Here is a 72,089-nt window from a genome sequence, read left to right as displayed (position 1 = left end):
AGTAAAAGTTCAAACACGCACAGAGTACATCCTCATGGTATTTGTTTTTAAATTACAACTATTTATTTCGAAGGCATTGACATTATTGATACTTGGGATAATTATATTGAACAAATGCGACCATTTCGAAGAACTGCGAAATGTCCTGCTATATTTCTTTTATTTGTGGGAGTTTTATGTCTCCATCTTTATTTTCACATACAATTAAACTTGTTTTTATTTCATCTGGCTTATTCACCCAAATGAACTTCAAGGATCATTTATGAAACTGATCTATAAAACAGTGATTGGGTTTGGGTAGAATCAAAGATTTTAATACTGTATTTCTTCCCAGGGGTGTTAGATTTCTGATTGACCATATTGTCATTAATCTTCCAGACTCTTTAAACTTAGTTTTTATAGTTGGTATCAATCACATCTTGAAGGTCTGTGTGGAATTGCACACCTAGCAGTTTAAATGGTTCTTGACTCCTATCTTTTGGTTTGGTTTTGTTTGTTGTTTAACGCCACACTCAGCAATATTCCAGCTATATGACGGCGGTCTGTAAATAATCGAGTCTGGACCAGACAATCCAGTGATTAATATCATGAGCATCGATCCACGCAATTGGGATCGATGACATGCATCAACCAAGTCAGCGAGCCTGACCACCCAATCCCGTTAGTCGCCTTTTACGACAAGCATAGTCGCCTTTTACGGCAAGCATGGGTTGCTGAAGTTCTATTCTTACCCGGAATGACTCCTATCTAGCTTCCATTGTTGACAGTTTAATTTTGTATCTTTTTTATCCTATCCTTATTATTATTCCAGAATGAAGTGTTGGAATGTATTCACCTAACAACATATCTAAGTTTATTGCACTAGTTTCGTGCTTAGTATACAGCATTTATAGTATCTTTCTTCTAGCAAGTCATCCTGTTTATCAATTACCCTTCCCCAAAAATCTTCTATACGGCTTATCGATTTGTTAAGGTATGTTCTGGACTCTAGTCCTAGAAAGTATTTCTCTCCCATTTAGTCCATCTGGCTTTGGAACGTACTAGTAAACTTTGAGCTTTTTTATAAACTTACTCCAGTTCTACATTTAAAATATCAATTTCCATTAAAATTTCTTTTTTTGTTTCTTCTCGGCCTGCTTCATCTAACTTGATGGTTAATTTATTGAGGGTATTTTGTATATCCTTGCCTTTGTTTCACGTTCTTTCTGTATGTGTGATAAGTATAGCACTTTTTAAGAGATTTACATATTCAAAATCTTTCAAAAGGCCACTGTTAAATTTCCAAAAGCCTTTACCACGCTGTAAGTCAGATAGGTTAAAAGTATTGATATTGGAGAATGATCCGATTTAATGCTGGATTCAGTTTCTGCTCTAACAATAGACGGGATCATGTGTGATACAAGGAAATAATCAAGACGTGTTTGTTTAAGAGTGTTTGGTTGTCGTCAAGTGTATCGTTTCTTTCTCGCCAAGGGTCAATGAGGTCAAGATTCTCTTTCATCTTTAGGATTCGTTCTCTTGATTTAGGATTGTTAACACTTTTTGTAATTATATGTATCAAAAGTATAGTTTGAATGAAAAGTTGATATAAAGATTTCAAATCCTTTTTTTCGTCCAGTGCGACGTTTCGGTACAAATGCGTATACCTTTATCAAGCAAGCCATAACCGCACATACACTTAGAATGTTATAACACGTACAAAACATGGTTAGAAATGTGTTTAAATCCTGAACTCATTTGGTGTGTGGAAACACATGAAAGTGGCTATCGTCTCACAGCCTTAACACCACAAAACACAACATGATAATAACTGATAATCTATATATGTTTGGAATTTATGTGGAGGACACGGTTCTTTCCCACGTTCAGCTGTTGAACATAATCCTAAACATGTTTAGACCCTTAACGCGTCAAAATTATGGAACAAGGAACCCTCCTAGGTTTGTGTTTAGGATATAAACACATTGTTTCAGTGTTCACAAGGCGAGTAGGCCAGAAATTTAAAAGCCTTTTCAATCATTCTACATGGACACTGTCTACACCAGCAAAAACACCTACAAGACAATCTTCCTGGTCGCACGACTGGTATCGCACCTTTCTGTTAACCCGCCAGCCTGCCATCAGCTTAATGCATGCAGTATACCACATAGGAACAAACTACGCAGCGCACACAATCAGCTTCACCACCCCGCCCCACCCCCTCCCAACCCCCAACCCCTCAGGTCGAGAATACCCCATGTGAAACTATCTGACAGATCAAACGACGTAAAGACACGCACTATGTGTACGTTATAAAGGGTTGCATTAAGCAGACTATAGTTCACAGTATTCCACTCCTGGCATGTTTGGCGTCACTGTTGGATTTTGCCATTTGACAGGTACAACGATTTCTCTTGACTTTTAAATGTTTGCATTATTAACATTTACTATCACTATTTGAACGAGCAGTCAAACAAAGGGCTTGGTACAGCTCGAACAAGGTCAGTCCACTGTTAAAGGACGAGTCTCTCGTGGCAGCTTAGTGAGTGAGTGAGTATGGTTTTACGCCGCTTTTAGCAATATTCCAGCAATATCACGGCGGGGGACACCAGAAATTGGCTTCACACATTGTACCCATGTCGGGAATCGAACCCGGGTCTTCGGCGTGATGAGCGAACGCTTTAACCACTAGGCTACCCGACGCCCCCGTGGCAGCTTAGGATAACAGACCTGAAGTAGTATAGGTAATGATGGTTCTGCCGCAACCCCACTGGAGCTGGATTTATATACCTATACCACCACTACAGGTGTCATTTTTTATGCCAAAATGATTATGCTATTCAACGATAGTCATGAGTCATATTAAAAGAAACATCAATATTAATTAATAATGAATAAAATTTACTATAGCCCACGAGGATATTGGAAAGGTATAGGAGCAATAAATAAATTAGCCACCGCGGCTAATGTATCTAAAGATGTGGCCAAGGATTGGTTAAAGAAACAAGCGATGTGGCAAATATATTTACCGGCACCGCGTTATATACCGAGGAAGAAGTTTGATATTTTTACAACGAATGAAGTTCATCAGGCTGACCTCTTGTTTCTTCCCCACGATAAGGTAAAACGCAAAATGTATAAATACGCTTTAACCGTAGTGGATGTGGCTAGTCGATACAAAGAGGCTGAGCCATTAACCTCGAAAGATTCAACAGAAGTAGCTAATGCACTGAGCGTCATATATAAACGGGGACCACTAAAATGGCCTTAGCTATTTCAAGTAGGTCCCGGTCGCGAGTTTATGGGATCAATAACTAAACTGTTAACAAAGCACGATGTAGAAATCAGGCGTGGTGAAAGAGAGGCCCACCGTAGTCAAGCTATTGTCGAAAGATTTAACCGGACATTAACAGAACGTTTGTATGGCTATCACTATGGGATCGAAATGAAATCCAAGCCATTGAGATCAACCGAATGGGTTACACGTTTATCAGCTGTTGTATCAGCGCTGAATAATGAAGTAACGAGATTAATAGGGAAGAAACCATCCGATGCGATTAAAATTAAATCCGTGACCGTGGCTGAATCTTCAGCACCGAGGAGAGGCAAAGAACAAAAACTTCCGGATAGAGTAAGGGTAAGATATTTATACCAGCCCTCGAAGGAGGCCTACGTCGCGCAACCGATCCGATTTGGTCTCTTAAGACATATAACATTAGTCGATTGGTTATGAAAGAAGGAGAGCCTATTCTTTATTATCTTAAAGATGGACCGGGCAGGGCATTTGTACGAGAAGAGTTGTTCATAGTTCCCAACGGTACGGTATTACTGCCCTAAGTAACCATAAGCATAGGTAGTTACACCATCATTATCAATCCATCTCTTTGTATCTAACGGGGATAATGATGTCTTGTTCATTCTTAATCCATATACCCTATGATTGTTACTTCTTAAAGAGTTCATTTCGTGTTTGAACGTTCTACCGTTGAATAATGATTCTTTATACTGTTCGTGTTTGATATGCTTTTTTACCACATACTTTTTAACACCCTTGGCTTTTCTTATCTCTCTATTATCGGACTTCCTTATAGAATACATCTTAGGTCTTAATCCGACATACTCCACTAAAGGGGTCCCAGCACATTCATCCTTCATCTTACCTAACACCTTTTTATTTACTGCGCTGTGCAGTGGATTATCTGTTGAGTAATCGGTCGTGTCGTACATATCTATTTTTTCTGCCATATCTTTATACACATCCTCGGTTTGTATTTCCATCAACAAAGAATCTGTGTCAGTATATAACACCTCGAATCTATCGCCGTATTGCTTCTTAAGTTCATTGTAATAAAAGTCATACATTAAGTGTTTTGACAAGTCAAGAATACTCATACCGACGTACACCGGTCTGTTGAATTTTATATTAGTTTTCTGCATATGCAACGTGGCTAAGTCGTTATCGAATATCTTGCTTCTGTTAAAAGCCGGACTGGCTAAAAGTTTCTTGAGTCTTTCTTCCTCAGGAAATCTGACTAATTTAACATCAACAGGCTTCCTTAGATTCTCCATAGTTTTACCAAATACTGAGTTATTCATGAGCTTATATAGGTTCTTTTCTAAATCGCTGGTAGCTATCTTTCTTAAATCTGTGTTCAACCTTATATAGTGCTCCATCCAAGGACTTTGATCAAACTTTAGAACTCTGTGTATTTTCTTAAGTTTCATACCGAACGATAGATATAACTGGATATTTCTGTAGTGAACTATATATTTTGTCTTATCCATCAAATTTGGTACGAGTTTTTCTACGTTAGCTAACCTAGTATTACCCATCAAGGAGTGTTGATATTCTGACATCCAATCTTTATTAACCATTAATCTTTCGGGAGCTAGTGGATAACTGTTATGGTCTTTATGTAAGGAATTTGGATATTCCAAGTCAACTTCTAGTATGTACCCTTTATTCACATTGATATCATTCAAAGGTTGACTCATAGCCCATCCGTACAAATTGTTAGCGTCGAGATATAATATGTGCGTGTCGGGTTTACTGGGATCATATCCTTCCACTAAATTATTATTAGCCTTAGAATACCTTTTCGCTACCATCGATATACCCCCTCTTAATCCTTTCTCAATAAACAAGTGCATATCGTAATCTGTGAGTAGTTTTAGTTCTACGCCGGTCTTCTTCAACAATGCATCCCACGATAGTCCGGGACTGGAATAGTACCATGCCGGGTCCAAGCCGTATTGTTTTAAACATGTCTTTCTAAATATCTCGAATATATCGGCGAGTAACAGTACATCGTTTTTTAAGTACAGATTGTGATAATCGCCTAAATTCTTACAACATAATTTGTCCCACACCGTCAGAGCGTGTTCATAATCGGCATCTGTTATTTTAGATTCTGTTAAGTTACTATAGAATGATTCAAGGGGTGGTAATTTAGTTTCATCGAATCTAGACCAATCATCCATATATTCGTAAGGATATACACCTTTATCAGCAACAAATGACAAGTTATCTTATCGGTATATTGATTTGTTATCGCAAAGTCATCGGGATTGTTCGCATTAGCTAAATTGTCCAGGGAAGATAACAGAAACTGTACGGAGTCTATGAATCTAAGCCCATTACTTTGCTTTATTCTAGCTTTCCCATCCTTGTCCCTATAATGTATAGTTTTAGTCAACGAGAACGATATGTACTTTTCCATGCACGTTAAACCGCCGTCGGTCTTTGAGATAGCTTGCATGATGAGATGTGAATCGTATCCCCTAAGGTTATGAAACACAACGGGGATGGGTATTGTTTGAGAATTCATTTTTAGTTTCAAGTTACACTCGTTATGCGTGGCCCCCCCGATAATTACCCGTGACGTGGCAATGATCTCTTACGGAATCCCGATTCAGGGGTTTATTACAAACATGACAACTCGTTGATTTCTTATGGGCCCTCCAATCATCCCTCGTCATACACATGGGTTTCTTACGCGATAAATTTTCCCTTATTATTCTCTCTTCGTTTTGTAGATATTCTAGCAACTTTCCCGCTGCATCGGGACCTCTGTAAATCATGGGCAGGTTTGTTTTCCCATCATACCTTACAACTATATATCCAAACCCACAAGGAAAATGTTCTTGAGTTTTGTACGTATTATTATCTTGATTATTTTCTATGGGTTTGATAAGCGCTTCGAAGTCGGCGTAAATTAAGTACGGTACTGGCATTTGATTACAATAATGTTCAAATTTTAATATATTTTTTCCCTCTTTAGGCATATCGATCCTGATAGCGGTCTGCCCAACACCTCTACAGTCTTCTTTATGCGCTTCTACCCATGTAGGCATCTTTCGCAGAAATATTTCTTTCTAGCATGTTTTGTTTGATTGTATAATAGCCTGTTTAAACTCTTTATCCATGTATAATGATATTTTCCATCTTTTTCGATCATGAATTGATTCTGGGAATATGTTCCGGAGTGGAGCTTATCCTGTGTACAACAATTCCTTTAGAATGTCCGAAAACATTTATAGCTAAATTATTTTGCTTTTTCCACCTTATCAATTTGTGATATTGGTGTAGGTTCGTCTATACCATTGAAGTTGAGTCCATCGTTTTGGGGATATCTAGAAGGTCTATTTGCAATTTTAGAATCTACAGGGAACAATGCAGATCTTATATTATCATCATTCTTAAACAGTCATCGGATTTATTTTTTACGTTAATTATGGCTTTTTTCTTCTTATAATATGGGGGTAAATCTATATAAGATCCACCTTTGAAGGGCATATAATTTGCTATATCTAAATATTAACTATCGATTTTATCCACACCCCAACTGGAACCTCTATTAGTCCAGCGTTCTAAAGTTTCCTGTATCCTCTGAATTGATGTATCTAATGATGCGTTTATAGTATTGGATTCGGTTATAACTTCTTGATTGCTTCGGAAATATGGTTCGGTATATTCGGTGCTATCGTCTGCGCTACTTTTACTCAATGACATTTTTATCGTCAGCTGGTATTTTATACTATGTCAATCATCTAACTCCTCGTTAATTTTACTCGATATGATGGGCTTAACATCATTAACATCCATGTTGGAATTAATATCAATCTTCCAACCTCTTAGATATTTACCAACGCCGGCGGATGTGGGTACAAATATTAATTCTTGTTGTTGTTGTTTATCATCAACATCATTATTATCTAGTAAAGCGATCAATTCAGCTCTTCTCATTCGAGAATAACCTCTAAGCCCACTGTTTTTTGCTTGAGCTTTGAGTTCTCTAACAGTCTGGGGTTTGTTGTATTCCAAACCGAGTAAATCGATCAATTCAGCTTTTCTCATTCGAGAATATCCACGTAGACCACGTTGTTTTGCTAAAGCCTTCAGCTCTCTCACAAAAACCATTGTGGTTTAATGGTATATGCAAAATTATTCATTTGTCTAATTGGTTATTTTTCATATATCTAAATACGTATTCTCCCCACCTCTCTCATTGATGTAATCTCTCTTCCTAGCGTAAATAATCTGGTTCCTATGAGCCCCGTGTTTCTTACATAAACAATAACAACCTTTGACCCCTATCCAACATACAGAACACGTATAGTTAATGTTTCCCCGCCTGATGTAATAAGAGTGTATACCACAGTAAATACCAACAGAGCGTCGGTTACATTGAATTTTTTTTCCCATGAGTGTAAATCTGCACAGATTCATGGTTATACATCTATCATATCATTTGTCTAAATGCAAAGCAAATCACATCTCCACTGGTGAGACATGGCTATTTATAGTTTAGCAGTCATGGTTATTTATTGATTAGCTGTCACTCTGACTAGGTCATGGTTTATGCGTAGTTATTGTATAGCTGAAAATTGCAACAACTGATAACCCGATTATCACAAATGCTACCTCGCGGTTCTTTTGTTCCTCTGACGGTGTATAAAACTGACTCATTATTGGTCTCAGTATTGGGTCAAGTTTTTTCCCATAAATGAGGAAGTATTCGTGCATGGCAGATTCGACATCCTTAAACGTTTGAATTGAATGTCCTTCCTTACGCAGTTCTTCATGAATAAAATCTAATCTCTCCATTCCCTGCCGCGCCCATTGTGACTGAGCTTTTTCGAGTTGTTCTAAAGCTTTATTATGTCTTTTACGCTCCTCTTCAACTTCTTTAGCGTTTGATTCCCTCATACTAGAAAATAAAAAATTACTCCCCGCTAGAGCATTACAAATAGCTCCACCGACCATCATCGCAATTGTTGCCATGTTCAAGAATATAAAATATTCAAATGTTTAATTACTTCATTATGTCTTCCGGGATAAGCCCTTGTTTGATGAGCATATCTTTCGTTGCCATTGCTAATCCAATATCCAGAATCATCATACCGATATCATAACCATTAAAATCTAGCTTGGGAGGTGTGACTTTAGTAATCATTTTAGCCATACGGGCATAGCCAATGGCCAAGCCGGTGACCACGGCTGAATGATACGTTGCGTTTACCAACATTTTACCGTCTGTAACTGGAGTAGCCATATGGGAGCTAACCTCTAATTGAACTTGTTGTGACATCGGGGTTGATGTTTTCTCTTCTCCGGTCTTAAAAAACAACCATACAGCCGCTATAGAAACAACTCCTACTAGTGCCCAAGTTTTAATCGGATCAATATTGGAATTATTCATTAGTTTCGCTTTGCGAGTGAGTCCTCCCATCCTGCCTGCAGAGATTTTTGGGGGGTTTTTCCTCGTAACTCTGGGTTTTAGTATTTTCTCATTCACAATCGCTGGTGGTGGTTCCTCTTTCACTCGTTGTGCAGTCGGGGTTATTATTTCCTCGTTCACAATCTGTGGTGTCTGTTGAGTCTCAATTATTATTAAGTGGGCACGTATGTTTAAATTGACAATACCTAGCCGTTATTAAAGCTGTGGTGAGTGGAGCTAAGAACATTCCGTATCTATGATAAAACTCACATCTTACTGAGCTTATAGCGTGTTCGATGAATGGGTCTTTCTCGAGAGATTCGCATAAATACATGCGACTTTCTGCTGGGATAGAGAGAAACGTACTAGCTACGCCTGTGTATAGTTGTTATATAGCCGAACCTATCGTTTTAGTCATGGTAGCTCCCAGTCTATTGTCATGGCGACTGATTTACGACACCCATTGTCTGAAGAACATTTAATTGCAAAGGCTCATTACCCTGGAGCCATGACATCTATATGCCTTGAAACATTTAATTGCTGTTATTTATAAGATGCTAATCCTATTTGTTAAACCCCATTTTTGTGTACATCGACCGTCTGCCACCCTGAACAGGATGTGCAAGTATGTCACTGATGATTTACTGTTTACATTTATATTTATTACTTACTGAATGTCAGGTGACCTTGACTATATTAGCCTTGGTCCAGAGAGATAGAGAAGGGGTTTGACTCTCTTACTAAGGAGACCTCTCTCCCACAGCCCAGAGTGTGTACGATTTCAAACCACATTATGTCATATTAACCGCTAATGTTCAATTTATCGTATTTTTGCTATAATTTTGTTTAGCAGTTGCTACATTTGCTATAATTTTGCTACATTTTGTTAAGCAATTGCGTAAGCAGCTGGTTGATCAGTTTTTAATACGAGTTTACAGTGCTTCAGTTTACCGCTAACAGTTTTCTGACTTTATCTCGTTCGAGCTTGGTATAAATAACATCATTTTCGCGTAAACATTCCTCAATGAATCTCGATCTTTGCAATGAAACAGTGCTACTCATTTGGTCTGCTCTCTGAGATCTTTCAGGACAGAGTTGTATTTTTGAGTAAGTACCCAAACGCTAGCTGAGCATGCCGACCGGAGAATGCTAAATACGAAAGCACATCTTTCTTTTTGGTTAGTTCTTTACTCACGCTGCAGTCGTCTATTACGAAAAGGGTTGATTCTCCTTTGTACTTTTCGTGACATACTCGTAAACAGTCTTGTAAACGATCGCCCGGATCGACTCTGTGTACCCCGTCGTCATTCATTACCCAATCTCTCGATAGGTCTGTTTTATTAACGCTTATAGTCGGGCACAGAATAATAATATGATCGAAAACGTCCAGATAATGACTTTGTAAAATATCTAGAATAAAAGCTGTTTTTCCACAACCCGTTTGCCTGCATATGATAGCGCAGTGTGGTTCTTTAGGTAATAGATTATTAATAGATTGCTTGCACGAATCGTCCATGGACGCATGTCGCATGTCGAGCCATAGCGCGTACTTCGTGGTGAGGTATTCACCCATTGATACACCCCCGAGAGACAGATCTTTCATGACCGCGTTAACTTCTGGGCTTCGTTTTATAGAAGGGAGTTTTTTAATCTGATCCCACTGGTGATCCGCTAGCATTCCTTGACTATATAGTTGATCAGGAACGCCCTCGATAGTCAATTCTACTTTTGTAATCTTGGGATTGTAGAAATTCTCGGTATTTCCTTTAAATGCATCGGAGGGGTCCTCGAACAACATTAAAATACCCTTCAACGACCTTGTGGGGACGTTTAGATTGATATTCCACATTTTATCTTTTTTGTCCCTCGTGATCTTTCGATGTCGCAGCAGCAATCGTACAAAATGGCTAAACTTCCGGTATACTGGTTACGAATTTGTCTGGCTAATTCGGGATCTGTTATCATATCGTTCTCCAGCGAGATATTGTCAATGGAATAGCTAGCATCCGGTTTTGATAACTCTGTCGTAGTCTTTAAAAGTGAGTTCGTATTCTAACCTATCGCCTAGGGATGCTTGATAAAAGGGCATGTGGGAATCTAGTAATTCAAAGTCTAGGGGAATATAGAATTGGTTACCTAATGCGTCGGCAACGGCCTGATCTTTTACGACGGTACCATCACCACTAGAAGCATCTACACGCAGTCTCAAAGTGTTCCGATTACAAATACCTTTTTTTTTACTAATTTTTCCCAATCTTTATCCGTTCTCCAGATATCCATGTAACAATTGTATATATTGCTATCGTCCATACTCAAAACCTCATTACCGCTTATTTTAATGACGATTTTCTTAACGATAGCACGACCTTTGTTCTGAACGGGCTCCCTGTTAACCGGCAGAAGTCAAAATAATCGTAAATGCTAGTCGGACAGTTCCCGGAACTAAACACATCGTGTGCGCCGAGATTAGGAAAGCGAACCAGAAGCGTTTGATTCTGATCGATGGTACTGGGGTTATTAGTTATAGTTACAGACTGGCGAATTGCTTTGACCCCTAGTGGATCTCGAAGTCTACGTTGTGGGTTTAACTTGCGTCCGTATTGCGAAGACATTGTTATATTGAAATTATATAACCATATGTTTAATATAAAAATGGATGATTTTAATCTAGATAACATAACTGATACTAGTACAATCGAAGAGGGTACTGATGAAACCAGCTTTGTTGGCATGTATCTTAACGATGAACTTTTAAAACTAACCGTCAATGATTAATACGATACCTTTAAAGATGATAGTCCTATTGTTCGTGACTATTCAAAGTTTACGATAGATGATAAAGGAGTATTGCGACTGCGTGGCGCTCCGGATATTGATCTTATGAATTGTCGTACTCGTAAGCCCCTAGCTTTGTCTACAATAGCTGGATGTCGTGGTGGTATCAGCACTGTTCGTGATGAATTAGGTTTTGTGGACTACTCACGAGGAGAAAAACTTTCCGCGAAGACTACTAAGGTTCTTCGTACTGTGCGTGATGAACTAGGTACCATAGATAATTTGGAAGCTTCCTCGAAGGTGGCCTCGGACGAACTCGGAGAAATCTTGGATACCTAACACGATAATTCCACGGTCAGTGTATCACCATATTCAGAGTTCAGTATTAGGGAATTACGAGGTCTTGACAAGGCAATGCAAACAATGCGGGGAGAACTCATCAATAATATAGCCAAGATATTAGAAATCGACAAGCATATAGCTTATGAGAAAACAAAACTTGAACAGGCGGGTGATGAATTCAGTAATCGCCGCGTTGCAGAAAGATTACCTAACTTAGAAGACGAAAGATCGGCCGCCTCAAAGCGGCTTCCAGTAATAGAAAAGCACTTCGTTCATAAATCAGTCGAATTCGAGAAACTATCGATCAAGTCCTCAACGATGACACTACACTAGCCGATAAAATTAAAACATTGTTCAGAGAACAGGGAATAACATTGCCAGTATTTTAACCGCGTTGGGATTTATTATATCGACTTTGACTCTCGCGTTAACCGGTGGCAGTACAGGTGGTAGTGGCGGATCACCCCCTACTGATAGGGATGGTATAAAAGAGTGGATAAAAAAGCATTTAAAAGCATTATGTTCAGCACTGGGAAAGCTCGCTGGGAAAGCCGCGGCTGCACTTCCCGGTATAATAGGGTGTATTGTTTCCTGGTTCTTGAATTTATTAGCAAAGACCACCACTTGGCTTAGTCAAAACTTGTGGGCACTGATCGTAGCAATTGCAGGGCTGTTGTACGTATCTGCTAAGAACTATTTATTCAAATCAGTTCGCTAACCAAATCATGAGTAAACCAGGCGCGACTCCACCTAATACAAGCGCTGTTTTTTCATCGATATGTTGTTGATTTTTAGCCGCAGTATGCGGTGGCACTTGTGGTTGTGCGTTAGTAGATAGTTGAGCAGATATCTGTGGCTTGACTATTCCCGTTTCGCCTGTGTTTGTTTGCGTTATTAAATCGACATTAATATCTGAATTTATACCTGGTTTCTGTTGATCGGTATCAATAACAATTTTATTATTATAACCTATCACTTGACCGATCTTAAGTTCCATATTACTCGGAGACATGTATAGTCCCGGTGCATAAACGTAGTCCACTTTGGATTGAGTGTACTGTAATACATCTTGATAACGTTTTATAGACGATGGTATGTCAACTGGTGAATTAATGGCGTTCTCCACGTTTGCGACAAACTGTTTTTGCACATCGAGCGCCGTCCAAGAACCGATAATGGACGTTCGTGTTTGCGATTGTGCACTGAGAATTGCCCATACATAAGTTCTTATTGATTCATTTACTCTTACAACTCCTGGGTTAGTAAAATTATTTTCCGTTTTATCATTAAGAAATTCATTCCAAGCGTTTCCAGGTGGTTGCTCAACCTTTTGGATGGTGAAAGCAACACCACCCTTAAAGTTCATACAATCGTCTCTCCACTCATTACTCGAGAGAGCAAAGCTCGGAAGAAGCCGACCTCTTTTCAGTAAATCATCGCCGACTTCTTTAACAGAGTGTGCACCAGCGTATGGAATACCTAGACCATGGTTAACTCCACTCAGACGCCAATCTTTACTGGTAGAAATATTAAATTCCTGACAAATACGTTCGAATGCCCACCTATTGTACGGATTATTTGATGCATTCCATGCTCGATCCTGCGGTAATGGAGCACTAATTTCTTTAAGTATATGTCTAATCTGATAGTACACGTGAAATGACAAAACAGACTTATTTAGTTCAAATCCTGGGGAATAAAGAGATACGCCACATCCCGTTGTGGCACACCATATGGCAAAGTTTAACTGATTCTGCCAAAATTGCATCGGATTGTGAAACCAATCGTGCACCATTTTATCGCTAGTTGCCGTGACCCTGTACTTTTCAAAGATATCAGGGAATTTAACGATAAAACCATAACCAGAGGCAGTTACTATAATCGATTGATTAGTAATGTATCTCGATTCCATATTTAAGTTATGATATAGTATCATTGTATATTTAATATGTATGTTACACTCCCGTGAATAACAAATGATCAGTCTATTCAACTGCTTCATACTATCGATAACTCGGATGGTCAACTCGAAGTCGCCATCTGTGACGTAACGTATTACCCGCGGTGGACCAATATAAGTGCTGCAAGATATAATAATGAGACAGTAATAAATAGTAAACAATATGCTCACTCAATGATGAATTTTTTAAGCCTAATGGATTTAGTCTCACACAAAATGAGTCGAATGGGATGCTGATTTTAAACGCTGGAGAAGAGGATGTAAAGCTTTACGAGACCTTAGCAATTACACTTGGATATGCAGATGGAGATATAACAGTACTCAAGACATCAGCACAGGGGGTTAAATTACCCGATTTAGTTCCCTATAAAGAGTTGTGCATCCATCAGATCAGTACGACGGATAATATTCAACTTGAAAGTCCTTCAACTCTACTCAGATCTATTACAGTCAAAGATGAAAAATATAATACCGGTAGAACGGAATCTTTCTCATCATTACAATATAAAAAATTAAAGCGTGGTTTTATTTCAGACCTCAAAATTTCTGTATTAGATGTAAAACACAAACCTGTACATATAGGATACTTAAGTGTAACACTCCATATTATAAATAATAATTGATTCCATATTTAAGTTATGATATAGTATCGTTGTATATTTAATATGTATGTTACACTCCCGGGAATAACAAATGGTCAGTCTATTCAACTGCTTCATACTATCGATAACTCGAAGTCGCTCTATGCGATGTAACGTATTACCCGCGGTGGACCAATGTAAATACTGTGAAAAGAAATAATGAGATGTATATATTAGGTGGAAAAAAACACATTATTATACCTGATGGGTATTACAGTATATGCTCACTCAATGATGAAATTTTTAAGTCTAATGGAATTAGTCTCACACAAAATGACATGCAAACACGAAAACGTCGTTTTTTTCCGTATATGGTCATTGGACGGAAAAACGACTAAAAATTCATTAAAATTGAATAATGGGTTGTGTTTCATTTGGTTATAATAATAACTTTTTTTTTAATGTGAAGTTTACAAGATATACGGCTAGGACGAGAGGTCGGTCACATGACGTTCTTCACGTGACTGTATTCTTGAAATGGCGTAAACACTGACTACTTCCACATTCCTGGGGAAACCCCTTGGAATTCCCTGGTACGAATTCATACAGAAGCGTGGTTGCATGCCCGATTAAGGATACCCTCGCTACAACCCATCCCAGAGAAAAAAACAAACGAAAAAAACATCCAAACTATTGTAGTGACAATCTACAGCAATCTATGAATTTACCTTAGTATCTATTTGACACATCTTTACAATCACCTTTCAACGATCCGCCAATTGATCAGTGATGACAAAGGCTTGAAATAGCCACAGGTTAATTAACAACTTCGGAAATATCTCCCGTCACGTTTATCGTGTCGGCCATTTGACGTATTGTACTTGATGTAAATGTATTACGACGCTCTGTCATTGTAATTGACTTACTGAGGTAATTCTCATCTAATGAGGATATTGTTTGGAATATATTTTTTGTAAACATACTAAAACATGGGGGGGACTATCTTATTCCGGGATGGCCTATTAAAGTTAGCAGTAAGTCAAGGCACCATGCGTGTATATGATCTGTTATTATATGTGTTTAAATTACGGTTTGGGGCGTTAATAAAATACACTGACGCACTATTCAAATCAATTGGATAATTGAATATGCTTTCTTTTACATATTACATAACAGCACTGCACGACATTTGAACAGTTGCAGTAACACACTATGGTAATCGCATTAAACACCATTTTCAACTGTACAGTATTTCAGTATTTCAGTTATATCACGGTGTACAGACTGATGTGGGATTAAAAATCCGAATTGGTTCAGGTCCTCACTTTTACCGAGCATGTAAATTATATTGTCCGTCAATAACATGGACGAGTATAAACAATATGTTCATTCACGTAATACATGTCATACATTTTGACAAAATGTATTGACTCGGAGCATTATTGTTAATCACAGCGTATAGACTCGGCATGCAGTTGAACTCATCACCCATCCCATTATTGATAATGCTTCTTGAAGATCTATGAAATCAGAAGCTGCAACACTTTATCTTTTAATTGGCATTTCAGACTTCTATTTCATAACTCAGTTTTTATTTGCACGGATCACGGAAGAGACATTGTCGCGTTGTCGCATTGTCGCATTGTCGCATTGACGCCCTTACAAAACAAGCAAAACGTGTCCAAATTAACAAAAGCGCGACAATTGGCCATTTGTCGCGTGTTTGCATTGTCGCTCTTTGAATAATCCTTTTCTATATTTTACAAAAGGGCGACGATGCCGTAACGCGACATTTTCAAGGTCAAAATATGTCTCGTTGTCGCAATGTCGCCCCATCACAAATGTGTATAAAAGGCGTAAAGTTTAGTTAATGTTACAGTTAGGAAGCGGTAACCAAGTTACATCTGTCGTAGAAGTTCAACCTGATACATGTAAGTCTTGAAATGAAAACACAAGTCCGTCCGCGAGTCCATAACGTTTTTTTGTGAGCTCTTCACTAAAAGTGCTTAGTGTTCGACTCCCAGTTCCAAACACGTAGTACCTCATCAACAATCCACATACCTCTAGTGCAGTGGTCTTCCGGAAGATCTTACTCTTGACCGCATTAGACAACTGACGAGTGCACGCCTGACCTGTGACCTCGTTGCAACCCTCATGAGGTGTTTGCCGAAGGGAGAGGGGTAGGAAATGTGTGCTCCAGCCCAGCGCAGAGCTCGCGACACACTGTATACTGAATGTTGTATACAGTATATTGCAGTTGATATACTGTATACTGCATGTGATACTTATTAGCGGAAATGTTACAACTTTCAAGATTCAAGATTCAATTTGCATTTATTTCATATACAACAGACCGCCGTCATATATCACTGGAATACTGCCGAGAGCGGCGTTAAAACAATTTGTTTTCATAATGGAGCGCTGCAGTCATTTAAAATAGAACCGTAAACATATGTAGTACCAACTCACTCACTCTGTTTCGAATAATCAGCAGAAAATATATTATTAACCAGGTCTTTGGGAAGAGATATCAGATTTTTATAAGCAGTCACATAGGGATGATAAAGGACCCCTCGCTGATTAGGTTCTTTGTTACTTAAGAGCAGAGTTGGCCATGTTAGATGATATAACCAAAACCCAGGAGCTCCGGCGGGGGGCAATCTGGTCTTGTTAGTGTATGGTATGAGCTGTGGCGTTGACCCAAGAGAATAATGTAAAAAATGAGACCAACTCAAATCTATAACGATTGGGAAAGTCTAGATTTCCACAGCCGTAGCCTGAAATTAAGAATTGGTCTAGGCTCCATTTTAATTGTATTATGTTCATTTTGTAGACATGGATGGACCGACCAGGAGAGAAATTGATGGAATATTAATATCACATTTTACCACTGATCCAGTTAAATTCATTACAAATAATATATTAGTATTTGACATTACGGCATTTGATTATAAGAGCATGCTCATGTACGTGTTCACTGTAGTAATGTACACACCAGTCAACTTGATTATAATTTTTATTATAGTGTAGCGCGGCATCAACGATTACTTTATGATATCCTCACTTGTCATCGATGTATTGATATCGAACAATGGACGACAATTCGAAATTCTTATAAATAGCTTCAATAGGGACAGCGCCGGTGTCAGTACAATTTTCCTAGTTAAAAATATGTCTCTACAAAATATAATCTGAAGCAGACAAGAACAATATTTTTTTATTAATGCTTACTTTTATGGATAGAATTGAGGCAATCTAGGCTTGCCAAATCGTTCTAGACTTGAGCTGGATTCCTTTTAAATTTATTCTCTATGGTCTGGGAGACGAACAAGGGCACAATGTAGAGATTAAATCATTACCACCTCTCTTTATATCAGATATGTTATTGTGATTTGAAATCTCTTTTGGATAATTGCGAGTTATGTATACCCTGACAGGTATTCTTTCGTCATGGTAGCATATGTATGTTCTATGTTGCTTTTTGAATTATCCACAAATAATGATAACTACAATGTTAACCTCTCTTTGGAGATATACAATACTACTACTGAAGGGCATATCTGAAAAATGGGACTTATCGACAAATATTTCTTTCTTAAATACTACCCGTTACAGTCATTCTGATCATTATATTATACTTTGTACAGTTTTATAAATAATGGCAAATTGTGTATCTTTCTACATTTTGAATTAATTATAATTTCTGCAATAAAACCTTAGCATCAAATAGTGATATAAACGAATATGATCTATACTGTGATAAATGAATTATCAATTTCGTATTTTGAATTAGATAAACAGAAATATGATAGTAAAACAAATTATTTTAATCTGTTCGTGTGAGTAGGTAACGAGAGATCTAGGCAACTCATTAACGTATCCATTTGTGAAAAATGAAATATTAAAAATTTAGGGGGTTGAACATGTACATTGAATGACAGGGAAGAAAGCAAAGCAATAATTAAATTATGAATAAAATTATGTTATAAATATAACAGAATATATAGAAATATAAGTTTAATTTCTCATTGTTGGAAGGTGTTTAATAATAAATTTTGTTTGTTTGTTGTTTAACGCCGCACTCAGCAATATACCAGCTATATGACGGTGGTTCGTAAATAATCCAGTCTGGACCAGACAATCCAGTTATCATCACCAAGAGCACCGATCTACGCAATTGGGATACGATGACATGCATCAACCAAGTCAGCGAGCCTAACCATCCGATCATGTTAGTCGCCTTCGAACAAGCATGGGTTGTTGAAGGCCTATTCTAACCCGGATCTTCACGGGTAATGTTATTAATAATAAGGTACAATGAAATTCTGTATATGTCCATAATAAGTGTGTATAAGTCAATGGATAATATATCCAAACACGCCAATTAAATGGCTGCATATGGTTCTTTGATGAACTCTTTTACAAGTCCATATTTCAAGACATGTATTTGATATTCATAATAAATCCACAAAAGCTACACAATGGCGACAAAACGGTACCAGCATCACAGATACCAATAATACATGAGATCCATATAATTACTTTAAAGTTAAAACATGTATCTAAATAGAAAATTGGAAGGATACACTTCCGACATTATTCGTATTTTGTTTTCGTTTGGAGAGAGAAGTTGTGATTGGTATCTGATGGGTGCAAACAGGTGTTCCCTTCCGCCCAGGCCTTACGGCAATGCTATAGTCAAAAAGGAAACAAGCCTAGATGTTCAACAGGTTCAGGCTGAAATTTCCATCCCACTTGGGCTCCTTTTAAATTTAGATATAGTTTCTCGTGTCGATATGTGTCAAAAGAAATGAATTAAATATTACAGCATTGGTGAATAGGTGGTATGCGCATGTCAGCGTCGATCCTACAATATCCTTTTATGCAAAATACATATATGCTGATGAATAAACGTAGTAATACAACGCAAATATATGTCAAGATGTATACATCTGTAACATCTCGTGATCTTTATTCGTGCTTTAAGCTCTTTTTCTACCGGAGATTATGGGCTGTTACATCACACCAATAAGCCAGGTCCAAATTCAAGTCATAATTTCATGGTCCGTCTTGTATGTTGAAAACCAATATCGCAACATGGCTGAATATTGCTAAACGTGGTATTAACCCGATTACTCACATAATTATTCCATTTTCTACAGTAATCTACGAACACTATCTTTAAGGAGGTATATCTATATCATCCAAATGTCCATACATATATGTCCACATATATATGTATAAAGCACGTCGTCCTGCACTCTTCCTTAATAGTAGTTTTTGTTTGATTGTTTGTTGTTAAACGCCGCACTCAACAATATACCAGCTACATGACGGCGGTTTGTAAATAATCCAGTCTGGGCCAGACAATCCAGTTATTGACATCAAGAGCACCGATCTACGCAATTGGGATACGATGACATGCATCAACCAAGTCAGCGAGCCTGACCACCCGATTACGTTAGTCGCCTTTGTACAAGCATGGGTTGTTGAAGGCCTATTCTAACCCGGATCTTCACGGGTATTTTTTCAATAATATGGTACAATGAAATTCTGTATATGTCCATAATAAGTGTGTATAAGTAAATGGATAATATATCCATACACGCCAAATCAATGGCTGCATATGGTTCTTTGACTAACTCTTTTACAAGTCTATATTTCAAGACATGTATTTGATTTTCATAATAACTCCACAATAGCTACACAATGGCGACAAAACGGTACCAGCATCACAGCTATCTATATAATTACTTTTAAGTTAAATCATGTATCTAAATAGTAAATTAGATGTATTAAAAATATACACTTCCGACATTTTTCGGGGTTTTTTTTCGTTTGGAGAGAGGAGTAGTGACAGTAGTGACTGGTATGTGATGGGTGCAAACAGGTGTCGAGTGGCTGTCTGAGATGGCTCTAATTTCGTAGCTCTAAAAATCATGACGACGATACAGACCGTGATGCAGTTTGTCTCAGAGTCCCTGAACCAAATTATTTTCCCTTCCGCCCAGGCCTTACTGCAATGCTATAGCCCCAAATGAAACAAGCCTAGATGTTCAACGGGATTAGGCTGAAATTTCCATCTCACTTGGGCTCCTTTTAAATTTAAATATAGTTTCTCGTTTTAACCAAAATAATGTATTTTCAGAGACTAAGCGTTTGTCTAACCGTGAAGTACAACTATCCAAAAGATCCCATGCATGTCTATATTTCTTCAGACAGCCTCTCCATGTTCCTATCTATATGTATCAAAAGACAAATGAATTAAATATTACAGCACTGGTGAATAGGTTATATGCGCATGTAAGCGTCGATCTACAATATCCTTTGCGCAAAATACATATATACTGATGAATTAACGTAGTAATACTACGCAAATATATGCCTAGATGTATACATAAGTTTCATCTCGTGATCTTTATTCGTGTTTTTAGCTCTTTTTCTACATTAGATTATGGGGTGTTACATCACACCAGAAAGCCAGGTCCAAATTCAAGTCATAATTTCATGGTCCGTCTTGTATGTTGGAAACCAATATCGCAACATGGCTGAATATTGCTAAACGTGGTATTTACCCGATTACCCTCATCATTATTCCATTTTCTTCGTGCACGTTCTACAATCATCTACGATCACTATCTTTAAGGAGGTATATCTATATTCATCCAAATGTACATACATATATGTCCACATACATATGTATTAAGCAAGTCCCACATTCTTCCTTAAAAGATAAATGCTAAGCATTTGCTCTGTATGTATTTATATATGTTAAGATCGTTTTTATGACTACAGTGATTTTTGCAAGGCTACTCTCATAAATATCATGACGCATTTGAGGCCAGGGTTCTTCTATACTCGCATTAATGTGCTGACTTATTATTGCGTTAATTTCATGATTTACAGTATTCATGAAGAATATTTCACGTGGGACCAACAGAGGGAAATATGACTATCGACTATTTTTTTATATTTAGCTAGCTCAAACGATCTATTGGTTTGATTTATTGTTATGGTATCCACAAAATAAGTAGGATCCGTTTTTTCCGTTTTTGTTGTTCTTTGTGTAACGCCGCACGTAGCAATATTCCAGTTATATGACGGTTGTCTGTAAATAATCGAATCTGGACCAGACAATCCAGTGATTGATATCACGACCACCAATCCACGCAATTGAGATACGATGACATGCATCAACCAAGTCAGCGAGCCTGACCACCCGATCCATTTAGTTGCTTCTTACGACAAGCATAGTCGCCTATAACGGCAAGCATGGGTTGCTGTAAATCTATTCTAAACCGGATCTTCAAAGGTCAAGTGGGATTCAACTGATATGTTAAGATGAAATAAAACTGAATTATATGTGCTGTTTACATATCAAAGTTTGCCAAATTGTTACAAAATGTTTGGCCACAGCGCAAGGCTACGTATTCACAACTTATTGTGGTAGGCACAGTATAACTCATGAGTCTGGACTGAGGGAGGGCCGTATTCCTCCGATCCTTGTGGGTCACCTGCTTGGCAAAATGGGACGGGAAAACTGCAGGGGGTGAGGGCAGTTAAGTTGACAGATAACAGAGATCATTTTACAAATGTGAAACCTCATTCCACAAAGGAAGAGGCGAAAGCTGAAACTTTGTGAGATTTACAAAACAAAGGCAGTTATTTCTAGTTTCTTACTGACTCTCGAGAATACATTTAATAAAAATTCGTGTGTGCGACACGGCCACCAGTCACTAAATTTGGGTCACAATCTTTCTGTCTTCTTTCATTTGTCATCTGAAATACCATCCCTTCGTGCACTTGTGCTTCCTGCTCAAGTTACCAAACACATCCTGTTTACGTACACCTGCAAGATATATATTACGCCGAGGAGAATTTACAATTATACGTTGATACGTCTAACTGCTGGCCTGGTACGCAATGTCATATTTCTTATCGCCAGGGATCACAGGTGTGATACCAGTCTCCCCCAAGGAGACGTCTGATTAAACTCTTTGCTTCGTCAATGCTTTACCGTTATCATTGTATTTTTTAATGGGAAATACGCGCGGATCAAGTACGTGCCATAAATTAAAGCGACATTGTACGATTCCGAACTCATCACGAGACTGTGTTTATGAATCACTGTCAAATAGTGGTGACATATAGTGGAAACAAAACGCGAAATCACGCATGCACAGAACGGAAAATTTGGACAAGGCATTAAGCAATCCGCATGCGCAGAACGATTGATTTCAGTACTTCCGCTAAGGGCTTCGAGTACAGCGTCAAACTCGGGCCTGTAATCTAACACGCGAGAACTGACCAATGAAATCTGAGAAGTAGGAATACCGGTAGACGCTGTTGCTTGATTGACAATGCCAATCAAGAAAGGGAGGAGCTTGATGATATCGTTCTCTCCCAGTAAATTCCGATGTCAAATAACGACGTTATTTGAACGGAAAAACGATGGTTTGAAAGCGTCCAAATAACGTCGTTTTCCCGTCCAATGACCATATACGAAAAAAACGACGTTTTCGTGTTTGCAGTGTGAGTCGAATGGGACAGCGAATTTAAGCACAGGAAAGGATTACAGATTTACGAGAACACAGCAATTACACTTGGATTTGCACGCGGAGGAGTAATACCACACAACAAAACAGCGAATGTAGTTACATTGCCCGATTTAGTTCCCCCCGATTTAGTTCCCTATAAAGAGATGTGCATCCATCTTGATCAAATAAGCACGACGGATAATATTCAACTTGAAAGTCCTTCAACTCTGCTCAGATCTATTCCAGTCAAAAAAATACAATAGCGGTAGAACGGACTCTTTCTCAACATTACAATATAAAAAATTAAAGCGTGGTATTATTTCAGACCTCAAAATTTCTGTATTAGATGTAAAACACCAACCTATACATATAGGATACTTAAGTGTAACACTCCATATTATAAATAATGGTTGATTCATCAGGCCCTGGAACGCTCAGACAATGTAATACAATTGCACTTTCCGATCTCGGAGACATAGAAGGATTCGGTAGACCCAGTACCGATGGTAGGTCATACACTTAACACTTACAAGATAATGTATACAAGCGGAAAGAAGTTACATTCACGGGTAATCTAGAAGATTTAAGCAATGTCGACGTTAGTAGACTCCTTAAAAACACTTCGTACAATATTACTCGCATATTACCTATACTACTCCTGACATTCGAACTGTTATATTTGTTCCATATCTATACGTTGGCTTCACAAACTCGTTTGAAGTCATTGTTAGTCACAAAACTCAAACAATAAACAGCATGTAAGTTAAGACATATATCGGATTTACTTGCATGAGAATCCAAAGAACAAATGTCCAAGAATGCATCCTGGTATCTATTCTTGTTTTTTTATTGCTTGTTGTTTAACGCCGCACACAACACTATTCCAGCTATATGACGGCGGTCTGTGTATAATCGAATCTGGACCATACAATCCAGTGATTGACATCATGAGCATCGGTCTAGGCAACTTGAATACGATGACATGCATCAACCAAGTCAGCGGGTGACAGAGTTGGTGTAGAAATTAATCGGCATATCTATTTTGCAAATTCCTGTGTATTTGTAGGAACTGCTAGTGTCATAAAGCACGACACAGCATGATTCGGGGAAGTGCTGTCTGGCTTCTTCTGTTCATGGCAACGACCCACGCAGGTACGTTGGGACTCTGCTTCATATATATCGCAAAAAGATATGTATTTGTATAAATGGTTTCTTACTTCTGTTATTAAATTGATGGTAATATTTCTCTGGCTCTGAACAAGGTGGTATGGCCTTCCAAAATGTTGAATGTGTTTACGTTCATTCATTCGGGACTAGATTATTAGCTCACTGGGTCCGAAGGACCAAGGTGACCATATTCCATACCGTGGCGTCCGTCTTCCGTCCATCGTCCGTACATCAACAAGTTATCCAAACGACTTCTTCTTCTTAACAACTAATTGGAAATTAACGAAATTTGACTTGAAGCATCCCTAGGTGGCGGGGATTCAAAATTGTGCAAATGGTGGGGCTGGGGGGCGGGGCTGAGGGGCGGGACTAAATAGGGGTAATTTGGCTATCTTGCTTTAAACGACTTCTTGTCTGAAACGAAGAGATAGGCATCAATCATATTTGGTTGGAAGCATTATCCGTCGGTGAGGATTCAAAATTGTACAATTGACATCATGAGCATCGTTCCACGCAATTGGGATACGATGACATGCATCAACCAAGTCAGCGAGTCTAACCACCCGATCCCGTTAGTCGCCTCTTACGACAAGCATAGTCGCTTTTTACGGTTACACTAAAACAATTAAAAATGCCTTGCCCTGCTGATAGATCCTGTCACTTACACTGTACTATTTGCATAAACAAATAAGTGTTGGTTTTTTTGCCTGAAGCAACGCAGCAGTATTCATGCCTTGGGACGGCAGCATGTAAACAATGGAGTCTTGACAAGACACTCAAGTGATGGGGCAGACAATCCAGTCACACGATGTTGATTTGTAATTGCACGTTGTGTACACGTGCAGGAATTCTGCTGCCTAAAAGTAAAGTAAAACGTTTAAATAATGTTTTTTGCAACACAGTGGGGGCAGTTTTAACGTTTTGGTCCAATGATTTCTTTTGAAGTTGACTTAGCAATTATGTAACAGATGTGGAGAGAAAAGACGTTGATGGCGCCGGTACCAAGGCAAAGGAGTTTGTCATGACGAGGTGTCGTCGAGTATGGAGAACAGCAGAACGGAGCCTGTGTTGTTATGATTACCATGCTAATATTTATTTGATCCAAGTTTGGTCGCCTCTACGAGCAATGAGGTGCTGGGTACGCATTCTACTCCAGGTTATAACGGGGACCTGTCACTGGTATGTTTTATGTGAATCAGGTATAATTTAAGAGTGGCTCTCAATTAATTTTTTTTTTTTTACTTTTAACCTTTTAACCCTGGTGGTTCTGAATTATGGGTACATGTACGACAGTGATTTAAGTTAGTTCCGAGATACGTACATACGCACGCACGTAATTCAGAATCACCAGGGTTTTTTACTTGAAGTTCAGGCAATAAAAGTCAAGCGTTCGTGGATATGCAAATAGTCATAAATAAACCTACATTTAATAAAACCACGTCAATATAAGCTGATCCTTAAAACTCCTCAGTCATTGCGCCGCAATGATGTTGCGTGCTGGGGTGTGGTGTTGGCTCTGGTTTACCATCGTCTATGTTCAAGGTTGTTCTGACTGTACCTGGGAAGTGGGAGAATGGGATGTGTGCACAGCGCCATGTGGGGGAGGATACCAGAAGAGGAACATCACCCTCTGCTGTCAGCCTGGGGAACCAAGGGAAGACTGTCAACGCAGGTGTGGCCCAGAGAGACGTCCCATGGAGCAGCAAGGCTGTAACAGGAACTGTTACAACGGAGGAGAATTCCGGACAGCGCAGTGTGAATGCCAAAGTGGCTGGCATGGCAAGTGTTGCCAGCTTGGTAAGACCCCTTAAGCTTGTGCGACCGAGCGAGTATGGTCTTACGCCGCTTTTAGCAATATCACGGCAGCGGACACCATAAATGGGTTTCACACATTGTACCCATGTGGGGCATCGAACCCAGGTCTTCGCCGAGACGAGCGAACGCCATAGCCACTAGATTACTCCACCGCCCCCTTAACCTAATGTGGATTGTGCAACACAAACATGAAGAAGTTATGTTTTCTACTTTACATTATTTAACTCATACGAAACTAAAACGGTCGATTTCTATATAAAACATGGGGCGGTGGGGTAGCCTAGTGATTAAAGCCTTCGTTCGTCACGCTGAAGAACCGACTTCGATTCCCCACATGTGTACAAAGTTTGAAGCCCATTATTGGTGTCCCTCACCGTGGCGTAAAACCATACTCACTTATTTAATAAAATATGTATTTTGAATCCAAAGTTTATTCAAGCTCTCTTCCTCAGTTGTTATTTCAATTGTCTTTTGTTTTTTAACGTTGTGTTTACCAAACGTAAACATTACTTTATGTCATAAATAAACCACTAAACAGACACACATTTGACCTTCTTACAGTCATAAAACTTAGCGAGAAGAAACTTCAGCTATTTGCGAGTTCTGAAGCATAGATTTATTGGGCTCCTTATGGTAGTATTGCTTTTACCAAGCAACAATGGTAACATACTGTGCAAATATCGGTGCATAGTCGTTGATAAGACGACACTCGACAAAGGTCAATATGCAATAGGGTATTTTACACATGATATACTCAGTAAGACACGATAAGAAGCAGTAATGATTCAGTTACGTCGTATCCGTGCCTGTCTAGCCAACAGAGGGGGGGGGGGGGGGGGGGGGGGTTACCCGTTATTGACTTTGCTTTCATGTCATGGCAACTTTGCTGTTTGACCCTGGGTTTGGTTTTGCCCTTAGTATGGAAAATCTGTGCTTCACCGGCAGTACCAAAGGTGTGGAATAAATTGACAAATGTTCCCTTAATGTCTTTTCGTCATTTGTTTCCTCTTGGGTTCACAATTTCCGTGTCATAAATCTTGTAAATCCAATATCCCCTACTATTTTTTAATAGTATATACTGAACAGCATTGAAAACGCACCAGCAATAAATCTTGAAATATTACAAAAACAACTTTGACCGATGACCGATTTTTATTAGAACAGACATAGACGGATTATTAAGAAAGACGACAAAGGAAACAGGAATACCACACAGTAATTACAATTACGTCATCAGTGTAAGGAAGACACATAAGGTTAAAATGAAAAGTCAATATCTGGTATGTCCGCCATTGACAGCAACGCAGGCCATGCAACGTCTTCTGATTGATCGAATAAGTCTGCGAATAGTGTTCTGGGGCATTCCACTCTTGACGTAATGTATCTTCAAGTTCTCTCAGGTTTTGTACTTGCGGACGACATGAGAGGCGTTGACCCAGGTAATCCCATAGATGTTCAATTGGCGATAGATCGGGTGACAGGGCTGCCCATGGAAACAGAGTCACACTATTGTTCGCAAGGTACTGTGTTGAAACACGTGCTGTGTGCGCTCTTGCATTATCTTGCTGGAAGGTGTGCATATCCTGGTGCTGATGAAAGAATTGGATGACGAGATTTGCCAATATGTTTTCCTGTAGTAAAGGGCATTAACTCTTCCACGACAAACATGGAGCTCTGTTCGATGGTTCTGACTGATGCCGCTCCACACCATTGCCCCCCAACCCCCCAACCCCCCCCCACAACCCCCCACAACCCCCCAACCCCCAACCCCCCAACCCCCCAACTCCCCAACCCCCAACCCCCCCAACGATTCTACTTGACGTACCAACTTGTAGCATGCCCGAGGCACGTTCACGTTCCTCTGCTGTTAATCTTGGCATTTCTTGTGTCAGTACCCTTTACGTCTGCAGCAACAAGTGATGTGGCTTTTAAAAGTCTGTGTTTTTTAGCCCTATTCTGCATGCTTCCCGTGAAACAAAACACGTTTCCATGATGTGCACGCAATTTGTTGCGTTTTGGCGATTTCGCTCACAAAAAAAATTAGGAATGTGTTTTGACGAGCTGTACTTCTTCATGCTTCGCCCAGAACGTCGTATATTACTCATTCACTTATATATTTTCATATGACTTAAGCCCGGATAAAAATACATCCATTTTCATGGTGGTGCGTTTTCAATGCTGTTCAGTTTATATATATATTTATATTTATCATCCAAAACTGGCTCACACAGGAGATATCGCTTGAATGAGATCAAGCGATATCTACACAGACCATTGTGACCATTGTGACGTCACTAGTTACCATGACGTCACAATCAAATGACATCACTAATGGCTCTGCTACTGAAGCTGTTTGCAATACTTTTTACACTGAAGACACTGCTAATTACTGTCTACAAATTGAAAAAGTTGAAAGAATGATGTTGGATGATAAATAAAATCTCACCCTCGTCTCTTTTGATATCAAATATATCAACACTCGTTGATAAACGTGGCTAAAATCCTCGGAATGCCTCGGAATTTTTCCACTTTTATCAACTTGTGTTGATATATTTGATATCAAAAGACACTCGGGTGAGATTCTCTCTCTATATATATGTATGTATATATGTATGTATATATATATATGCCAATATACCAATATACCAATGCCGATTTTATAGTGCTAGCCCACTAAGATAAGAGAAAGCACAACCCATTGTTCGACCCATCAGAGACCCGCACACGGTGTGTGTGTGTGCGTGCGTGTGTGTGTGCGTGCGTGCGTGCGTGCGTGCGTGCATGCGTGCGTGTGCGTGCGTGCGAGTGGCGAATCAGTAACGTCTGACTGATTGTTTATGTTGATTAAGCTACAGACGCTGGTAGATACAAGTGTGAAGAAATGCCCGCCGTGGCACTCACGGATTACAGTGTAAGTATTAAAAGTTGGCGTGATTTTTTCCTCAGATAATGTCTATAACAGAAGTAGTATAGTGTCACTAGGCAGGAGCTGGTTTTGGTTGATCCGGTTGATCCAGGCGGATGCGAAGGTGATTGGCTGATCCAAGTCACGTGTTCGGATAGGATGACTCATGCATCAACAGCGCGTCGGGAAAGGGTGGGGAATGAAAGGTGTGTGTGTTTATAAGGCAGAAAAGAATTCATAAGAAAACAAAAGTAAAAGGTTATGAATAGAGCTATGTTTATAGCGTGCTGCCCTAAATAGACAAGCAGCCCAGTTTGAATTGAGCGCGCTTGACAACTAACGTGGACCTATATTCAAATAACCCGCGCTCGCTAGAGCGTGCGACCTGGTTTGATGAATGCAGGGTGTGTGTTGAAAGTACATCATACCACAATAGAGACGGGTTGTGTCAACATATACGCCGGGTAATGTAAGAATAAAAAATGTACGTCTAGCTGCATCAAATTCATCTTGTACGGTCTACAAGTTGTACACCATGTACGTTAGACAACCTGTATGGAAAAGAAATAGATAAGACTACACAATCAGCAAGCTAGCAGTTTACATTTAGCGCGCAACAACGAGGTAGGCACGTCACCCTGCATTGACTATAACGCTGAAGGCAGCCGGATTTCGAATCACCCGCGCTGCGTACTATTTTGAACCATTTGTAAAGAATTATTCAGCCCTGTCCCGACTTGCATAGTTGATGTTTCAATGCCAGCTTTTCCATTTAACGCGATGACAAATAAGCCCTACAGTTTGAGTTTTAACCGTGTAACATGATGTGCACAGTTTTACTTCAGAACGTGCTATTTTGAAAATAGATAGAAAACTGATAAGTACATGTAGCAGTGTGACGGCACGAAGCTAGGTTTGTTGGGAAAGTCATGGAAGCAATCTATAGGACATTTTCATGTTTACAATACTCACCCTTAATTCGAAGAGAGAACAGAGTTTATCATGGAAAATTGTTTGACGAGGAAAATGTTTTATTGGAAATATATGTCGAAGCAGGTTTATTCATAGCTAATGTATAGCAGAGAGACTAAGCGACCGACCGCCCATAACAATGTCAACATACCCCGTCCTTACAATTAATGTCAACATACCAGCCTCGCCTGAAGCTTCTCATTCATAAATTTTGTGACCAGTGTCCCGTATTTATGATACGTTAGGGAAGATGTGTTGTACATTTGTTATTTTAAAAGGGAGTTATTTCAGAGAGGATATATATGGGTATTCCCCTCATTAAACCTTTCTTTCGTTGGTGTCTATTAAACGTATCCGGTATTTAATACATTTGAATGATGTAGGAAAGTATGTGCGTGAAGATGTTGTACCTATATCCGAACACGAATGTATGACACCTTTCAATAGATGAATTACGGTTCTAACCACGACACGCAACATGACTATGAGCGTGGTTTAGCAGTTCATATTTATAAACACATCGTAAATGACAGATTTCTGATGAATGAACTCGCCCGCCACACATATCTATAGGGTTATGTTCGCCCGAACTGTAAACAGTGACGCATTGATAACAGGAAGGGTGTGTGGAATGCACTCGTCCTTGTAAGGGTAAAATACGCGTTTAAACTCACCATTTAAACGATGACATTACTTTTTAGATGTATTGGTATCAGTGAATGGGTGAATTTAGTTTTACGCCACACTCGGCATTATTCCAGCTCTAGGGCGGTGGTCTGTCAATAAACGAGCTTGGACCAGACAATCCAGTGATCAACAGCATGAGCAGCGATCTGTGCAACTAGGAACCGATGGCACGTGTCATCCGAGTCGGCGAGACTGACCAACCGATCCCCGTCAGTCGCCGATAAGCATGGGTTACTGAAGGTCGATTCTATAACCCGGACCTTCACGGGTGTAGTATGACGAAGACTATATACTAATATGATCGCTTTTTAACATACTCACACATGAAGAAAGCGTCAGAGATTAGACTTGACCCTAGAGATATATTTAGGAAGACTACGTTGAGAAAATCACAACAGAGAAAGAAACCACAAGCAGCCAAGAAGTCGACGCTGAAGACAAAGAAGAGACAGGTAACACCTAAAATGAAAACGATGACAACCAAACAGGAATCGAAGACAACACCCCAACCCGTGAAAATACAACATGTGTCGGAGGTGAAGGCTGTGGTGGAACGGGCACTTGCTGCCTTGAAGCATCAACAGAGTCAAGGGTATAAAAGAAAGCTTCATACCCTCTAATCGCACACCGTATTGGATCACCATGGGGGTTGCCACCTGTCCGGACTGTGAAAAAATGTTTTCAAGGAGAGATGTCATGTTACGACACAGGAGAAATAAACATAGCATACCGCCGCCGTTACAAGCCCACCCGCCGCCGCAAGTCCACCGACCATTACAAGCCCACCCGCTAACGCCGCCGCCGCAAGCCCATCCGCTACCGCCGCCGCAAATCCACCCGCCATTACAAGGCCACCCGCTAACGCCGCCGCCGCCGCAAGTCCACCCACCGCCGCCGCTGCGTCAAGCCAACCCGCCGTTACAAGAACATCCGCCGCCGCCGCCGCCATCGCAAGTCCAGTCGTGGCTGCCTCATTTACCATGTATATCTGATCTTCGAGAACAATTCAAGTTCCTGATTCCCTCAAATGCGCACGATGTGGGACCCAGTGGTTGTGGAAAGTCTGTGTTTACCTCTCATGTACTCTGGCATGGCCTGATCCAACCCCAACCTACCCGCATCGTTTGGTGTTATACTCAATGGCAGCCATTATATAAGGACCTCGGTGAGCAGCTGCCCCAGCTGACCTTTGTAAAAGGAATTCCCTACGATATCTTGGACGAGGATTACTTTGTTGCTCGTCAACAGAACGTGTTGGTCCTGGATGATTTCCTGGCCGAAGCAAAGCACGACAAGCGTATTTCGCGGCTGTTTACTCAAACCTCACATTACAAGAATGTATTGATCTTTCTCTTGATACAAAATCTGTTTCCGAGAGGTAAGGAATCGAGAGACATTTCTTTGAATGCGCATTATGTCGACCTGTTTCATTCCCCCATAGATAAACAGCAAATCAAACTCTTCGCTCATAGAATTTTCCCCGAACATATGGATCACTTTATGGCTATGTATGAAAAGGTTGCTGAAACACCCTATGGACAACTCACCATCGATCTAAAACCTACCACCAAAGATAAGGATCGACTGCATGTTAACCTCATAAATGAGGAAAACAGGAGAACAACAGCACAGTCTGAACCTGATCTGCATAGGGAGAAGTTGACTACAACAGAATCCTTGGATAGTCCTCTGACACAAGAAGAGAGATTGCCCCAACATCAGCTCACGCCAATTGAAACCGATTCAGACACCAGTAGTGAGACATCATTGACTATGGCCACGGCTTGCGCAGATTGCGGGGTGCTGATAGATAACATGCACGATCTACAGCGACATGTCAAACACTGGTGTCCAGCCAATAGCCTTCAACCTAAGAGAAAGCGTGCCAGACCCGAGAGTGATGACGATGACAGTGACCCAGAAAGGCAGTGGTCTTGCCGTCAAACCTCCACGTGGGAAGTCAACATTCACTAATATGGAAGCCGAGGAGTGGCAAAATGTAGGCTTACAGCGCATCTGGAAGTAGGTGTATGATACGTTTCATGACAAGATGAAACTGCAGAAAAAACAGTACAAGCGACAGGGACGAACGCAAGAATGGATTGAGAGAAGATTGAAACTGAGGTGGGAGGATCTAGTGCGTAGTACTCTCAACTATGCGATGGAATATACCACGTACTTTAAAGAGGCCCCTCTGTTTCAAAACATGCTATACAACCTGGGAGACATGAATCCTTCCACGGAACAATCCGTTCTCAAAAATAAAATCAAACTCCTCCTAAAACCCAAGATGAAAGAGATCCTGCCTTTGATGGATATGCCGGAAATAGAAAGTGAGACTGAATCTGATAGTGTTGCAGAGGATAACAACGGTGATGACGAGGAGGAGGAGGATGATCGTGAGCAGAACGATTAGGCATAAATACCGATCACTACTATATCAGTCTAACAGTCAGAAGAGAATGCCGAGTCAACGCCACGCGTCTAGTTTGATTCATATTTTGAAAACAACTCGTAAACTGAGGCGTTTGAACGATAAGAAACGCCGAATTTCCCTCTACGTGAGAGGAATGGTGAAACTGGGACCTCCTGGACGGAAATCGTTACAAGCAATGGATAAAGCATAGACTATAGACAACCATTCAACCTTAAAACAGCGTAGAAAAGGAAACATTCAACAGTGCGAAATGTGTTTCAAAACATGGACTCGCTATTTAAACAATAGGGCCTTTGAGCAGCAGCAGCATGTGTATATGAGTGACTAAATAATGTTCCAGAGTGAATACTATTGTCCATTCGTATATCACCCGCTTTGTATGGAACCGATTGGCTCGAATCAATAAATGATACGAATGAATTGTTTGTTTGTTTTTTCTCATTTTTTTTGGCATATTAGTATATAGTCTTCGTCATACTACACCCGTGAAGGTCCCGGGTTATAGAATCGACCTTCAGTAACCCATGCTTATCGGCGACTGACGGGGATCGGTTGGTCAGTCTCGCCGACTCGGATGACACGTGCCATCGGTTCCTAGTTGCACAGATCGCTGCTCATGCTGTTGATCACTGGATTGTCTGGTCCAAGCTCGTTTATTGACAGACCACCGCCCTAGAGCTGGAATAATGCCGAGTGTGGCGTAAAACTAAATTCACCCATTCACTGATACCAATACATCTAAAAAGTAATGTCATCGTTTAAATGGTGAGTTTAAACGCGTATTTTACCCTTACAAGGACGAGTGCATTCCACACACCCTTCCTGTTATCAATGCGTCACTGTTTACAGTTCGGGCGAACATAACCCTATAGATATGTGTGGCGGGCGAGTTCATTCATCAGAAATCTGTCATTTACGATGTGTTTATAAATATGAACTGCTAAACCACGCTCATAGTCATGTTGCGTGTCGTGGTTAGAACCGTAATTCATCTATTGAAAGGTGTCATACATTCGTGTTCGGATATAGGTACAACATCTTCACGCACATACTTTCCTACATTATTCAAATGTATTAAATACCGGATACGTCTCTGCTATACATTAGCTATGAATAAACCTGCTTCGACATATATTTCCAATAAAACATTTTCCTCGTCAAACAATTTTCCATGATAAACTCTGTTCTCTCTTCGAATTAAGGGTGAGTATTGTAAACATGAAAATGTCCTATAGATTGCTTCCATGACTTTCCCAACAAACCTAGCTTCGTGCCGTCACACTGCTACATGTACTTATCAGTTTTCTATCTATTTTCAAAATAGCACGTTCTGAAGTAAAACTGTGCACATCATGTTACACGGTTAAAACTCAAACTGTAGGGCTTATTTGTCATCGCGTTAAATGGAAACGCTAGCATTGAAACATCAACTATGCAAGTCGGGACAGGGCTGAATAATTCTTTACAAATGGTTCACAATAGTACGCAGCGCGGGTGATTCGAAATCCGGCTGCCTTCAGCGTTATAGTCAATGCAGGGTGACGTGACAACCTCGTTGTTGCGCGCTAAATGTAAACTGTTAGCTTGCTGATTGTGTAGTCTTATCTATTTCTTTTCCATACAGGTTGTCTAACGTTCATGGTGTACAACTTGTAGACCGTACAAGATGAATTTGATGCAGCTAGACGTACATTTTTTATTCTTACATTACCCGGCGTATATTATGTTGACACAACCCGTCTCTTTTGTGGTATGATGTACTTTCAACACACACCCTGCATTTATCAAACCAGGTCGCACGCTCTAGCGAGCGTGGGTTATTTGAATATAGGTCCACGTGAGTTGTCAAGCGCGCTCAATTCAAACTGGGCTGCTTGTCTATTTAGGGCAGCACGCTATACACATAGCTCTATTCATAACCTTTTACTTTTGTTTTCTTATGAATTCTTTTCTGCCTTATAAACACACACACCTTTCATTCCCCACCCTTTCCCGACGCGCTGTTGATGCATGAGTCATCCTATCCGAACACGTGACTTGGATCAGCCAATCACCTTCGCATCCGCCTGGATCAACCGGATCAACCAAAACCAGCTCCTGCCTAGTGACACTATACTACTAACAGACTCAAAGCTGGCTAGGACACCCTGTTGTAAATCTAAATCTGCTATCAGTGTTTACATTTTACAACCCCTATTCTTGGCGGTTACTGAGTACAAAATATAGTTGTTGTGGCGATCAAGGTGAATGTCTCACCGTCACACATTTCCTATAAATAACAATGTCTTGCACTGTTGAAGACGTAAATAAACTTTATTGCAGAATCAGTACCAAGGGCAACTAGAGCTTTTGCCAGGAGGATTTAAAGGATACAGATTTTTTGCCCTGGTGGGACGTCATGATAACCCAAGCTGTAGTGTGAGTGTTGTATGTTTATGTAAATATGTTGAGTCAATCGACGTATGGGCTGTTATCGACATAAAGGATATGGGTTAACGAAACGCGGACCTAGTGTATCCATATTACACTTTTGTAATGACAATTCTCTTTACCCCAACAGCTGCGTATGTACATTGAGGGAGAGAGAGGGACTGTATCTCGGACGTGCCTTTATCCTGACCGGCCAGCCTTGTGGGAGAATGGAAAAACTGGGGATGACATTTCAACACACATAGGAAGAATCAAATTAATTTGGTTTGAGGTAATTGTAACCAACCTAATGTCTACCGTTTGATATATTAGTAGTCCTGACTTTGGCATCTGTCTCTTTGTTGTCATCTGTATACCATAAGACGTCAACGCCAGAGAGTAACCAGTCTCGGTTATCCACAGAGACAGATTCCATTGGGCGTAAAAGACATAATAGTAGTGAAAATTGTGTGAATGGGTCGTTTGGTGACCAAGATCGGCAAAAGTACTATATGTTACTTCCATCTGGCAATTTAAAATATTATATCAGTGAGTGAATATCATTTTACGCCGCTATTAGCAATATTCCAGTAATATCAAAAATAGGCTTCACACATTGTACCCATATGGGGAATCCAAACCGGCCCTTCGGCGTGACGAGCGAGCGCTTTAGATACGAGGCTACCCCACCGCCTAAATTATTATATCAAGTGGAGCAACATTATTTTCTTGTGCTGCAGTTAAATCTTTTGACCATGCCTCTCCCCTTTTCTGTCTGACGGAATTTAGTTTTCTGTTAGCATGACCCAAACATAGCCTGTACCTGGAGACCAGAAGGAGTGACAGTGACAAACACCCTCTTGTCACAAAGTCAATATTTCACCTGCACTCAGTCGGTTCAGGTATTTGGACCGGCCATCAGGAGGGTTCGAGCAGCTCTCAATCGAGGTATGTCGATAAGGCATTTATTCTTTGCAATCATAACGTAATATCAGTTGATATAAGTAATGGTTTATGTGCGTAACTGTGTATTGGTTAAGTGCACGAGGGTGGGGTGATGGGTGGATGAATGGGTTGTACTATTTTACATCTCCCTGTTCTACAACACTCCACGTAAACGTTCATGTAAGTGTGTGCGTGTGCGTGTGCGTGGGGGATGGAGCAGTATTGATGGATGTTCAAGTATTCTACATAATCCAGTTCCACAAAATCGTTTTACAGGACTCCGAGTAACAGTTTATACAAGTAACAAAGATATGGCTGGCACAGACTCTGGTCTGTATTTGCGGGTGTATGGCCGGACTAGCAGTAGCAATGAAAATAAACTCTCTGGGAGCTTTGAAAAGAATGATGTCGATACGACTTCTATGAATGTTGGAGATATAGGACGACTGTATCAAATCAGGTTTGTCCATAAAACAATAAAGAATTCGATATCCCATATTAAACAACAAATTAAAATACCCGGTCAGTAATACAACTGTTGGGGTGAAAATGTTATGAAATTACTTACATACTTAATTCTAATAATTGTGTCTCATGTTTATCGGGCATATCCTGAATGTTTAAAGTTCGATTTCTCTTTTTACAGAATTCGCTCAGATGACGGGGGATGGTTTTCCGGCTGGCATCTGAATAAGGTATAATGTATAGATGCAATCACTACGGGGAACACTAAGCATCAGTGACTAGATACCCATGAAATGCATCGAATCGGGTCGGTGGTGTGGTGTACTAATGTACTTTCCTACCACTGGGCTATTCCATAGCCGCTTAGAAATTTTGCATTTCTGCTACAAAAAAGAACATTAGAACATATCACTGATGAACTGATAAAACACATAAAACCCAAATCAACCGATGTTCAACAACGTTTACAACGTTTTTCTTCCAGTTTGTTTTGCCTCTTCATGTGACAGATAAACGCACAGCTAAGTTCGACAGTTGTGTCGAACTTTGATGTGTCGAACTAATGGTTGTCTCGAAGTAAAAGCTAGGCCCCTGCGTATTCCTTATTTATTTTCGGTTGTTTCTAACCTCCGATAACTCGAAGTATTTGCGTAGGTCCCTTCAACTTCGACACAACGGTGGTCGACTGTATATGGTTCGATGTTCAGTAAATGTTTAACCTAATAATGATCTCGTACAATATTGAAAAACAACAAATATGTGGACATGCATGTTTTATTCCTGGATTTTAGGTTGAAATTTATGAAGATTCCAAAACGCTTATATTCAAGTGTGGGTGTTGGATTGGGGAAAATAATCCAAAAGAGAGAACAGTCTGGGTCGAAAATGGTAAGTGTACAATATTAATTTTTTATGCGAAATAAACTCTTTTAAAGTTGTATTAAATCATGAATGTTTCCTCGTCATGATATGTCTGAAATACTGCCGATGTGACGTTAAATCTTAACTCACTCACTCATAAATGTTTCGTGTAATTATATGTCAAAGATACTACTATCTTCTTACATTAATACCCTTTCTGATTATGTCACAGAATGTTCAAGTATTGGGTACTGTCGCAGTCAGCGGTGCACTACGTGTGCTAGATGTCTAACGTCAGACTCAAGATACTTTTATGAGCTGAGTGCATCTAAAAAACAATGTTACCGTAAGTACCACACCCTACAGGCAGGGATATGCAAACATCTGTAAATTTTGTGTGTAGTATTCCTGAAATACAGTGCAATAAGAAAAAAAATTTTTTTGAAGTACATTGAGTATGTAAATACATGTACATGTTTTATGATAAATGCTGGACTTCCTCATAGATGCCATCAATGTGATGTGTTGGGATAGATAGGTACGAAGTAATCTCCCCACCTTCCTGGGATGTTTCTGTATGCATATGAGTCGGAATTGCTGATTGGCAAAATCAAAAACAGGAATATAACCAAGAAGTTTAACGTCAGCTTCAAGTATATTGATGATATTATGATACCGTTCAATAATTGTCAAATAGGCAATTTTCTCCAACTGAATTAGAAATAAAAGAGACCAATGAGACCGCATCATTGGTTTCATATTAAGATCCATGTATAAAGATTCAGATGAGAATAAAATATCCACAGGGCTGCCTTTGGTGTCTACATGCCACAACTTTGTGGAATCGAGCATTTCAAACATCGTCATACGACTCTTGATCATAAGTTGTTTCGTCGCGATGATAACATTCAAGACCTTAGTAAAACTGTCAAACATTTTATTCCGGATTTTGACTATGCGTTCCTGTGTTTGTACTGGTGAACAACTGCCTTGTCTTTGTATGTGTTTGTGACGGGTGCCACCGGTTGGGCAGGATACGCTCACCTTATCCAAGCGCCTGGCATCATGATTAATTGATAGAGATCCATAAACGTATGTATATGACATAGGCGGATTCATATGACGGACTCTGCTTTGAACAGTGATTTCTCATGATAATGGAAAGGGGTTTTGTCGCTTTTATCAGCCCTACTCTTTTATTGGGATGTATCAGCTCCGATCAATAGCCTTTGTTATCGACTACGATACTCTATTAAAATGTAACGTTTAAAGTTAATTTTGCTTTGAGTTCTGTGCCAGTGTCTTCATGGAAATTATATTTTGATAAATTAATATCTCTGTAGTAATCACAGTGTTTGTTCGTATATTTAATTTGGTAATAATGCGTAAACAAACGTAATGTATGGAATACTACAAGGGACACTGTCGTTAGTTTTGACACTTTTTGCTTATTTTTGGAAGGGCGATAACAACGCGTCACTGTCCCTTTTAGTATTCCATAGTAATGCAAGGAACGTTCAGAGGTGAGATGTAGTGCAATGAGAGCAGTGGTAGGGGATTTCAAGAGGAAGTGCTAAAGGGGCAGTAATGGTGGTTATGTTGGGGTAGTGCATGGATATTTCAGGGGGTATTGTAGGGGGTAATGTACATGTAGGGCCAGTACAGGAGATGGTGCAAGGGTTAGTGTAGGGATAGTGCTGACGTTTACATCATTAGACAAGAAAATACATGTTACTGACATGAGGCTCACCTTGAATCAGAGTTCAGTGACAGGTTGTAGTAGTTTTAATGATAGGTCAGTCTCTTTACTGTCTTCTGAGGAATAAGCATATAATAGATCACACGAATCCGATGATCTAGCATTGAAATGGACAATTTAACATCGGATCCGATTGGTCTGACTTACTTAAACCATTGCTAGCATTCGTTCGTTAGCTCATTGTTCACACTTAACGGGTTCGAATCCTGCTGGCGACACACGTTAATCGATGAATTGTTTCATCACCAAGAGCTATACTTAGGGGAAAAAGAAGTTCACTTATTGCCGTGTGTAGTTTAACTGACAAGTCAGTCGGTTAATACCCAGCCAAAGACAAAGGAGCCATGGTTGAAGTAGTGATGAGCTTCGCTCAGTCCCCCGAATGTCATGTTCTTGTAGTAACGTTTATTGTGCCCATAAAACACCTTTCCGAAGTTCCACTTCCAGTGACTTGTCAAGTGCTCTATTTATCCAGGATGCCAGCACATTGCCAACTGTCAAGCAGAGGAGGTGTGCACATGTAATGACTGCCAAGTGTGCTCACGATGTGAAGGAGTTGTGATAGAAGGACCGGGGCAGAGAGCTTATGTCATTTCAAAGGACGGAAAATACTGCAGAAGTAAGGATGCTTAGAAAAAGATAAGTGGCAATGCTAAGGTTACCCCCCGAGTATTGGTCTGATTAAGTTGGGTTGAAACAATTAGTTTGAGTTGTTGCTATTTTGTTACATGTCATGTCTTTGGAATAGCTATATTTGTAGTTCGGAGTAATTGGAATAGTAATGGTTTGGGGCAACCTTTTCCAAATGTTCCATCAATATCCGGATGGATTCCGGAAATGGGATTCACACATTGCATCCACGTGGGCAAATGAACCCGATCCTTTAGCGTACAGAACGATGTTTTTAAACTAAAAGGCTACCCTACCTCCCCAAAAAAATATTTCAATGCACGTCGAATATATGATTATTCTGTTTATCAACTTTAGAGGCATGTTCATGGCGACAAGACAGCACGTGGTGTTACCCGGGGACGTGCGAGGATGAACTGGCCAGTAATTGCACCTGCGCTGCTGGATTCAGTGGTCCGAACTGTCAGAATAGTTAGTATAATTTACTGCTACTACAAACACTTCTCTGCTTCCCCAAGTATGCTATAATCAGTCACAATAATGATTGGCACTACTGGTTGTATACATTATTACTCAGTAAGACAAGTTAAGAAGCAGTAATGATTCGATTTCAGTTGGCGTGATGACTCGTAATAATATGCTAGTCTCAACAAGGAGCTGAGGTCGGTGAAATGGGATTTAACGTCACGTCCAAGATTATATATATACACTTAAACATTAAACAACACCTTTGCTTTTAACACCATCACCGTTTTGCTACCATTTATTTGACTATGATATTTTACCATTCAACCCTTTAGTTGACACACCACCCCTGATACCATGGAACAGGATAGTAGTGCACGGCCAGAGAAATGAAACAGCCGAGGCTCCACTCGACCCTAGCAACTCTGAGGCCCAGGAAGACTCATGGACAAACCTGAAGAACATTCACAACATTAACTATGATTTTCGCACCAACTTTATCCCTTCTGGACTACTGACAACCAGACATAAGTTCATAGATGGTTACAGTGTTGGAATTGTGCAAGGCAAACTTGCAGTTAACCTTTTCAAAGGTATATTCAAAGCTTCAAAATTGATTTAATAATTCATATTATGTCCTGACAATAAACATAACATTAAACCCATTTTTCCCTTTGGCATTAAATATAAATCGTTATCGTGAAAGATTATTCCATCTCGTTAATCTGCCGAAGGAAGGGGAAAAAACAGTGGAAATTATAAGATTGGGTCACTGAAAATCAGTTATGGCACCAGGTGTTCGCGAAAAATAGTTTCTTTATTTGTCACTGTCTTTAGCTGTTGCTACATGTCATCATAATCATGTATGCTTACCACATGCAGCATATAGTGCTTGTCATGTTAGCTATGTGCTATGTAGACGCATGCAACCGATAAGACGGGATAGCTACTTAGAAATGCTTTTTATTATTACAGATATCACACAGATGACTAATTTCTCAACATCCATCAACTGTGGGAGCGTTTCTGAGCTTGCCCCACATACAGGTCCCTTAAGCTTCCAATGCAATGGGGATGTCAATATCATTAATGTCTTCAAATCATCAGAGCTAACAACAGGGGATGTGTAAGACAAACTTGCCTATTACGAATATATCGCTTTAAAATGCCCCATGTATTTTGATTTGCTTAAAGGTAAACAGATAGACAGATGTTTTTTTATTTCATATCCACAGATCTGCTATGTGATTGATTATTTGTAATATATCAATTAGTCCTTACATTTCCAATCCAAAGAGAATTGACTTCGAACATCACTGTATTGCATGATTGTTATTTATTGCAGGCTGCAATTTCAATTTGAGACCTCAAATGGTGGGTTTGTGAAAGTAAAGGACATGGAAAAAAACACTGTACAGACACATTTCTACGGTGGTCAGACGAAGACTGCAACAGTGAGAACAGGTATCGACTACATAAATCCATATCACTGCATTTCAACATGGGAATGTTCTGCTGATATGTTCATTGCTGCCAAGACAACTACGCAGGTGAGAATATAGTTCACAGAGGTGGGGTATGGATAATCTCACCCAATTATCTTTTGATATCAAACATATCTACACATGTGGTAAAACTTTTCTCGATGATCGGTCTTGATATATTTGATATCAAAAGATACAAGGGTCAGATTCTATTTATCAACCAACATCATTCTTCCAACTTTTTCATTTTGTAGACAGTAATAAGTAGTGTCTTCGTATCAAAAGTACTGCTAACAGCTTCAGTAGCAGAGCCATTAGTGCTGTCATTTTATTGTGATATCATGGTAACCAACGACATCACAATAGTCTGCAAAGCATTGCGATGCAATTTCACTGCAGCGATATCTATAATGTAGATATCACTTGATCTCACCAAAGCGGTATCTCCTGTAGGGGCCAGTTTTGGATGATAAATCCCATTACAAACTTTTGAATACAACATCACGGCATTTTGAAAAGTTACATGCTGTACAGCTGTTTTCAGTATAGACACCATTTTCAGTTGAAACACACTCAAATTACTGGATCGATAAAGTTAGAAACGTACTATACCCAAGTACATTCGACGCTGAGACACAATGCATATTGTAGTTTGAACTTAATGTCAGGGCTATGTGTACTTGGCACTGGGGGTATGATTTGTTCAACTGTATAAATGTGTTTTCTTGATGTTTTACAGCCATCATTTAATGTTTACTGGAATGGATGGAGAGACGACACATCTGGCATACAATGGTTCGAATTACAAGTATTTGAAATGGAGTTTATTGTCAGTGAAGATGGAATTCGCATGAAAACTATAGAACAAATGCAAACGTTTAATTCCTCTCAGGTAAGATGCATGTTTAAAATTATTCAAACATTTTCTTTAATATTTAACAAGCCTTAACCAACCTCTGGACAACATAGAAGTTAGTAGTAAGTTGGCATAGTTTAAAAAAAGTCTTTATATGATGAAACATGACTTATGTGACTTCTGGTGTCAGAACACAGGCAGGATACATCTTCAAGAAAATGGGATATTCTCAATAGAAATTACAGCTATTGACAAAGCTGGAAACTTCAAAAGTGGCAGAAGAATCATCATCTATGATGGAGAATCCAAGGTAGAGACGACTCCCAACACTGTCTTACGTGTGACGTCAGCTGCTGAGATATCTTCATGGGACTGGCAGTGGACATCAGACTCAGTTAACATCGACTGGAACAACCGCTACATCAACACGCTACACTACAGAAACAGATGGCTGGAAAGGGTATTGCCAGTTTCTAATGTTGACGAGGAGTATGATGACCAAGGGTACAGCAGAGGTGTGGATAAAATCCCCAGTTTACAAGGTGATGATTTCGAGACATTGTCTCATTTACGTCTCTTTTCGAGAATATCCATGTCCGTTGCATTGTAGAATTGACATATGTTTTTTTAATGTTAAATCAGCAATCTGGTTTCAAATTCAAGGAGCGAAGCTGACAATGTTAATTTTAACACTTATCTGTTACAGGAATTGTTGCCATAAAAACTGCTTACAAAGTTGATCACAAGGGAGGTACTTCAATAGAAACAGTTCCAGATGACCCAGACTTCAGCAGCCTCTACCTGAACCAGTCCCATACAATCTCACCCACTTTGGTTGACGGGGACACTTTCCGCCACTGGATCCGAGCTTATGACGTCCGGGGGGAGTATCTGGAGGAGACGGTAACGGTCCACATTGACACATCGCCTCCTATCATTGAGAACCTGTGGCTGACACGAGGCGACAGGCTGAATGTCAGTGTACACAACATAGATGAATTTAATCAAATGGTGTAAGTAATATTCAGAGTGAAAATAGGATACATGGATAAGTTCAGAGAGAACAGGATATCAGAAATCACTTAGCTGATACTTGAGCCTATTCCTGAAAGATTCTGTCTTGAATTATTTGCACTGACACACAGTTGATGCCTTACATATGAAGTCTTCTTGAAGCATCTTTTCAGAACGTATCCAACACAAATACCAAAGAGAACCATTAAGTTACATTTGAGAAGCCGTAGTATCCATGCAATATTTCCGTTTAGACGGTGGTGCCTTTATCAAGAAATGTCTTTGTTGTGCCAGGAAATTGATATTTTATTAAGAAACATGTTTCTTGTTCATTGAAACTAATGTTATCATTTCATTTCATACCTTTTTTGTAAATTATTTTTTTCAATTTGTGAGTTTACCTCAAATATGATAATCACTGTTATTTATAACACCATTCAACGAATTATATATTCCTCTGTTTAACTTGCAGTATCGAATGGGTGAGTTATGATGATCACAGTGGTTTGGAGACAGTTACCTGGCGACTATTTGATAACTACACAGGGGAAGATTTGGTCCATGGTGTGGAGCACATTTCTGCGCAGGGTGAGGCACAGGTAAATAGTTGGTTTGCACTCTTGGTTTGCACATGAATTGATTTAAATGATAAATGTGAAATGTTAACAGCACCAAAATATAATGTCCAACAAATTATATACAGGACTTGGTGGAATGTGAAACAAAATACCAAACTGCAGCCAGAGGTCCTAATTGTTACTGCACTCCTGGAGTTGGATGCTACCACAGGCACTTCCAGGTCAAGCCCAAGATTGTATCAGCCAATCTGACACACGGAGGGATCTTTCATGACAAGGACAAGGGGGTTCATGACTCGGATTACTATCTTGAAGTCACGGTGATGAATCGTGCAAAACTCAGAACAACCCTGGATTTTAAGGTTTGTAAAACATTCTGAGATTAAACAAGTATGTTTGTTGACACATGGCAGTGACAATTGCATGCTTTTCAAACCCCTTGTTTGGTAAGTTGTGTTATGCTATTAAACTGTTATATCTGACTAGGTGACCATTGACTCCAGTCCACCTCACCCTGGTTCTGTTCAAGATGGGCAAAGGGGCCATCCCGAAATTGACTACCAAGACAGTATGCAGCTCCATGCCCACTGGGAGGGATTCTTTGATAGGGAAAGTGGCGTCACGTTTTACCAGTATGGATATGCTGGTCATTGTCTTGAGATAAGGAATTTTGGACTTGATTTGCCTTCACCCAATGTAAGTATGGAACTAATTGTTTGTCCCATGCGAAATAGGAGTACATTTATGATAACAATGAAATATAATTAAGTAATTACTATTATTTTCATCAAATCATTTCAATCCGTCTACTGGTTGCTGGCTATTGTGTAAAATCTGACTGTTCACTGATTACACACAGGTGACCGAAACATCCTCCACTCACGTCTCCTGGACGGCCCCTTCTGAAGGCAGGTTCTATATCACAGTCGTCGCCTTCAACCGCGCTCTGGAGCCATCTCTTCCTGTTTGCTCTGATGGAGTAACTGTGGACCAGACAGAACCGTTACTGAAACAGATTGCTGTCCTTAACTCCCGCACTACTGAAGGTCTGGTGACGAATGGTGAGGAAGTGTGGCTCGTCACTGCAGACAGGAGGAGGAGTCAGATTGAAGAACCAGATACTCATTGCAGGTATAGTATTACCACTCTTGAAACCCTAAAACACAGTGATCGAAGAAAATACTTGTCAGGAAATGTATGAATAATATACTAGCTTATGAATATGTTAGTACTCACAAACAAATGCTTCTGCACTCGTGTATCTTGACAGTCTATATTTGCAGAATGCGATCAGCAGTAACAAGCAATCAAAGCTTGTCTCTCCTACCCCTTCACAAACACCTCAATGGTTCAACTGTGATCCACCAAGCTTCCTCCTGCAGTCATCATCAACCCTTCCGACTCCGCTCTATCAATCAGTTTTATATGTCCCAGAAACATCACGTGAGTCCTAGTCTGAAATGACAGTTTATTGTGACATCAACTATTTTCAGTTATAGATTTTATGATAATTACAATCGGTGCATATCACACTGTATATTTTCTTTTCCAGCTCTATGTCAACTGGACTAGCAGTGATGTTGAGAGTGGTATTTATGACTATGAGCTAGGACTGATGTCTGATTCATCTCGTGAAGCAGCTCCAGATATTCTGCCTTACACATCCACGCACCACCACCCTCATTATGAAGGCTTCCATCCGCATCTGAGTGAAGGGGAACAGTTCTATATAGCAGTAAAAGCTATCAATAAAGCTGCATTATCTGTAACTGAGGTACGTCAGACATACGCATATATATAACATGTCTAAAAAATGATGTTACACTAAAAAGGAAAAGAAAGAAAGTCCCAAATAACGACATTCTCAAATAGACACACATATTCAAGTGTACGTCTGAGAAATATCATCATTAGTTTGCCCATAAAAAAACGAAATGGAGGCGTAGAATGAAACAATGTTACTTTTACTTGGTTTGAAGTTTGACGGACGAAAGTTAATTTAAAACAGCCGCCAGTCTCCACTCTCTATATTATGGCAGGTCTTGGGGCCTGTAACAGTGTACACCCAGGCACCAGCGTTCACACCACCAATCACTGCTGGCCTACAACAAAACCATCTTGTCATCACCTGGACATCAGGTTCTTTCCAAGATGCCAAACAAGACTATCTGACCTACACAGTTGCTGTTGGTGCGTATCTGTCGAGTGAGCTATCATAATGATATTTCTATTATTTTATATGACAAAAGAATGACAGTTCATATAACGACTGTCATCTGACATCATTCTTTCAGGTAGAAGCCACTTGTATACTCTGTAAACGTTAAAACTCTACATTGAAGATTGATCCTTCAACGCATACATACAGGATTTTAGATGAAATTGAAACTCATTTTCCTGGTTTCACAATTTTTTAAACCATATTCAGGTTCGTCTCCTGGTGGATCTAGGATCCTCCCCTTCCTCCCTCTCCAGTCAGGAGGAGGATGCTCTGTCTCCACGCCACCATCATGCACAGCTGTAGCCACCCGCGACCTCCACTGGGATCTGCATCACGGCCACACGTACTATGTTTCAGTCAAAGTGACCAACATTGTCGGACTGTGGACTGTTGGTGTATCAGAACCATACGTCCACGATGTCAGACTACCTTCCCTGGGAGTGGTACTTGATATCTGTCCACAGGAGGAACAAGAACTTTTTGACATCACGGTAAAACAACCTGTCTCTATAAGGTTAACTATCTGTATGTCAACAGAAAAGATTTCACGCTAACAGACAAAACACATGATATCGTTCATTTAGACACCACTACATTGAACATTCAACAGTGCACTCATATTTGCATTTAATGTTTTGGTTGCTTGTTTCATTTCAGGACTTTGTGGACTCAGATCTCCAGCTCTCTACCACCACACTTCATACAAAATGGACTGGGTTTGACGATGACCTGATTGGGATCGAGTATAGTGTCTGTATTGGTACATTGCCTGGACTCCAAAACGTCAGACCCTATGAAGATGTTGAAAAGTCGATGTCACACAAGTTTAACAACTTGATACTAAGTTTGCACACTGTAAGTGAACATGTTGATACCTGTCATTTTTTCATTATAGGCTACGTCACAAACACATATGTGAGATATGTTCAGAGTGACCATATTTAATATAGGGTTAGTTCAGGTTACAAAATCAATAGTGATATATTTTATGTTTGATATTAAGAAAGAACACGTCCTTTAATCTGCATTTCCTACAAAGATCAAGTATGTAGTCGAGCACAACCTTTCAGTTGTTGGCCTCTTCTCTCACAGGTGTACTATGTGACAGTGCAGGCCAGGACATCTGCTGGAGAAACCAGTCAGTCATCAGATGGGGTCATGGTCATCAAACATAATGAGGATGTAGCCGGACGTGTCACAGTTAGAGATGGAGAGGGATGTCCCAATGGTATGACTTGATTGGATATATTCGTGTGTGATGTGGACATTATTTAGGCATGACTAAAACAAATGTTTTTCTAAGCAACTTAAATGTTATAATAAGTGAGAATATAGGTGTAATACTTCTTTCCATCCAGGGACTCACAATCGGACCACAAGCAAGACTAACATTCGAGATGTACCTGTAAGTACACAAAAACCTTGTCATGAGAACTCACTGAACACTCATTCATCGAACATTTGTAAACACCACAATAGCAATGAATATAAGTTGTTAGACCTCAATGATGAAATATTGTTCCAACTATGTGTCGTTTCTCGTATATGTTTACTTACTGATTTTGCACCTTACACTGTGGCATCAGTGTGTTCCTGATCTGATCTACCAAGTGTCTACGTCCGTGTATACCGCCAACTGGGAAGCGACTGGTGTCAACATTCCCTACACTGATGTCCAGATACGTCTTGAAACAAAGTTCCATGGGTCAGGTATATCAAGTTATTATCACCGGTTTTATATATCAGAACACAATACACAAACATGTGTGGTTTCTTGTACCACAATATACTCAATCTTTCACTTTGATATGCACCGTCTGATGGGGGATAACCTCTAATTGAGATGTTGTTTCTGACATTATTAATGAAACTTATTGATGCAAGAAGAGAGGTAGGGCTCTTAGCGGCATGTATTATGAAGGCTTCTCTGGGTCACGTGGTCACAAGTGAAAGAGAAGCTAACAACACTTAAACAACATATCTGAGGCTTACTATTAGGCTATAAACCATTCGGAATAAGAAGGTCACTCCCTGGCAAGTTTCAGAAAAATAGGCTGACTGCAGTAGAAATGCAGACCAAATGTTCAAATAGTTTTGAAAAAATGGATAAATTGCATTACAAAAACATTCAGTCCAACATGGCTCCCATACCATGGCACCAATGTCCATATTTGAAGAATGTGGAATGAAAAGCATCGTATTTGGTTGAAGCATCCAAACTGATTGTCTTAGCAGTAGTGGAACAATAGTGTTTATGATATTATTGTATACGTACAGTCTGCCCTTCGTCAAGTGATCATTGGCCTTGTGAATGCTGTATCTGGTACGCATCAGTCAACATACACACAAGTTGGACAGAATCGGACAATGTAATACAAACGACCAAAGATAACACGTGTGTGTGCAATCAATATTAAGATATCATTTGTAAAATGCTGGTGGCAACTTATACATACATTTGCCAAGTAAAGTGTTCAAAGATGAGATATAAAGTATAATGTGCGTACATATCCATATTTTGTATACACATAGCAACTAATGCCTGAGAGACCGATAATGCATTTCCAGATGATCTGTGGCACACCGTGGATGGGTTCACAAGCCTGGGAGTCTCGGACTATGCAGTGTTAAGTGGACTTTCCCTGGCCCCAGGACACACCTACAGGGCTGCTGTCATGTTCTGTGATGTGCGAGTCTGCACCAGGCCCGTGCATAGTGACGGTGTGACAGTAATACCCCATCCTCCTGTAGCAGGGGGCATCAACATTACATACACGGAGACAGAGTTGATGTCACAAGTGAGCACTACGGTAGCCAATCATATTATCATCATGGAATATCCAGAAATATACTTGGACGTATAACCTACTGAAAGAAGATGGCTCTTCAATATATTCCATATACAGATGACACACTGGTCTAAGGTGCCACCTCTGGACATCAGTATTTATGGTGGCACTTAGAATGCAATCGGCGTGTGATAGGTTCAGAATACAAGATTTGACAACACTATATCCATACGCAGTGTTTAAAAAAACTGATTAACATTTAATATCAACATCATCTTCCATCGTTGTCCTATGATTGAACGACTAATACATGTTGTGTTGAACTGTATCAAACACTTAAAACTACAAATGGCAAGTTTTCTTTACCTTTGCACAGCTCGAGGTTGCTCTGGATCGTTTCCACGATGGCGACATACCTGTTACATCCAACTCGTATGCTGTGATGGACAGGTTTGAGTGGAGTCTGACAGATAGTGGACATTTCAGCAACCTTCTGACACATTGGACACCTGTGAACAATCTTATTAATCAGGATACTCAGGTAACCTAAATGATAAAGTACATTTCATCTTAAACTAACGATTCCATTCAAAACACATACTTGATATCTGCAAAATACGAGTCATGATGATAACGTGAATTTCATTTTTGTGTGGCAGGTTTTATTCACGATCAGCCTCTCCAGACCTGTGGACTTTAGTAAGTGTCGCCGCCTAGCCGTCAGAGGATACAACAAAGTGGGTCACTCTACTGTAGTGTCTGCTGATGTCAGAAACTGCTCTGCCTTTGATCCACTCTTGGTGAAGCCTTCGCTCGTCATTGATGCCGTTGGTAAGAAATGTAAAATAATAGTATAATGTTCACATGCCTCAGTATGATGCCCTTTTAAAATATTATAACATATTATATTTACTTCATACATGCATGAGGGTACATGAAAAGTAATAAGTATTTTTCGAAACAAATTTCCTTTGACTTTTCACTCACTTCACTTACTCACTCACTCATATATCAGTTTCATACCTGTATGTCATATATTCCTGGCAGGTATAATGATTGGAAAGGACATTGGGAACAACATCACCTTGGAACAGAATGCCCTGTGGCCTATGCCGGATGTTGATTATACTCCCTACAAAAACGTCCTGTCTGCTGTGTGGCCAAGTTTACGTCACAGGAAGTACAAGTGGGCGGTGGTAGCAGGTGACAAGTTGGACCCCACATCTCACTACAAGCGGGAGAGTCTGATGACTTTCACTGATCCATGTGCATTGGCCGATGTTGTCCAGTGTGGAGAAACGGGTATTTCTTTGGAGGACATACTATTTCTGCGCGAACTTCTAAGTCTGTTGTATGTGGCTCACTGTTGATATTTTGAAATGTTTCATGTTAATACAACTGTTTGCTCGTAGATTTAACAAACATTATAATACTTTCAGACCAAATTCCAGGTACTTTGATCAAGACGATTTGCTGAGTATATTGAACTTTATCTTTACATATCAAAATTGACACTTTAATATGAATGGCATTGTGTGTTTTGTTCATCTTCCAGGAAAAGAATTTGTCAACATACACTTTGACCACAAGGAAGAACTTTCCCATGGACAGACGTTTCACATCTGTATTCAAGCCGAGGAGACGGAGGTGACAAATGAGAAATGGACGACTGTCCTGAAAGAGGTGAATGCTTGTAGTGACGGTATCACTGTTGACCTCACTCCACCATCTCCTGGCTCGGTCAGTATCCAGGGGCTAAAGGAAAAAATATATCAGGTATGTGACATTTCATTTCTTGGCATCACTGACAAAAGTGACACATGTTTCCATGGTCCTTTTTCAATTGACAGCTGACTTACCTTTGCATGTGTTTGTGATGAGTGCAACCGACGGGGCAGGATACGCTCACCTTTTCGCTTATATCTGGTATTATCACTATTTGATAGTGATTCAAAAACATATGCTTATGACATGGCCGGAATAGTACAATGGTCAGACAAGATTTCTTATGATTATGGAAAGTGTTTCCACAAACAACTAAGTGTCATCACTGATTTTCAGTTGTTCATTCATATAATTCTATTTCACTTTTTACGCCAATGGAATCTGTTTCGGCGGATAATGTAGACTGGTTGTTCTCTTGCATTGATAATTTAAATACATTTCGTCACTTTATTTATTTGACTAACCTAGCTGTATGACCGGAATGGGGGTAGTCAAACAGAGATGGTTGGTTGACTGTTGGCGGTTTATTGAAACTAATCTGGATATATTGGACGTTCCGCTCTTATGCTGTAAGCATTTTCTCCGGAAACCTTTACATAATCCAAACTGGAAGTTGTGATAGTTTGTTAAACACTGAGTTAGAAACATGAAACATTCTGTTCAAAGGTTCAAATGCAGTAAGCATTTTCCTTCACTGAAACCAGAGATGATTATGAGTTATCCATTAACTAACTATATCTCTCACAGATGAGCACATCTGAAGTGAGTGTTAACTGGTCTGGCTTTACTGATGTGGAGGAGGAAGGAACAAGTTTACATGCGAGCGGCATCGCCTTCTATCATGTTGCATTAGGTAGGACAATATTGTAGGTTGAGATGTATGTCAAGTACATAATGTTTTATAGGGTTTTTTCTTCTGTTTCTTTCTTCTTACGAACAGAGTTTATTGAAGTTTCAGAACATGGACTTTGTACGAGTATTGAATAATCTACTAATAGATAAAAATATAATGTACATTGCTGAAATGACAAACGCGTTCATGTAACAGGGTCAATGCCAGGAGAGGAAGACATCAGGGTGTTCGCAAATGTTGGACACGCCCATCACACCATGCTATCAGATCTTCAACTACAAGACGGACACGTCATCTATGCTACTGTCAGAGGTACATGTATATATCTGTGTATGAAACAGGTCTTCTAATAACGATTCAGTATTGTTATTTACAGAAACTATACCACTATACCACTGTTGTCATTGACCTCATAATACTACCATTTACAGCATGAAATGTATTCATATGTATTTGTGGATACCAGCAGATTGAAACTAAGTAGTAAATTGTACATGAATCTATCTTATCCTGAGATGATTTTGATTTTGGTGTTTACAGCTACCGACTTTGTCAACAGCCACACAGCTATATCGTCAGCAGGTTTCGTCATCGACTCTACTCCACCCTACCACACAGGCATAAACATACAACTTGACGAAAGATACATCACAGCGCCCATCCTTTCAGTGTGGTACATATTAGTAAATTTACGAATTTGTTTGAAACAGGTTATGTTCTTCATTAGTTTTAAATCACAGAAACATGAGTTTGATTATTGTTCACACAACTTAACATTCTGTGTTTATTCACAGTTTGTTTGTTCCGTGAATGTCATTGATGAAGTGGGTTTTCTCTATATTACCATGTTCTATATTTCTGACCACATCGTAATCAAACAGCCAATAAAACAGCTTCACATGCTATGTGTACTCCAACTCTGGATATTGATAGGGCTCAATAATAGTTCGATAACAAGTAGTGTATTTCTTGTTATTTTGTATTTCAGCTGGGAGGGAGTGTTTATGGACTTTGAGAGTGGTATCAAACAATTCGATGTTTATGTTGGAAGTAGACCAGGTCACCAGGACATCTTGGAATTGAGACGAGTAGAGAACCATTGTGCAGAACTTGACATTTCCCAAACTATGAAAGATGGTCACAGTTTGTTTGTTACAGTAAAGGTGATTTATAACTCAATGTTATATAACTTTGGATATCCAACCTGCTTTTAGTTAAGGTCCAGAAACAATTATGTTGAATCTAGTGGCAGAATGCACGTTGACACTTTTACAATATTATAGAAGTTGAAGAGGCTGAGTGGTTGTGATCAAACTATCGCATAAGTCCTCAATTCCATGATTTACCATAGTCATTAATCGTCAAAGAAGACATAGTCAATGTAAGTCCTTCATTTATCAGTGAATGAACAGTTAATGGATCTGTTTCCCTCCGCTCTGCAGGCCTACAACAGAGTGAGTCTCACCACATTCATCACGTCACATGCCCTGGAAGTGGATACAACAGCCCCTAGTGTCGGTCATGTGTTTGATGGGAGATCATTAGCTGGTTCAGCAGGGGTGAAGGATAGAGATCACATTACCAGAACAGAGGACATGGGAGCCCACTGGGAAGGGTTTTCCGATTTCCATTCTGCAATTTCACACTTTTTGGTCAAGGTTGGGACTTGCCCTGGTTGTGAGGACAGAGTGGCGGAATATGATGCTGGTGCAAGAACAGGTGGGTTTTATTAGGTACCAGATGAGAGGTATACAAACTGGTCAGGTCTGCAAAACAATGAACCTACATGATGTTTTCCTGTTCATGACTTCAAATGGCATCGACAGAACTAACGGTCTAAAACTATAAAGACATACTTTTGTATTCATAAAAAAATATTATCAAGTAAAAACAAGTCGTTATTCATAACTGTGACAACCCCAGTGCCATGTGAGGTAGATTAGGATTAAATGTATTGTCACTTAAATCAATCTTAGACTTAATTCTCTATCCTCATTACACAACATGGGCACCATACAACGTGTACACTGTTCACCTTTGGCACCTTTGTATAATCTTTCGAGTTGTTGCAGGCCAGCTTCATGTTGTTTCTCTACAGATATCCTGTGTATTAGCGTGTTATAGGCGCTCCAAGATCGTAGCTGAATTCCATGTAGGCAATGTGTCTTGCTGTCTTCATTTCAAACACCATTTTAATGTTTTGTTATGCATTTTGCCCGGTTTAGTCCCTATTTCCATCAATAGTCTGAAATAGATTTTAGCATTTGCCACTTATTACTGAATGTTATACTGAATGCAACATAGATACAGCTTGGTTGTACGGTCTGTAAATAATCTAGTCTGGACCAGATAATCCAGTGATTAACATCATGAGCATCGATCCATGCAATTGGGATCAATGACATGCATCAACCAAGTCGGTGAGCCTGACCACCCGATCCCGTTAGTCGCCTTTTACGACAAGCATGGTCACCTTTTACGGCAAGCATGGGTTGCTGAAGACCTATTCTACCCCGGAATCTTCACGGGTCCATTGATACAGCAAAACTGAAGTAACCTTGTGCTTATTTCCAGATGTTGTGTTCCATCACATTATATTTGCTGAGGGTGTCAGGTACTACGTGACAGTGACAGCGTGTAACAAGGCGGGACTGTGCAGCAGCGCCACATCTGACGGTGTCATCCTGGATCAAAGTCCACCGGTCCCTGGCAGCGTCATGGACGGCACACACGACCGAGACTCCCAGTACCAGGCATCCAGGTTTGCTCATATTTATGCTAAGTTATTTTCATATTAACTTTATATTATGTTGGTTGGTTGGTTGTTTAACGCCACACGCAGCAATATTCTAGCTATATCACGACGTTCTGTAAATAATCTGGACAAGACAATCAAGTGATTAATATCATGAGCATCGATCCACGCATGGGATCGATGACATACATCTATCAAGTCAGCGAGCCTGACCATCCGATCCCGTTAGTCGCCTCTCACGACAAGCACAGTCGCCTTTTACGGCAAGCATGGGTCGCTTTAGACCTATTCTACCCAGGATTTCCACGGGTCTTATATTATGTATATAAAATCACTATACATCGTGGTTATATTATGTATACAAAAATCACTATACATCGCAATATATACTCATTTGTATCACCCAGTTATCATTACAATACTATAGCGATTGTATGCACGCAGGATTAATATAATAAAATTCATATCTACATGTCTTGTCACTAGAACGTTCCTGGGCTGCAAGTGGCATGGGTTCCAGGACACAGAGTCAGGTCTGGACTTCTATGAATGGCAGGTGGGGACAACACCAGGAGGCAATGATATTCTCTCATCCCAACATGCTGCCCTTGAAGAGGTGGCATTCCATACACTGAATGAAAGCCAGCTGCTTCCAGTCGGAAAAAGGATGTATATAACAGTTAGAGCGTTCAACAAAGCAGGTATGAGTAATTGAAAAATTCAGGATAAAGTAATAGTCATTTCAAGATACAAACACTTCGTGCTCTGCTTTGAAATCAAGCTTTCTTTTATATCAGCCACAGTGATGAATATCCTATACGTTATCTGTCAGAAATGTTTTCGAAAACATTAGGTTGAACGTTTTAGATAATGAACATTCTTTAGGAATGACAGTTTGACATAATTCTACTTATGTTGTGGGCCAAGTGATGCGGACAGCTTTTATAAGTATATATTAATTTATACCATTGCACAGTTAGGTTCATTTCATTTTCGTTTCTCTTAGCTATGAATATGCAAATACTCGGCGCTTTGGTTTTTAATTTGATAATGACTCCAGTTGGAAATGTCTCTAGGAATGTTCACCACATCAACATCGAATGGTTTCATCATTGACGACAGCGCGCCTGAGGTGGTAAAGGCTCCATATATTGCGGGAGGGCAGGGATCGCTGGTTGCCATGACGCTGATAAGTCGGTCTACTGTGAGTGTCAGCTGGGAGCTGAAGGACGAGGAGTCTTTCATAGAGAGACAGTACATCTCCATCTCCACTCATCAGTTGGGGGAGTTTGATTCTTCCTTGATGGAGGTGAGAGCCAACAGTCAGGTGTTGACAGGGACTTTCCAATACCAATTAATGAAACAGGACAAGTCCTAAAGAATTAGCTGACCTTCTCAATCTTCGATTTGATTTGCATTAATATCTGTTCAACAAACATGATAAACGTATGTAATTAAGTAATACAATCCGTCTACTGTATATAACAACCTTAACCAGAAGACACGTTTTCTCTTCAGATTCCAGGACTGTTGAGAGAATTTACCTTCACACAGCTGAACCTTCATGACGGAAGCCACTACAGGGTAAAGGTTGTAGCATGCAACATGGCTGGTCTCTGTACACAAACTCAGACTGGAGACATTTTGGTTGACAGCACTGAACCAACAACAGGTAGGTCAATATCAACCATAAACACAGATTTTGATATAATATATCTTATCTACTAGTATTGAACTGTAGTGTGTGTATAATGAAATTATCTGCACAAGAACATCTAATTCAAACTCATCTTTGCAGGGGTACTTGCTGTGCAAACGGACCATGCTGCCAAACTGTCAAGGAATCAGTCTGGCTGGATGACTTGGACAACAAACAGCCTGAGTCTTGCATGGCTGGGTTTTGCCGATCTACACTCTGGCATAGATCATTATATAACTACAGTTGGCTCTAGACCGTTTGCTAACGACTTGGCACAGGTTACAACATTATATATTTGACATTGTATTAACAAGTCCAGAGGTTAATTGAACTGATTTCGATTCCTATGTCAAAATCTATATTTTAGGCATTTAAGGTACCATCTGCATGCAATATTAAGTTTCAGAGAAACAAAAGTAGTGTGGATTATCACTGAATTTCAGGCACATGACTTACTCTTGCTATTCTCTTGCATTGACAAGTAATAGACGCGTGGAGGTCTGGGGAGAAATAGGTCTTCAGCAACCCATGCCTACGGTAAAAGGCGACTGACTGGATCGGGTGGTCGGCTCACTGACTTGGTTGATGCCTGTCATCGATCCCAATTGCGTGGATCGATGTTTATAAAGTCAGTCACTGGATTGTCTGGTCCAGACTTGATTATTTACAGACCGGCGTCATATAGCTGGAATATTGCTGAGTGCGAAGTTAAACAACAAACCAACCAACAAGTAATAATGTTCTGAATGTATGCATCGTGTATGTCCAGGACCAGCTGGTGAAGGTATACCACAACATCAGTGGCGTCGACCTGGAAGATGAGGGAGTAGTGCAGACATTCAACATCAGCACCACTGACATGTCATCAACATCCTCTGTTTTCATCACCATGTGGGCAGTAAATGGGGTAATTACTTTGTCATAGTTGACTTTCCTTGTAAGTTGCTGTTGTGTACATTTTCTCGTTTTTCTTCCTTTCTTTGTGGTTCACTTCGTTTCGTGATGCAGGTTGGACTACAGAGCCGCCCCCTCCATTCCGAGCTGGTTTTGGGAGGGGGAGGGGAGCTGGAATTGGTGAGACGGTGCAGCTCCTACAGCTGTCAGGGACACTGCGTCTGTGCCGTCCAGGACAAGACGTGTGGCACCAGTCAAGGATGCAAAGTGTTTCCAAATGGTAGGATTGAGTATTGTTTAACGCCGCTTTCATCAATACTCGCGCAATATCACGGTGGGGGAAATAGGCTTCACACATTATACCCACGGGGCCAATACAATGTCATGATAAAGTAACTGAAGACCTCGTTTAAATAAAGTCAAAACATTTTAAAACACAGAACATGGTTTTGAGAGATAAACGATTTTCATTTTACACAAAACATCGTACTGCCTCCTGTCTCCACGTTATGTCCAAATCTATGTGACAGTTTCTGATGTAGGAAATTCTGCACTGAATGTCACTGACATCATTGACCTGAAATCTGCCGTATTGGGCGATGACGTGGACTTCTCACCCTATGACTCATTCCTTGCAGCAACATGGACGGTAACCAACATGCAAACTGCCCAGCCTGTAAGGTAATTGGTAATTTCCACTTACATTTCCAACATATTACTTCCGTATACTTATGTCTGAGATAGATACAGGCCTCAAACGATGTTATTTGCAGGTATGAGTTCAGTGCTGGGTATTCAAGTCTGCCATATCCGGCTGGGATTTATGAGGAAAGTAAGGAACGAGTGTGGTTTGATGCAGGACGTCTAATGTCTACAGTCATAGCACTCCCGAAAGGTAAGGGGGTGGAGGGATAAGTGTGTTCTGTTCTGTATTTGCCTAAATGCTATGTTTACTCTATATCCAAACGCACATGAGCCTGTATATGTTTTTATTCCAGGGCATGAGCTGACATCAGGGCTCAGTTACAGTGTATTTGTGCGAGCTTGGTATGACGAGCAGACCTACAAAATCTACAAATCTGATGGTATCCTTATTGATATTACAAGACCAAAAACAGCGTCACGACAAGGAGTATCGGTAGGAAACTTGCGTAATATACTATCAGAATAGATATGAATTCATTCCATCAGTTTTGAATCTTACAAAACGTATCAAATACATAATGATCACATATTTCATAAGATATGATTGGACTTGTATTACAAATGTCCAAATATAATCACAATGAGCCTTTTTGATAAAGTCGTTTTCACTTCAAAGTCACAATTCAATGTTTTTCTTGATAGATGAAAGAACTCTTAGAATCTGGAGACAGGAAAGACACCGACTATCAGAGCCGTGTAGATAGGATATACCTGAGCTGGAACAACGTGTTCATGGACACACAGGCAGGACTCCTGAAATACGGGGCATATACAAGTACTTCACCCGGCGGTATGTTTCCACAACATGTAACCTTTGGACAACAAAAGCATTTGCAACTATGTGTGTGCATTAACCGGAATGCTTAGAACTAGATGCAAACTTTGCCTGTGCCGGTATGTTTCAGGTTACAGCATACATGAGTCGTCAGGCATGACTTCAACTAACTGCACACTGCCTGGGTTGTCTCTAGAATCAGGAACAATCTACTACTCCAACATATTAGCATATAACAAAGCAGGACTGGTTGCTTGGGCGTTCTCAGATGGGGTACAGATCGATGTCACGCCACCAGTAGCGGGGATAATAGAAGATGGCGACGGTAGGCATAGGATTTCATCAAAGTTATGAACAAGAATTCAATACCATTGAATATTCAATCATTACAGGGCGTATTATGTATACTGTCTGTGGGGTCACATATATTTAAGTATTTCGGTGAGCGTGACATTGTTTCATCATTACTTTCACTTTCCAGGGCTCGGTGATATTGACTACCAAGCCTCCCAGACACGTGTAACTGCCTCCTGGTTTGGGTTTGCTGACAAAGATTCCACAATCAGCAAATATGTCTGGTGTGTTGGTACAACCAATGATACATCTGGATGCAACATCTTGGATTGGCAGGATGTGGGGCTACATACCTCAGCCAAGACACGCCTGGATTCACCACTTGATAATGGTATTAACATCAATCATTCGACTAGTTGTTTTAAAAAGAAAATATAGTGTAACTATTGGAACATAATTATACTTCGAGACAAACGACGTGGTGACATTAGACCACAGTGCCCACAGAGATGGTCCTTGGACCATTTGCATTAAGTGGCAAATCAAGGGACTGAACCAAACATATAAACTTGTCTGGGTTATCTGACAAAAATGTTCCAGGCTCTTGTACCAATTACTGTCACATTTATACATAGCCACAAAGTGAAATTACACCACAAAGAATAGACTCATAGCAATTACCATAATTTATTCATCCAACAGATAGATGTGACTGACAATAACTAAATACTTATTTTTCATTGTTTGTGTCAGACATAACGGTTCACAGTTATAAAATTAAAAAAATATAGTAGTATATATAGAGAGTTTTGTTTGTTCATATAGTATAGTGAATAGAAACTGTAAAAAAATTCTATAAATACTTAAGATGGCACTGGGGTTGCTTTATCTCATCAGAAAAAATGATGAAATGTGAAATTAATACGCACAAAAAGACCCTTTTATGTAAACAATGATTTATGGCACCAATTCAGTCTTGTATCTCTCAGATAAGCTAACTTCAGAGGTTTCTTAGAAAACATGTCATCATTGCAACTCTCGCAAAATAATTAAGAGGGCCTATTATTGACAAGTATCTTATAGAAAAGCATGCAAACATGTAACGTCATTCATGTAACGCCAGTAGTTTCTAAGAAAGGTTGCCCCCATGCATTGCAGATACTTTGTAATAAGTTAAAAAGCATAGAGCAAGGGCCTTAACTCGAACTCTTGATAAGTATTTCTTAGATCAGCTTGCAAAGTTTCATTCATGTTACTTCAGTAGTTTCTGAGAAAACTTGTCCCCATTTCAGACAGTATGCTTAAAAGTAATTAAGTTGAAAAGCATGGAGGAAGGGCCACAACTTTCTTAAAAATGGATTGAAGACTTTCGAATTTCCGAACTCATTTTAGATCATGACCAGTAATATCAAGCGTGACGGACGGGCGGACGAACATACACGAACATGTTCTTCAAGTGAGTGAGTGAGTGAGTGAGTTGGGTTTAACGCTGCTTTAAACAGTATTCCAGTCATATCACGGCGTGTCAGCTTAATGTGGGAGGAAAGCCCGAAGTGATGCAGGTCTCAGACGTTTACCACTTCGGTGAAACCCACGAGCACAGGTATGGTGCTGACAAATCTAGAAACATAATCGGGGCGAACCGGGATTCGAACCCACAATCATAGGTTTCTGGAGAGCCCAAGGGACGCAACTCTGCACAGCGAATCGCGCCGCCTTAGACGACTGGGCTACCTGTATCCCCCACATGTTCTTCAAAGAAAGCACATATTATAAATCATAATAGAGAATTGCTTCGGGACATAATTTCTGTCACTGATGCGTCAAATTTGGAAATGTCCTCCGTATGTCCACCATAAAACTTTTTGAAAGCTTTAATTAGACCTTGAATGTTGTTATATTGATCAAACAACTTTTGAGCAAGAGTCGTTTGAAGGTCTTTGAAAGCTTCGTGGACAGAGCATGTTCGATTGTACCTCGAAAGTTGTGACATGTAGACAGCAAGGGCTTGAGCTGCAGGAATATTAATATTCTCAACATGGAGGGAAAGTTGACTATTGAAAAGTTCAAGTCATCCCTCTTGTCATGCGGTCTTGTGGACAGTTTCTTGTCACTGAATCGTTATGAATAGATCTAAATATGAAACAGACATGTCAGTCTCTCTGGTTTCTTTTGTTGCCAGTTCAGGTGGGAAAATCAATGAAAGTTAAAAACAGGCATTCGTCTGATATACATTGACTATGGTACTGAAATTATCAATTCAGGACACTATCACTGTTGATTATAAGATTTCTTTATGAATATTATTTACAGGAATACAAATATGGACCAAAGTGTATGCAGTAGACGTTGTTGGCCACACATCTAAAGTGGTTGTATCAGATGGCGTCATCATCGATTCATCTCCACCTGTGGTTCAGAACATTGCGTATCTGGGAAACAATGTGTTGTCCAATCCTTCCTTTGAGGAAAGCATTAGCCGAGAATCAGCATCCAGTGACTGTCATCCTGAACCACCATCATGGGAGACTGGGAGGCACTCTTGCATTAAGCTAATCACATCTGGTGCTCTCCATGCAAAACACGGGAAGACTCTAGTTTCTGTACGAGGCAGCATACAACAGAATGTCAGGGACCTTGAAGTTGGTGGCAAATACAAAGTAACCATCCATGTTGGGTATCCTTTGGACATAACTGTCAATCAGAAAGCAGTAGAAGGTTTCATCTCGTTTGGAAATGACACCTTTACTTTCAGCCTCGATCCTCACCTTTGTGTAGATACGTGTCATGATACTGGAGGGCGGATCATCTTGTGGAGCCAGTATAGCTTCACCTTCTTGGCACAGAACACCACAACATTGTTGAAGATCGGGACGTCCTCTAACAACATGGAAATGGCCCTGGATCACGTGTTGTTGCAGAGAGTGGATTATGTGGGGAATGCAGATAATATGGTGACAGAAAATAACACCCTGTTTCAATCTGTCTTCCGGAAGCACTGGTCATCAGTCCATGCATCATGGCACTATGATGATCGAGAATCTCCAATTGTAGAATATACAATGGCCGCAGGTGATAAGATTATGTCTCATCAACCTATATCTTGTTCGCTTAATCTTTTGGGAGTGGATGTGTGTGCGTGCGTGTGCGTGAGATAGTGCGTTCGTTCCTGTCCTACCGGCGACACCCGTCGCAAACACATGCAAAGGCAAGTTCTTTGATCACCTCAAAAAATACGGGAAAGCATCTGTTGTATTTGAAGATGACTCACATCACATTTCTTAATGCGTGGAGGCAGCTACAGGGTGACAAATCTAATTTGTATGTCTTCCATTTTAACATTCGAGAGTTCAGCTGCAATAGCAATTGCTCTTTTCAATATGACTTCGACTTTTTACTGTGCTGTTACTTGTAATTTCATGTGCAGGACATGTTCGTCATTGTACCATTAGCATCAGTCAAGTATACAGTCAGATTTACAAGTAACACGTCTATTTTTGATGTGACGTATTGATACCCAGATACGTTTGGTGTTATAATTTAGACATAATGAGAGAAACAATAGATCAAATAAGTGTGATGCCAATACAATTATTGTCTCGTAAAGGTACAGTCCCCGGAGGAACTCAGGTGCTGAGGTATAAGAGTGTTGGCAGACATGCACATGGAACTGTGTCTGGTCTGAGGCTGTCTCACAAACAGAAACTATACCTGACCATCACAGCCAGGAATGCTGCTGGCCTCACCACTGTATCCCACCCTGAACCCATCACTGTCGACATGACTCCACCAATGTTCTTTCACGTCAATGATGGAGATGGTAAAGTGAAATACTTGTGGTTTCTGTCAAATCACATATTTAGATTTAATATATCAGATTTACAAAACGAGTCATCAATGTTTCAAACAGTCGTATAATTGCATTTAAATAGTTATATCCATTGATTACGTACATGTCGCATTAAGAACGCTTCATTATTCCTGCAGGAATGGACATTGACTACCAGGCTATGGGCGATGTATACTTAAACTGGGCAGTCGAGGAGCCAGAGTCGAATATTCTGCACTGTAGCTGGGCAATAGGTATGCAACATATCCGTATCCATATCTGTAAACAACGGAGTCTCGACAGGACAATCTAGTGATAGACACCAAATCATTGATCTACACAATTGGGATAAGATGACATGCGTCAACCAAGTCTGCGAGTCTGCCTACCGGATACCGTTAGTCGCCTCTTACAAGTATTGGTTGATGGAGACCAATTCTAACACAGATTTGATGGAGGCCAATTCTAACACAGATCTTCACGGGGACGCTTTCTTACCAGTCAAAGTACAGGAACATGTTCAGTTATTCACTGAGCGTGATATGATACTGATAACCTCACACAACACCACTATGCTTCACAGTACAACTTTGTGTTCATGTTTTACGAGTCAAAAATGCTTGTGGCTGATCTAAAGAATAACCACGTTTGCGGGCTTTCTTGAAAACAGACTTTTACCTTAAAGGTTATTTCATTCATTACTTTACAAATTATTGTTTGATTATGAATTTTTCCTGACTTTAATTTTGTTTGTGGATTGAAACATAAATATATTTTTTAACTTGTTTTGAAGACATTGTAAAAAGTAACTTTTCTCTCTAGGCACGACTCCAGGCAAAGGTGACATCAAGATGTTTGAATTGGTTCCCCCAAGTCAAACAACAGCTAACTTTGACATCTCAAGCGTCAATATTAGCCTTCCTCTGAAGATATTCTCAACAGTTCGCTGTATCAACACGGTGGGTTTGATGTCGTCACTTGTCTCTGATGGCGTAACTCTGACACGTGGTCAGCTGAAGCCTGCAGCGGCAGTCCTCCTGGAGGACAATGTCAGGTACTACTATCAACGTGGTCAATGCCTTAAAAACAACAGGGTGCGGATGCACTGGGCAAAGAATCTTCTCCAGACAACTGTGGTAAGTCTTTTTGTGGTATATCTATTTGTGTATTACCTGTATCTGACCTGTATATAAATAGATTAAATGACAAACCACTCTTGTCAGTAATGACGTGTGCTTGTTGATTTCATACTTAGATTGAGGTTACAGACGAGTCCAGCACATATCAGAACAGAATAGATTCCAGTTTTGAGTTTGCCACATTGTGTGGGCTGCACTTCAAGAACCTGGGCCCCTACCAAGTTGCAGTTTCTCAAGACAGCATCATTGGGATACAAGGGGAAACAACTCTTCTTAACCTTACCACCCACGGCAATCCACCGACGATAACAGGTAACATTGTTTTATCCTAAACTTGGCAGCTTATTTGACATCCAATGACAATCCTATTGTGTGTAAAGATATACATTATAGTAATGATTATGAATATCCAACCTGGCATATCAGCTATATATGTATGCGTATTACTGGCCAATACGACAGCATACTGACCGTGATGCATTCATATTTTAAGACTCAAAATTCCCCCATTCGTCACCACTCGTGCCCCTATCGATGAATGTTAAGTGCGAAAATACGACAAACCTATCAGGAATAATTTTTGATTTTACATATGTCTTGCATTTAAAAATATATCCAAGATACAGTTAAATGTGTTCAACTTTTATGTATAACAATGTAAGCATTTACTCAATCATTCATCCTAAAGTATGACACTTGGTCAATATTTGTAGGATCTGCTGAGATAGCTGTGTCTCGGAAAGGAAACCACATCTTTCTGAACTGGGACAGGCTGTTCGTCTCTCCTTGGGAGGATCTCCAATATGAGCTTCACATTGGAACAGTGGTTGGAGGAGCAGATATTTTGGGGGAGGTTCTCACAAGAAACTCCGAAATTGCACTGACCTTGATCTCGTCCCACTCGCAACCAGAATCTCTATTTGCAGCTGTGGCCGCAATTGACCCATGTGGTTATAGTGCTCACTATCAGCAGGAAATAGTACTTTAAACCTGTCATGGATATTTTTGATCACATACAAATGTATATATGTCAGGTTTTTACTGACGCGATTGAACGTATTGAATGTATTGAATGACGTCTCTCTCTGTGTATCTCTCTCTCTCTCTCAGCATATTCTTCTATTTTTCTAAATGTTAATTTATTTAAACATAAACAAAGACATGTTATGCATCGTTGCCTAAGACAGTCGTATATATGCATTCATTGTATATTAAACGGTGAACATGATTCAGTGTTGACTTTATTGTTTATTGTGTTCCTTTTAACGTTGATGTAAATACAAATACCACATTTGTAACAGTAACTGTATTGCCGCCTCTCTGTATCATCCTCCATGATATGTATCATCGCTTATGTGATAGCATTAATTTAGCCTTCAGTTAATATATATACACAGATGAGCATGGACACCCCACTCAGACCCTGTAAAGTGATTCCGGGCCGACCAGTCCTTGTTTTAAAACCTTAAAAGCAAGTACCATCTTTTAACGGCCTTTGGTATGACGCGGTCGTGTATCGATCCACCATCCTTCCGCTCTCCTGACAATTGTCAAGGTAGAAATTCTATCCACTGGACCACAACGCAAATACTACATGGTGGACATGCCTGTCGTAGGAGGCAACAAACATGATCCGATGGTCAGGTTTGCTATCTTGGTTGATGCATGTAATCGTATCCCAATGCGTAGATCAGTGCTCATGTTAATCAGTGGATTGTCTGGTCCAGACTCGATTATTTACAGACCGGCGGAATATTTCTGAGTTCGGCGGTAAACAACAAACATTCAAACAAACAAGCGTGTTACTCTCTTGAACATGATCTCTTTAGCCCTTCAAGTCGGCAGGTTTTGGTTGAAAATGTAAAATCCACGCGGGAGGGAATAACACTAGGGCCGAATGCTCTAGGGCCGTTCCGACAGAGTAAAGAAACTCTCGTGAAATATATCTTGCCAGGAAATATATACGCATAACATTGGACCTTCGATTGAACCACCAATTCACAACCAGTTCTGTGGTCTGATGGTTAGTGAGTGAGTGAGTTGGATTTAACGCCGCTTTTAACAGTATTACAGTTATATCACGGCGTGTCGGCTTGATTTGGTAGGAAAGCCCGAAGTGGTGCAGGTCTCAGACGTTTACCACTTCGGTGAAACTCACGAGCACGGGTATGGTGCTGAAAAACCTAGAGACATAATCGAGGTGAACCGGGATTCGAACAATCATAGGTATCTGGCGTGCCCAAGGACGCAACTCTGCACAGCGCCTTAGACAACTGGGCCACCCGTGGCCCCCTCTGATGGTTAGAGTGACTGGCTACTGACCAAGATGTTGTGGCTTTCAGACAACTGGAAGTCTAGATCACGTACTTTGTGCACCCCTCAGACAAGTGTAAATTAACACGAAACCCATGGCCGAAAGCTATGAATATATTTAGAAATTCACAAAAATACAAAAATAAAAATTCACAGAAATTATCATACCTTCTTTTTTTTTCAAATGCAACAGTTTTCAGTCATTCTTGAACACCATAAGTAAGTCAATGGGTTTAAGTACTGAAAGTTATTTTGAGAATACTAAACCGTTCACGACACCTATGAAGACACAAACGAGCACTTTCCATTTAGAACACTCATACATTTGTTGAGTTTCTTTCAGTTTTCTAACGATACATATTTCTTGTGTGAGCGACCTCTGATATAAGAGTGTTTCTGCAGGTTCCCAACCATGCAATGATATACGAGGTGCTAGAGTTCTCACCGTGATTGCATATCAGGCCAATTTTTGACAAATGATGATGAGGGTAGCATATATTTCGGAACGTATTCCTTCACGTGAAATATAGGTAATTTTATTTCTGCTTACATTTGTTCTCGTCACTCGTATATGATTTTATTACAATTGTACAGATCCTGAGCAGACCCATACCAGTTTCAACTCAAGACATTTCTCTCTCTATGTTAATGGACACAGCCTAGTGCGCTGAATGTTTAGTGATACTATTAAAACACGTGCAAAGGCTAGGCAATTGTTCACCTGAAAAAAGCACGGGAACATATACTATTAGTACAGTTAAGTCGAAATAGGGCATGCGGCAAACGTGGACATGTCCTCAAAATGTCTAACATAAAACGTTTTGAAACCTTTACTGAGACATTGAATGCTGAAATAAACAACTCCCGAGCAGGAGTATTACGCTCTTTGAAATCTTCGTGAAAGTTCATGTTCGATTGGCGTATCCATGTACGACCAATCAGATAACATACAGAAATACCGATGACTTTTACGTACATGATAGTAATGTTATAACATATATTTTAGTGTACTTTATCTCCGGTAGATAAATCTAATATAATGCGAGAGGCGGTAGGTAATGATGACACAAGGCCAATTTTGAAGACAAGATTGCAATTCTGTCAACAGAGACTATTGTGGGGATCAGTTTAATAAAGTGCCAAGAGAAATGGCGCTGTATTTTATAGTCCCATGTCAGACGTTTACAAGTCTTATGAATTCGCATAACACATACTTCCTGTGAAAGATGTTTATAATGATAATTAAGGAAAGGCTACGAAATGGGCCAAAATTACAGTTCATAGACATTGCACGGCTGTTATGGGGGTTTCAAAATAAAATCCTTATTGTGTGGGCACACTTAAGAAACAAACATACGTCATTGATTTAAAGCTCAAGAACCAAGGTCTCAGCTGGTAGCTGCAAAAATGTCTGTGTTTACTACTGATGGATAGCTTGCACCTTTTCCTTACTATAGGGTCTATTATAAACATACTTATTTGCCCTTGATTTCCGTGTGTAAAGCGATATATTATAGGCAAATATAGCTTACGACGCGTACACGCTCCAGTCGCTTATGACAAAGGCCTATTGTCACTGTTGAACAAGGCAGATGAGGCATTCAGTCATTGATATTGTTCACCAAATCTCCTACATGCCATTATCTAATCTTGAATACTTAGCTTGTTTTACAAACACTGTCTTATAACTAATGTACAGAGATATTCGGCTTTCTAATGTCAAATGAAACATGCGTTTCAACGTGGCAAAAATCCACTTGCATATTTATGTATTATTGGTGCAAATGTATATCTACTGCCTATAGATTTGGTGAATTTTATATGGGCATATTTTGAAACGATTTTTAAGTTTCATGTAAAGACAAGTATTGTTTCACACTGTATGTTCTAATCTCTGGTTGTGTTCATTTGTATCTGTTTAACCTGTTCATAATAAAGCCGTACCTACGGTTAAGACTTAAATAAACTGTCTGTTTACATTCCAAAGTTTCAGCTTAAAACACACCAAATTATCCAGTACACAGCTAGCCCAGTGACTTTTCTACTCGATAATTATAATTTTGAAAGTATTTTTCTGATCTTATAATCTTAACCATGTTTTGTTTTAACTGGATAATAGATACACATACACTCATTACTGTTACAACTTCTATATAGAACTCTCAAAGACTTGAAACCTATTTGATCGCATGTAACTTGTTAATTAATTTGTGAGGTTCCCCCGCTTCTCTTCTAATCCCTTCTCTTGGGCTGTTATTGAAAAGTTTACTGATGCAAATACCCTTTTGGTGTGTCATGAGTAGTTAACACTACTGTTGTGTAACCGACTGACCAAGTATTTAACGTTTGTTGTTGTTTAAGATATATAGAACGTGTGAATGGATCTTTTACCGGATCAGGTGTGTCCATTACTCCCATTCATACATTAATGACAAGAATCAGAACTTCACTGAAGGTATTCAATTGGTATGTAGTATAATGACATAACACTCACCAATCGACAATGCATGACTGTAATGTTATGTGGGTTATCTGGAATCACAGGTAACTCTTGTATCTATAGAAGATAGACTCGACCGCCTCCGTGGTCTAGTGGTAGAGCGTCCGCACGGAGAGCGGAAGGTACGGGGTTCGATCCCCGACCGCGTCATACCAAAAGACATTAAAAGATGGTACTTGTTGTGACCCTGTCTGGCGCTCGGCATTAAGGGGCTTAAACAAGGACTGGTCGGCTCGGAGTCAGTATACTGTGTCTGAGTGGGGTATTCATGTTAAACTGCGGCATGGTATCTCAGTGAGCTAGCACTAGTAAATCGGCATAGGTCCGGACTAGTACAAGCAGCCACACAAACACGCACACGTACATGCACGTCGCCATATAAGTGCAATAATCTTGGGCGCGACGTTAAACACCATTTCACCAAGATAGACTGACTGGGAGCAATCTAGTTTAATCCTCCATCTTGGAACACATGGCATTTCGTACAGGGAGATAACTCTACATAGCATACAGATTATGAAGCACTCATAAAATCTGGCACAAATCACATCTCCCTTATCAAAAGTTTAAGTTAGACGTTACAGTTTTACACATAGAAAAGCTCAATTAAATGTTCGTCAACATTAATACAAACTGCAAAGAAATGAAACAGTAAGCACATTTGGTTGAAATCCACTTTCTTGCTTGACAATAAAATCAATGGAAATTTAACCATTCACTCACATGAACTCAGACATGTTGACCAAATCAATTTAACTGAATAAATGTCAAATGTTTATAGGACTAGCATGACCTTAGGTTTCACAGATTGACCACTCCTGGTGATGTGTGTTGAGTTCTGTGATGGACTTGAAGTCACATTCGGACTTGAAGTCACACTCGGACTTGCTGTCTTGATTGGTGTGCTGGTTACTTTCCACTCACTTGTCCCAGGCTTGGTTTCACAAGTTTGATTGACAGCAGGTTTGAGTTGGTCACTGGTTGATAACAAGTGTCGACGATTACGACGATATTGAGCACCATCGTTGGTCTGAACGATGTATGACCTATCCTTGCCATGTTGGCTTTTGCTGATCACTGTGGCTGGTTTCCACAGGGTTTCTGTTTGAAGTCGAACTCGCACTGGCTCGTTGATATTGAGTTTTGAGTGTTGTTTCGCGGACTTGTCATAGTTCTGTTTCTGTTGAAGTTTTGACTGAGCAATCTGTTTCTGTACGATTTCAGGATCAACAGTTAGGTTTCATTTGTTCATACGTCACTGGAAGTGTTGAACGAAGACGACGTCCCATTAACATTTGGAAAGGCGAAACATGTCCTATGGGAGTGTTGTTGTACTCCAACAAGCTGAGTCTTCGATCTCTGTTATCAGCTAGTGCTTTGTCGAACAGACGTTTGGCTATCTGCACACCTTTCTCAGCCAAACCATTACTCTGGTAGTGAGGGTAGTGAGGACTAGACGTTGAACGTTTGAAACCCCAACACTTTGTGAAGTTAACAAATTCCTCAGCTGTGTATTGGATGCCATTATCTGATATCAGTTCCTGAGGCACTCCATGTCTAGTGAATATGGATTTGAGCTTGTCGATCACTCTCACGCTCTTTGTACTGGCAAGCTTTTCCACTTCTAACCAGGCCATGTACTGTAATAGTCGACAACCACTAAGTAGTCTTTACCTTGAAACTGGAACAGGTCAGTCGCCACAATTTGCCATGGATATGATGGAATTGGTCGTGGAACAAGTGGTTCTTTCTGTTTGGAAACACGTCTTTCTTGACAAATGCAACATTTACCGACTTCAGCTTCAATGTCGGAACTCATTCCAGGCCAGAAAAGTACAGGCCTTGCTCTGCTTCTGCACTGTTTGATACCCAGGTGGCTTGAATGAATACACTAGAGCATTTTCACTTTCATCCTATCTGGTACTATTATCCTCTCTCCTTTGAAGTGAATATCATCCATCTCTGAGATTTCATCCCAATAATTCCAGAACTGTTGGATAGATGAAGGGCAGTTTCCTCGTTTGTCTGGCCATCCTTGTTTCACAATTGACTTCAACTTTCACAACACAGGGTCCTGCTGTGTTGAAACCCTCAACTCAGACATCCTTTCAGCACTAACTGGCAGAGTTGTGAGTACCATATGTACTTGCATTTCAGCTCCATCACTGAGATTGTCTTCATCACTGTTTGTCACAAACTTTCTAGACAGTGTATCCGCTAGAGGAATACTCTTTCCTGGACGATGAACCAGTGTGATATCATACTTTTGTAACTGCAATAACTTCCTTTGCAGCCTGGGCGGTGCAACAGGTAGTGGCTTCTTCATGATGATTTCAATCAGCTTGTGATCGCTCTCAACTGTGGCCTTTCTCCCATAGAGATATTGATGCAATAAGAATGTCATCGACGATCACATTGACTCCATCGATCTTATCATAGATCTCATCCTTTCTGCGCTGGATTTCATCTTCTGATGAGTTGATTCCAAAAGGTAAGCGTAGAAAACGATATCGCCAAACGGACAGTTGAAGGTTGTCAATAGCGATGAATCTTCATCTAGTTGTATGGACCAGTATCCAGACCCGGTGCCAAAACGCTGAAATAATTGGCTCCTGCAGGTTGTTAAGTTACATCTTTAAGCATCGGCATTCTGAAGTGAGGTCTCATGAGGTCTTGATTAAGATCCTTGGGATCGAGGCATATCCGTAGTTGACAAATTTAGGGTGTCTCTACAATTACTACTGAGTTGACCCAGTCTGTGCTCTTCGTGACCTTGGCAATGACACCGAGATCCTCCATGCGATCTAGCTCTACCATCAGCTTGTCCTTTATGGCAAATGCAACACGTCGAGGCGCATGTATAACTGGTGTTACATCAGGCTTGAGATGTAATTTACATTTACCTTCGAGTTTGCCTTTTCCTTTGAAAACATCTGCGAACTCATTCAATACAGAGTCCTTAGTCATACCTGACAACGAAGGCTGCGAGTCGACTGCTAGGATCAAATTCGTAACCTAATAACAGGTGGAGCCTTAATTTCGACAATGAAGAAATCAAGTTACATACTTGAATGTCTGTTGTAGACCTTCATGTTATTTTGACTTTGATGTATTCACCTCCATAACCTTGTAGTTTGACATTAGCTGGCTTCAGGGGGTACTTCAAACTTTTAACTTCAAATATGCTAGCTGGTATGGTGTTGACCTTTGAACCTGTATCTAGCTGAAACAAACCAGAATCTTCTGATGTCCAAT

At 39.9% G+C, this 72,089-nt stretch overlaps 2 protein-coding genes and 1 long non-coding RNA gene across 3 annotated transcripts; all 3 read left to right on the top strand.

Moving 5' to 3' along the window:
* The first annotated feature begins 36,097 nt into the window (after positions 1-36,097).
* Positions 36,098-37,570, top strand: LOC125384480. The gene is made up of 4 exons (XR_007223280.1): positions 36,098-36,234; positions 36,508-36,691; positions 36,878-36,926; positions 37,488-37,570. It is a non-coding gene; the product is annotated as an uncharacterized LOC125384480 (long non-coding RNA).
* A 148-nt stretch (positions 37,571-37,718) lies between these two features.
* LOC125384385 lies at positions 37,719-42,645 on the top strand. The gene is made up of 5 exons (XM_048403425.1): positions 37,719-37,903; positions 39,792-39,935; positions 40,304-40,417; positions 40,747-40,977; positions 42,635-42,645. Exons 1-5 carry the CDS (start codon positions 37,735-37,737, stop codon positions 42,643-42,645), a joined length of 669 nt encoding a protein of 222 aa, XP_048259382.1. The 5' UTR covers positions 37,719-37,734.
* A 14-nt stretch (positions 42,646-42,659) lies between these two features.
* LOC124123061 lies at positions 42,660-65,249 on the top strand. The gene is made up of 44 exons (XM_048402960.1): positions 42,660-42,787; positions 42,942-43,293; positions 43,458-43,764; positions 44,238-44,364; positions 44,469-44,705; positions 44,830-45,039; positions 45,203-45,474; positions 45,627-45,786; positions 45,896-46,117; positions 46,383-46,533; positions 46,772-47,055; positions 47,222-47,419; positions 47,657-47,792; positions 47,923-47,969; positions 48,151-48,274; positions 49,133-49,362; positions 49,730-49,894; positions 50,013-50,184; positions 50,401-50,655; positions 50,909-51,129; positions 51,826-51,931; positions 52,127-52,243; positions 52,472-52,604; positions 52,920-53,094; positions 53,374-53,650; positions 54,506-54,692; positions 55,173-55,387; positions 55,763-55,995; positions 56,205-56,358; positions 56,485-56,663; positions 57,155-57,292; positions 57,394-57,559; positions 57,822-57,960; positions 58,053-58,174; positions 58,278-58,417; positions 58,627-58,774; positions 58,890-59,084; positions 59,241-59,444; positions 61,367-62,125; positions 62,661-62,873; positions 63,041-63,136; positions 63,705-64,018; positions 64,138-64,333; positions 64,735-65,249. Exons 1-44 carry the CDS (start codon positions 42,713-42,715, stop codon positions 65,007-65,009), a joined length of 8,826 nt encoding a protein of 2,941 aa, XP_048258917.1. The 5' UTR covers positions 42,660-42,712; the 3' UTR covers positions 65,010-65,249.
* The last annotated feature ends 6,840 nt before the right edge of the window (positions 65,250-72,089 follow it).

The sequence above is a fragment of the Haliotis rufescens genome, unplaced genomic scaffold (assembly GCF_023055435.1).
Source record: "Haliotis rufescens isolate VD_foot unplaced genomic scaffold, xgHalRufe1.0.p SCAF_3, whole genome shotgun sequence".
Taxonomy (NCBI): Eukaryota; Metazoa; Mollusca; class Gastropoda; order Lepetellida; family Haliotidae; genus Haliotis; species Haliotis rufescens.
This window is presented reverse-complemented; position numbering and strand designations above follow the sequence as displayed.

Excerpts from the sequence above, each read along its gene's own strand:
- LOC124123061 (XM_048402960.1), top strand. The coding sequence starts at position 42,713 with ATGGAGTTTATTGTCAGTGAAGATGGAATTCGCATGAAAACTATAGAA. Across the intron at positions 43,294-43,457 it reads TAAAATCCCCAGTTTACAAG|GAATTGTTGCCATAAAAACT; the intron begins GTGATGATTTCG and ends TATCTGTTACAG. Across the intron at positions 56,359-56,484 it reads CAGCACTGAACCAACAACAG|GGGTACTTGCTGTGCAAACG; the intron begins GTAGGTCAATAT and ends TCATCTTTGCAG.
- LOC125384385 (XM_048403425.1), top strand. The coding sequence starts at position 37,735 with ATGTCAAAGATACTACTATCTTCTTACATTAATACCCTTTCTGATTAT. Across the intron at positions 37,904-39,791 it reads ATCTAAAAAACAATGTTACC|GATGCCAGCACATTGCCAAC; the intron begins GTAAGTACCACA and ends CTATTTATCCAG. Across the intron at positions 39,936-40,303 it reads GGACGGAAAATACTGCAGAA|AGGCATGTTCATGGCGACAA; the intron begins GTAAGGATGCTT and ends TATCAACTTTAG.